This window comes from Bidens hawaiensis, unplaced genomic scaffold, assembly GCF_021521415.1.
Source record: "Bidens hawaiensis isolate Kalapana, Puna unplaced genomic scaffold, B.hawaiensis_p1.1 tig00007743_1, whole genome shotgun sequence".
Classification (NCBI taxonomy): Eukaryota; Viridiplantae; Streptophyta; class Magnoliopsida; order Asterales; family Asteraceae; genus Bidens; species Bidens hawaiensis.
In genome coordinates, this window is record NW_027491538.1 from 602182 (window position 1) to 674270 (window position 72089).

At 37.2% G+C, this 72089-nt stretch overlaps 2 protein-coding genes and 2 pseudogenes across 4 annotated transcripts in view; 2 read left to right on the forward strand and 2 right to left on the reverse strand.

The window, feature by feature from the left end:
* Nucleotides 1-12847: 12847 nt before the first annotated feature.
* On the reverse strand, nucleotides 12848-15901 carry LOC143635944 (haloacid dehalogenase-like hydrolase domain-containing protein At2g33255). Its single transcript, XM_077103652.1, has 5 exons — nucleotides 15523-15901; nucleotides 14792-14834; nucleotides 13841-13901; nucleotides 13597-13731; nucleotides 12848-13485 (listed from the first exon to the last, which is right to left on the reverse strand). Exons 1-5 carry the CDS (start codon nucleotides 15878-15880, stop codon nucleotides 13321-13323), a joined length of 762 nt encoding a protein of 253 aa, XP_076959767.1. The 5' UTR covers nucleotides 15881-15901; the 3' UTR covers nucleotides 12848-13320.
* A 21605-nt stretch (nucleotides 15902-37506) lies between these two features.
* On the forward strand, nucleotides 37507-40992 carry LOC143635970 (carboxyl-terminal-processing peptidase 2, chloroplastic-like). The gene is made up of 13 exons (XM_077103679.1): nucleotides 37507-37635; nucleotides 37721-38069; nucleotides 38159-38308; nucleotides 38398-38480; nucleotides 38572-38780; nucleotides 38876-38944; nucleotides 39049-39167; nucleotides 39810-39885; nucleotides 39983-40024; nucleotides 40095-40203; nucleotides 40317-40414; nucleotides 40495-40588; nucleotides 40680-40992. The coding sequence occupies exons 1-13, from the start codon at nucleotides 37561-37563 to the stop codon at nucleotides 40803-40805; spliced, it is 1599 nt and encodes a 532-aa protein (XP_076959794.1). The 5' UTR covers nucleotides 37507-37560; the 3' UTR covers nucleotides 40806-40992.
* A 24037-nt stretch (nucleotides 40993-65029) lies between these two features.
* On the reverse strand, nucleotides 65030-68896 carry LOC143635971 (disease resistance protein RPV1-like; annotated as a pseudogene). Its single transcript, XR_013154164.1, has 4 exons — nucleotides 68140-68896; nucleotides 66845-67954; nucleotides 65659-66743; nucleotides 65030-65584 (listed from the first exon to the last, which is right to left on the reverse strand). The product of XR_013154164.1 is annotated as a disease resistance protein RPV1-like (transcript).
* Nucleotides 68897-70198: 1302 nt separating this feature from the next.
* The window catches only part of LOC143635945 (beta-amylase 1, chloroplastic-like), a 2274-nt pseudogene continuing 383 nt past the window's right edge, over nucleotides 70199-72089 (forward strand). Inside the window, exons 1-4 of the transcript XR_013154156.1 lie at nucleotides 70199-70452; nucleotides 70583-70693; nucleotides 71376-71712; nucleotides 72016-72089. The exon at nucleotides 72016-72089 is cut by the window's right edge and continues 383 nt beyond it. The product of XR_013154156.1 is annotated as a beta-amylase 1, chloroplastic-like (transcript). The remainder of the gene's footprint in view (nucleotides 70453-70582; nucleotides 70694-71375; nucleotides 71713-72015) is intronic.

Here is a 72089-nt window from a genome sequence, read left to right on the forward strand (position 1 = left end):
CACGTGTTGCGCGCAGATTTACTGTGATTATCTATGATTATCTATTAAACTTGATTTCTCACCAACACGCAAGTGTTTGACGTTTATTTTAACACATGTTCAGGTTTGCAGTAGCTGTTTTGGAGCTTGTGGACACGTAGGACGCTTTTACTTTTGGACCTAGAATTAAAATGTATCAAGACAAGTTAATGTTGTTTGAATGTTATAATTTATAATATATTGATTTATGTTTGATTTATGTTCTTTATTTTCCCCGCTGCGCGTGCGCGATAAAATGTGTATAAATAAATATTGACACCAATAGTGTCGCGAGTAATGAAGCAATATGTGGCGCCCCGATGTATAATCCGCCTTTGGTCGGGGTGTTACAGATTGGTATCAGAGCTCGTTGACTTTAGGATAGGTGGTTAGACGTAACGGCCTAGAATACCTAAGAGTCCCTTCTCGCGCATGAGAGAAATCTCATGTTTGCGCGCTTATTGTTAATTACTCGTTATTTATGAATATGCTCGCGCCTGCGCAGTATATGATTTTATGTTTTATTTCGCGATATATCGATTTTTGTTGAATTCGATTTTATTGATTTTACTTACATATTCGTTTGTTGGGATTTGAAGATCCGAAAAGTCATGGTGATACATGAATAGTTGATTTTCAATTTCCATTTACAATTATGTTCTGAGGTTGGAGACTTGAAAAGTCATGGTGATACATGAATTGTCAACCTCCAATACTCATTTTCTTGTATATTTTATATTGAAGATTGGAAAGTCATGGTGATACATGAATCGTCAATCTCCAATACTCGTTTGCCCGTATATTTTAAATTGGGAATTCGGAAAGTCATGGTGATACATGAATCGTCGATTCTTGATTCGAATTTGTTACCCTTATTAAGTCTGCATTTAAAGTCATTTATTTTACTTTAACTTTTGATAGTATCTAACTCTGCGAAACCAAGCTTTATAAGATTAAAACTTTGCGCTAAAACCAAGATATTAACTAAAATTAAAATTTTTATAGAATGCCTCCGCTATCTCGCCGATTTCAGAGAAGAGAAGCCTCGCGCATGCGTAGACAGCAACGTTCCCAGGAAATGGCCACCGCAATAGCCCAAGCCTTAAACCAAAACAATACCAACACCTCGAGTTATAACATTAAGTCCTTTAATGCGGGTAACCCTCCGAAGTTCACAGGTCTTGAAGGAGCCACCGTGATGCTCCAATGGCTTGAGAAGATTGAAAACACTTTCCTCCATACCCAATGCCCCTCAGAAAGACGAACCCTATATGCTTCCAGTGTCCTGGAATCCAGAGCGCTTACATGGTGGAATGGAGTAGCTCATGCGCGTGGCGCAGAGGCTGCTTCTAGCATGACATGGGAGGAATTCAAGGAAATTCTTACGCGAGAATTCTGCCCTCCCAACGAAGTTAAGCGCCTGGAGGAAGAATTTTGGAACTTGAAGCAGTACAGCGGTGAAGCGCGCGAGTACGCGACGCGCTTCCACGAGCTAAGCTTACTGGTCCCTCACCTTGTTACCCCTTCACGCCGAGCAATCGAGAAATTCCTTGGGGGTCTCCCCATGGAAATTCAAGATTCTGTATGGGCCAGAAACCCAGTTACCCTCTCTGACGCCATTGAGTTGGCCGCTGTGCTCAGCGACAACCATGTCAGAGCAGGAACTCTGTTCCTGCGGGGAACAGAGAAGACCAAAACCACCAAAACTGTCCCTGAACCAACAGAAACCAAACCAGAACCCTCAAACCATAACCAGAAACGTAGGCGCAGACAAGCCTATGCGCTTACCAACCCGCCCATTGTCCAGCAACCAATTTACCAACCTCCAGTTTACGCGCCTAACCCACTGTCAGCCTACCCAACACCTCCTATAGTCCACAACTATGCCTTAACCAATCCCGCACTCCCTGCCCCGCCACCTAAGAAACCTTACACAGGAAATCAACCCTTTTGCCCAACCTGTAGACTTCACCACCCAACCCAAACCCCGTGTCGACAATGTAACCGATGTGGCCGCGTTGGTCACTCTGCCGAATACTGTAGAGTCCCTTCCGCCAACCCAATTGCGCCAACACCACCAGTCTACCCGCAGAATCCACAACCAACATACCAAAACCCACGACCCAGGTCGTGCTATAACTGCGGTGATCCCAGTCATTTCCGGAACGCGTGCCCGAGACTACAAGTGCAAATCACACAAGCGAATCCGGTGAACCAGATTTCGAACCAAGTGACGCGTGGACGAGCTTTTAACATAACCGCGCACCAAGCGCAAGCGAATAACGACGTAGTTAATGGTACATTTTTGCTTAACGGATTTTATGCTTCTGTACTTTTTGATACTGGCGCCGATAGAAGTTTTATCTCTCGCGCCTTTGAGCGGAAGCTTGCGCGACCGCGCGATAACTTAAAAGAAGATTTTTCAGTTGAATTGGCTAATGGCGAAACTGTTTTAATAAACTCGGTAATTAAAGATTGCACGCTTAACCTTAACGAAAACGATTTTCTGATCGACCTCATCCCCATGCCTCTTGGAAGCTTTGATGTTATCATTGGTATGGACTGGCTCTCGAATAATCGCGCCGAAGTTATTTGCGCCAAGAAGATGATTCGCATACCTCGAGAAAATGGTGATCTTCATATCTACGGCGAAAAACCCTCCAGTGGTCTTAAACTTATGTCTTGCGCCGAAGCCCAAAGACTCATGCGGAAGAAGTGTATTGCGTTTCTAGCCCATGTGGTTAAACCCGATGAAGGAAAGAAGCTTCGCGATATCCCTGTTGTGCGTGATTTTCCTGAAGTTTTTCCTGATGATCTTCCTGGTATCCCTCCCGCTCGTGAAGTCGAGTTTCGTGTTGATCTTGTCCCTGGTGCTTCCCCCGTTGCTAAATCTCCTTACCGTCTTGCACCCGCTGAGATGCAAGAATTGGCAAGCCAACTTCAAGAGTTGACTGCTAAAGGATTCATTCGCCCTAGCTCTTCGCCCTGGGGTGCTCCGGTGTTGTTCGTTAAAAAGAAAGATGGATCGTTTCGCATGTGCATTGATTACCGCGAGTTGAACAAACTCACCATTAAAAACCGGTATCCCTTACCGCGTATTGACGACCTCTTTGATCAACTCCAAGGTGCCTCTTGTTTCTCGAAGATCGATCTCCGTTCTGGTTATCATCAGTTGCGCATCCGCGATGAAGATGTTCCGAAGACTGCTTTTCGAACTCGTTATGGCCATTTTGAATTCTTGGTCATGTCCTTCGGTCTAACCAACGCACCCGCCGTTTTCATGGATCTTATGAATCGGGTGTGTAGGCCTTTCTTGGATAAATTCGTGATCGTGTTTATCGATGATGTTCTGGTGTATTCTAAGACCAAGGCCGAGCACGAGCAACATCTCCGATTGGTATTGCAAAAGCTTAGAGCTGAGCAACTCTATGCTAAGCTTTCCAAGTGTGAATTTTGGTCTGATGAAGTACAGTTTCTTGGTCATGTTGTAAACAAGATGGGTATTCATGTCGACCCATCCAAGATTGAAGCAATCAAGAACTGGATTACGCCATCCTCTCCTTCTGAGATCCGTTCCTTTCTGGGCTTAGCTGGTTATTACCGGCGCTTCATTTCGAACTTCTCGAAGATCGCTTTGCCTTTAACAGCTCTAACGCACAAAGGTAAACCATATATTTGGGGCTCGAAGCAAGAAGAAGCCTTTCTAACGCTCAAGCGTTTGTTGTGTGAAGCTCCTGTTCTTGCGCTACCTGAGGGTAATGATGATTTTGTCGTGTATTGCGATGCATCCAACCAAGGTCTCGGTTGTGTTCTTATGCAACGAGGCAAGGTTATCGCTTACGCATCAAGGCAACTCAAGGTTCACGAAAAGAATTATACAACTCACGATCTCGAACTTGGTGCAGTTGTTTTTGCCTTGAAGATCTGGAGACACTACCTTTATGGTACTAAGTGTATCCTCTACACTGACCATAAAAGCCTTCAGCATATCTTTGGTCAAAAGGAACTTAACATGAGGCAACGCCGATGGAACGAACTCATCAGCGATTACGATTGTGAGATCCGGTATCACCCTGGTAAGGCTAATGTGGTAGCCGATGCGCTCAGCCGAAAACCCTGCCAACTTAACTGTATCTTGCCGCGCACCCAGCTTCACTTCGCGCCGATTCAAAGCAACCTTGAATCGCGTATTCGTGACGCGCAGCGCGCATCCATCAGTAATGGTAACCTTCGCGCCGAGTTAGCGTGTGGCGCGGAAGCACTCTTTGTCCCTAATCTGAGTGGAATTCTCTGCTATCTCAATCGCATCTGGATCCCTTGTGATGAGAATCTTCGCGCTGATATCCTGAGTGAAGCGCACAAATCTCGGTATTCTATTCATCCTGGCGCTGATAAGATGTACAAGGATTTGCGCATTACTTATTGGTGGCCTGGCATGAAAAAGGATATTGCTGTGTTCGTAGCTAAGTGCCTGACTTGTTCTAAAGTGAAAGCTGAACACCAACGCCCATCTAGTTTGCTCGAACAACCAGAAATTCCTACGTGGAAATGGGAAGGTATAGCGATGGACTTTATTACCAAGTTACCTTTGACAGCAAGCAAACATGATAGCATTTGGGTAATAGTGGATCGATTGACTAAATCTGCTCACTTTCTGCCCATTCGTGAAAACTACCGTGTTGAGCATCTCGCGCAGCTTTATGTCAAGGAAATCGTCTGCCGCCATGGTACTCCTTTGAGCATCATATCCGATCGCGATGGCCGTTTTATATCTCGCTTTTGGAAATCTCTCCAATCTGCGCTAGGAACTCGCTTGGACATGAGTACGGCATATCATCCTCAGACTGACGGTCAGTCTGAGCGAACTATTCAAACTCTTGAGGATATGCTCCGATCTTGTGTTCTTGATTTTGGAGGTAATTGGGATTCACACCTACCTTTGATCGAGTTCTCTTATAATAACAGCTATCATTCCAGTATCGGTATGGCCCCATTTGAAGCACTTTACGGTCGTAAATGCCGCTCCCCGATTTGTTGGAGCGAAGTGGGTGAAACTCAAATCACAGGACCCGAACTTGTTCAAGAGACAACCGATAAAATCGCCAAGATCCGTGATCATTTGCTGACTGCCAGAAGCCGACAGAAGAGTTACGCAGATCGTAGACGGAAGCCTCTCAAATTTCAAGTTGGTGATCTTGTTCTCCTCAAAGTGTCGCCTTGGAAAGGTGTTGTCCGCTTTGGGAAGAAGGGTAAGCTTGCTCCTCGTTATGTTGGTCCATTCAAGATTCTCGCGCGTGTGGGAAAAGTTGCCTACAGACTTGACCTGCCGCTCGCGCTCAGTAATGTGCATCCAACGTTCCATGTTTCCAATCTCAAGAAGTGTTTAGCTGACGAGAACCTTCACATTCCACTTGATGAAGTTCAAGTTGATGAATCCATGCATTTCATTGAGAAGCCTGTTGAGATTATGGATCGCGAGGTTAAGCAAACCAAGCGCAGTCGTATCCCTATCGTGAAAGTTCGCTGGGAGTCCAAGCGCGGAGCCGAGTTTACATGGGAAAGGGAAGATCAAATGAAGATCAAGTACCCGCACCTGTTCTCTGCGCAACCTACTTCGAGATAAATTTCGGGACGAAATTTCTTAAAGTAGGGGAGACTGTGACATCTGCCCCGATCCGACCCGACCCAGGTACCCGTTTCTCTGACCCGATCTCTCTTTTATTATTTAATATTTATACTTATATTTTACTTTTAATAATAATATATATTTTTCCTCCCCGCCTCTTTCTCTCTCTTTCTTTCCGCCGTCCCGTCCCTCTTCCTTCTCTCTTTCCGCCTTCTTTTCCCTCTTGTCGCCGTCCCGCCCTTACGCATTGTTTCCCTCTTTGCTTGTCCTTTGGTTCTTCCCGCCTAAGGATGTCTGCAGCTCCACGCGCCAGACTCCTTACATGGAAGCCTGCGTGAAGACATCTTGTTCCTGCGATGCGTGAAGAGAACTCTTCTCGCAGCGCGCTAAGAATGCATGTTCTTCCCGCAATGCGCTAAGAATGCATGTTCTTCCCGCGATGCGCTTAGAATTCTTGTTCTTCACGCAGCACGCTAAGGATGTGATTCTTCCCGCAGTGCGCTAAGGATTGTTGTGCCAGCCTTCGCGCTCGCGCACTCAGCCTTCCCGTGCTTAACCCTTGTATCTTCTGTTTATTCCAGCCTGTATGCTTTTGTGTTGTCTTATCTTCTGTGCTGTTGACCTAACCTATCTAATGTCTGAATAGTTACTTTCGGCGCAGCATGCGTACCAACCCCCATTGGTTGGTAGAAAAAGTGACTGACATTATCTTTTGAGATCTGCTTTTGCCATGCTTGACCAGTACCTTTATCTGACCCGCCATGCCTGTTACTGTTCCCTGTCAGCTTTATCTTGCCCCCTGCAGCTGCCATATCTTTTGATATCTTTTGCTTTTGGATTCTTTTGCTTTTGGAATCTTTTGCTTTTTGAGATCTTTTCCCCTTTTCTAGGGATTATGTCTCCTAGGGTTTTTCTATAAATAATAATAATATTTCATAACACATCACACACAAAACACTTAATCTCTCCTGTTCTCTTGCTCCTTGCTCTCTCTGCCGTCTTCCTCTCTGCCTCCGTCTTCCTCCTTGTTCTTCCTGCTTTTCCGGTAATATATATTATAATTTACTTATTAATTATGCTAACTTATAATCAAGACTTAAAACAAATCATTAAAACAATAATCTTATTTATAGGTTAACTTGTGCTTGTTTAAAGTTGGTTCTTGCTTTATCTATCACCGCATCGTTTATCAAGTGAGTAATCTCGTACCTAATCCCTTTTTGCTTTTAAATGTTTTGGGATGTTCATGTGTTTGTACAAAACTTGAGTCTTAAAACTGTTTATGAACTTTAGTCGCGCAGTATCCCATGTGTTGAGGACGTTTACTTGGCTGTTTATTTGTATGTGTGTATCATTAACCGCTTTGTTCGGCCTATTCCGCAGTTCCGTTGGTACCATTAGTTGAACACGGGAGACCTATCGTTTACGGTTTTCTTTGTTTACACTTGCACAGATGTTTTCTCGTTTTTATGCTCAATTGGGAGCATGGATTGAACTATGATCTATGAACTATCTTAGGCTTGATCACAATCTGATTACACCCTTGTTAAACTCTAGACATACACGTGTTGCGCGCAGATTTACTGTGATTATCTATGATTATCTATTAAACTTGATTTCTCACCAACACGCAAGTGTTTGACGTTTATTTTAACACATGTCCAGGTTTGCAGTAGCTGTTTTGGAGCTTGTGGACACGTAGGACGCTTTTACTTTTGGACCTAGAATTAAAATGTATCAAGACAAGTTAATGTTGTTTGAATGTTATAATTTATAATATATTGATTTATGTTTGATTTATGTTCTTTATTTTCCCCGCTGCGCGTGCGCGATAAAATGTGTATAAATAAATATTGACACCAATAGTGTCGCGAGTAATGAAGCAATATGTGGCGCCCCGATGTATAATCCGCCTTTGGTCGGGGTGTTACAAAGAAAAGCGTAAAGACAAGAAAAGCTTACCTGAGACAACGCTTCTCGAAGAAGCCATTCCTTGGCAACCAGGGCTTCTTGGAGGGCAGCTTGAGCTTCGTTACGGGCGCGATCGGCTTCACTCTTGTTGAGGTTGGCAAGCAACAGTTCCTTAGCCGCAGCCTCTTCGACGCCCTTCAGCTTACGCTCAGCATGGTCAAGCACCCCCCTCTGGTCCAGGATTTCTTGGAGCTTTTTGGCGTCTTCCATCGCCAAGGCATCATGAGCCTGCTGGAGAGCCTCTAATTTGGCTTTAAGTTCTTCATTCTCCACGCGTAGAGGCTCAGCAACAGCTTCAGCCTTGGTGGCCCTCTCGGTTGCGTTCCTGGCAGTTTCCTTAGCCAGCCGAAGCTGTTCATTAACAGCTTGGGCAGCCTTGGAACGGGCCTCAAGTTGAGCCTGAACTTCAACCTCGAGGGCCTTGAAGGCCTTCTCCTTTTCCGCAGCCAATGCGGAAAGCCTTTGGTTCTCCTCCCGGACAGCCCGCGCCTGAGCCACTTCTTTAAGGCGAGCTGCTTTTAACTTGTCGTTTTCACGACAAAGCAGCTCGACACGCGGCTGCATCCGGGCCAGGAGAACCCGAAGCTCATTGGTTAGCCTACCCTCCTGGTAGCTAGCCATGGCTTCCCCCAACGCACCACTGGGAGCAGCGTGACGAGCCCATTCCACGCACTCCACAGGGGTACGAAGGGTTGTTCCTCGGAGAATGTTCCATCGTGGAACATACAATTCATTGGAATCCGACACTGCAAAAAACACAAAGCAGTTAGGAAAAGATGATAAAGAAAATATATATATAAAATGGGCCAAAAGAACCCTACGCACCTGTAGGGTCAATTACAGGCCGATAGCTGCCGAACCCATCACCTGAACCCAACGGAAATCCATCCAAGAGGTCAGGCAGATGGGAAGGTGGCAGAGATTGGCGAGAAGCCCCATGCGTACCTGATGGATCGGCCGTCGTTGCCGATGGCGGGGGCATGGTAGCAGCCGCCGCGGTCGCCGCCGCGGTATCCGCAGCAAAAGTTACCGCCGGCTCGGTGAAGGATGCTGTAAAAATCGCACTCACAGCCGGCGGTGACGTCATCTCAGCTGGAACAGTCGGCTCAAAGGAGTGAGCAACTGGACCAGCGGAAGCAGGCGAAGGCGCCTGGGTCGTCGCCTCAGGTAGGCTGACCAAGCCTACCGTCATTGGCGGAGAAGTACTACTCTGCACTCCACCCTGGAATGCGTCAACATCCACGCCTGCACAAAGAAGATAAGTGTTAACGATATTAAGCTATGAAGATAAAAGCTACAGGAAATTTGTACTTACGGGTTTTCTTGAGCCTGAAAGTACGGACGGGCGGGGATGAACCCGATGGAGCCGGCCTCTTCACGCCGGTCACCGTTGTCATCCTGGGCTCTTCAGTGACAGTTGTCACAGCCTCCGGAATGGTGATCTTGTCACCACCGGGATTCCCCGCCACCTCTTCGCTCTCGGTCTCCGAGTCAGACCGAGGCGCTGGATCGGCTGTGGAGGCCACCTTCTCCTTCCCCTTCCCGCCGGCAGCCTTCTTCTTCCGCACCAACGGAGGACCATCTGCGGATTCCTCATCAGAACATACGATTAGAGGAATTCCAGCAGAGGTTTCAACATTGAGGGGTCGAGGGTCGAAGAGAGCCTTACCTGGCCGACGGGCGCTAAGGATCTCATGGCCTAGCGGATAGACCTCCACGAACCGATCCGCCGTTTGTTCTAGGATGGGCAACTCGTTCTCGTCTAGAGCGCGAGTACCCATCCGAGCGGGACCGTCAGTCTCCCGCGGGTTCAGGAGCGACTGCAAGTCGTTCCCCTCTGAAATAAACAGGAAAGAAGTTAGAAGAAATTTCAAAATCAACAAAAAGAAACAAAGCATACCGTAAGGAACAGAGTTCGAACCGTATTCGAGGACGATTGGGATCTTTTGCGCATCGGCAGCCTTCCACACTCGGCTCATCCCCAGCATCACCATCCCGGACTCCGCAAACCGGTAAACCGGAGATTGGACCCGAGATATCTTCGAAAACCATTCCGCCTCCTGGTAGCTGGAGGCGTGAAGGCTTGGGATAGCTTGCCCGTTCTTGAATTTCATGGCAATGGGGATGGCGCGAGCGGATATGAAGAAGAACTCCCGCTTCCATGAGCGAAGACTGCGCTCGGTCGTGCAGATCTTTAAACCCTTAATCCGGGTTGTCAACGTGTACCACCCCTGGATGCACCTCCAAGTGTAGAAGGTCATCAGGCGGTCAACATAGGGCTCAACGCCCAAAATCCGGCACACCCACTCGAAGTGGCGAATCTTGGCGATCGCCATGGGGTGCAACTCGGTCAAATGAACACCGTGCCTCTCGAGGACACGGTAAACAAACTTTGTCAATGGGAACCTAAGATTCCCATACACAAAGAATGCAGCATATACCCCGATCTTGCCTCTGGGGGCATCGTACACCGTCTGGTGGGGTTCAGGAAACTCAGGCTCGAGAGACTCGAGCATGAACTTCCTGACGACGTACCGATACAGATCGCCAGGCAGAGCACACTGGCACTCGCCAGCAGTACTCTTGTCATCGACTGCAGATTCGAGATCACGAGACATCTTGTAAGAGAAGAAGAAAACGATTTCGGGAGAATGCTTGCCTGAAAAGGTGAGTATTCGCCGGAAATCGCAAAGAAGATGAAGAGAAGAGTGAAAGTGTGGATTACAAAGAGCCCTCTACCCCTTTATATACTAATCGCAATTAATGCGATGAAATTAATGCGGAAGAGAGAGAAAACGAAGGTGCAATGAAACTATGACACGTGGCAAAAAGCAAGCTGGCAACAGCTGTTGACAAGACGCATACCATTAATTTCGCGGCCACGCGCCCGAAAAATCGCGCCCACGCGCCTGAAAAAGCGTCTGGAATGACCATGTACTGTCACGTCACTATAACTTCCTGCACGATCTGACACAGTCAGAAGAAACCGTCGCACGACGTTTCAGAGTTTTGGATTGTTCTTTCCACCAACTCTTCGAATTTCAAAATTCAAAATTCAAAAAGATCAAAAAGTAGGCGGGAAAATACCCCTTACCTTGTCGAACAAGTAACCGTAAGACGGCTGCGGGTACAGTGTTAAGGCAAAACCCTTCACATACCTGGCACCCGCAGGGAATTGAAGCCAAGAAAACCTTGGCAAACAAGTAACCGTAAGACGGCTGCGGGTACAGTGTTAAGGCAAAACCCTTCACATACCTAGCACCCGCAGGGAATTGAAGCCAAGAAAACCTTGGCAAACAAGTAACCGTAAGACGGATGCGGGTACAGTGTAAAGGCAAAACCCTTCACATACCTAGCACACGCAGGGAATTGAAGCCAAGAAAACCTTGGCGAACAAGTAACCGTAAGACGGATGCGGGTACAGTGTTAAGGCAAAACCCTTCACATACCTAGCACCCGCAGGGAATTGAAGCCAAGTATACCTCGGCAACCAAGTAACTATAAGACGGGTGCGGGTACAGTGTAAAGGCAAAACCCTTCACATACCTAGCACCCGCAGAGAATTGACGCCAGGAATACCTTGGAAGTAAAGTAACCGTAAGACGAGCGCGGGTACAGTGTTAAGGCAAAACCCTTCACATACCTAGCGCTCCGCTGGGAATTGAAACCAAGAAGGATCTTCTGGGCAATGCTTGCGGAAACGGAAATAACATCCCCGCATAGCGGGAACGTCGAGAACTACGTTGTTTGAAGCTCCAGGATGGAATTGGTGGTTTTAACATAATTGATCACTATGTTCAAAACTACCAAAACCTCATGGAGAATCCACAAAAGTGGGACTCAACGCTCCTGACTTGCGAGGAGGTTACAGACCTACCCGCATCATACCCAAAGACCAAGCAGGAAACTCGGGAATTTCTGCAAGTAACAAGGACTTCCGCGGGAGGAATCCCCATGGAAAACCTTAAAAAACCCTTTTCAAAACCCTCTGCTTAAGTCCAAAAGTTCACCTCACTTTATTAAACACTCATGAGAAGAACATTGGACTGGGGGGACTTGAAGAGGTAGGTCCCAGCAGAGCCCAGTTGGACCCGCAAGACTCACCTTGAAGAGGGACGTCTGCGCAGAAACCAACTGGATCCGCAGGACCAACCATGCTCAGAGACGTGACGTCCTTACGCGCAGTACGCAAGCTGGTCCCGCAGGAAATGCCTCCCGATGGTGAAGGACTCCGCCTGTTCCCGCAGCTTCGGATACAAGCCATCAGGGAAGGCCACCCGCGCAGCAAGGCTACACGCACAAGGCACTTAGCTCTCAATCACTCAGTGTCACCTGAGGGAATGAGCAAAGCCGGGAACAATCCCGCACAAGGGCGGGAGGGGGAATACTCCCGCCCAAATAAGCCAGTCCGTACGATACAGGAAGATCTTCTATACTGTACCTGACGAGGTATGGGAAAAAGATCTGACTAAAGATACGACAACTTATTGATAACAGTATGGCGAGCAGCATGCTCCTGTACTGTGTCACTATTAGCCGCTGCCTACTCACCAACTACTGCCATACCACGTGCGTAGCCGGCAGTTGGTAGAAAAGGAATAGTACACAGCAGGCCTGGTCACTATCAGCCGCTGCCTACACACCAACTACCAGCAGGGCACGTGCGTAGGCCACTGTTGGTGGAACAGGAACACTGTTGCAGCCGGCTACACCTCCTTGGAAACCTACCTTCGGCTATAAATACCACAAATGGTATGATCATCTTATCTTAACATATTATCATCATAATATACCTGATATCTGCTCTAGCAATCTCTTAATATACACTTATATTTAAAGAGCAATCTAGTCTGATTCTCACGCCGGAAGGTGGTCACAAGGAGGAACCCCCCCCCCCCCCCTACTCAGTGACAAGCTCACGGTTTCTGTTTTGCAGGTTATCAGAAGAACCATCTTCTAAGGGTCTAACCCCTCGTGGGAAACATCTATCTAACCCCCAGGTTACCAGTAATCTGCCCGGGGTCCGGTTTGTGTTTCTTCAATAGCATACATGTATATTACATATACCTTTTTATTGCAAACACCTAATAATTTCAAGTCATTAAACTAGACCTTAAGATATCAATGGTTTGGCAGAAGTTAATAATAAACCAAAGACCATAATAAGTAACAGTTTGGTCTAAAAGCAGTCTAAAGTAGACAATAAACATCCCACTTAATAACTAACTTACCAAAATTAAAAGATATTTTTCAGTAAACCCATTACCTATATTCTGCATTAATAATAATAAAAAATGTAATCTTGGAATACTTGCTAAAACATTCTTAACATGGAAAGTAATTATGATGGTACCATAATGCCTAACATATCAGAACATAAATGGTCTTAAACCTAAACCGAACTAAAACCAAACCATTTGTCGGGTTGATGAAAATTGAAACTAGTCCATTTGTCGGGCAAACTTCATTTACGTCATCTAAACTCCCAATAGTACTTGAAAAATACAATGACAAGGAAAAGAAAACTACGCACGCACAGGTCAACATTTACTGTTGACCCTGGTTAACAGATCATTTTACAAAATATACTACTTCCGTAACACACAAAGATCTTGGAAGCATTGAAATCTGGCTTGTGTTCATTTCAGATCTTAAATTCAAATCTTGTACGGAAGTCCACTTGAAAAGTGTTGATCTCCATAAAGTCATGGCGTTAAGTCAAAGTTTGACTCGAGCAGTGAATGGAATTGAGCAAGGGAGGATACCGTATAATCTGGTTTATGTTCAACATTGGCATATTTAGGGGAATCAAACCTACCTGTTTCATCAAGCAAAAATGTAACAGCTCCAGCCCTTTTCCCACAAGCCACCTGAGATCACAAGTTTAGAATCATAAAAAGGTAATAACTTAACGGCACTAAAAATGTGCGATAGAAGCTAATAATATTTTACAGTTTTAGAATCATAAAAAGATTACTCACATCATCCTTGAGGCTATCACCAATCATTACCACTTCACTAGGTTCAACTCCCCAAGTTGAACATATATGACGCAGGGGAGCAGGGTCGGGTTTATAAGGACGAAATTCCCTGCTCAATGCTGGAGAAAATGACATCTGTAACAATGTATACCATGATATAAGTTTATGAATTATGAATGTAATAATGTAAAACTAAGAGACGGTAATATTATAGTGGTAAACACAAGAAAATAGAAAAATATACCCCGAATCGTTCATGAAACAAGTCAACAGCTGATTTGACATTACGAGTGATTATTCCCTTCCTGCAAAAGAATTATACATGTAAATGTATCAGATCAAGAATTCTATTATATGCTTGCATGACTCTAAATTTTACATATCATTTGATAAAACCAAAGAAATTATGTAATGGTCAAGTTCTGTACTTCTGTTGACTCATAACACCTTTTGTCTAAACAAAGTATTTTTATATCATATACATGGTTAATGTGTCAAATATGATTACAGAATCAATGTTATTTCAACAATAGTTTATTTTTTTTATACAATGGTTTAGGAGGTGTAATGCATTAGAAATACACTTTGGGTAGGTTTTTCAACACTTTTGACACGTTTGCCCAAATATTTTTATATTTTACCCATTTGATCCACCGTAGGTTAAGCATTACCTGAATCACATGATTCTTAAATCTTAATAGGGGTGTAAACAAGCCGAGCCTTGGCTCGACTAAGCTTGAGCTCGGCTCGTTTAACTTGCGAGGGCTGGAGCTCGAGTTCGACTCGTTTCAAGCTTTATTCTACAGCTTGAGCGCAGCTCGTGATCAATTATCAAGCTCAAGCTAAATCATTTATGCATTTATAATTAATTTTTATATAGTTAAAATTATAACTTTTATTTAGTATCTTTATCATAATTTATATACAATAGATACTAAGTAAATATATATTTATTATACTCAATAAAAATAATATAAACAACATGCCCATTTAAGCTTGCGAGCCTACTCGAGCTCGTCAAGTCAAGCTTGGGCTCAAGCTCATTTATCAAATGAACTCGTTTTTTTCCAGCTCAGTTCAATCTTTTAGCGAGTCGATATCAAGCAACTCACAAGCTGCTTGGCTCATTTACACCCCTAGCCAAAACTGCATCCTTTATTATTTTGTAACAAATTCATAAAAAGAATAATCTGACCTGATATTCCTAGAGCTAAGAAAACCATAAAGGTCTGCAGCACCTACATTATGGTTCAAGAATAACAAGATAAGTCCTTTACTACCAATTCAAGCTGTTTTAAGAAAGTTATACTTATAACACTTTTGCCTGTTTACTATAAAGGACAAAATATAGATGGCCTTTTTGTTAAATAGCAAAGCTTTGAGTCCACTTCAATATCAAAACCAATCAATATAACAAGTAACTCAATTCTTGCTAGGAGCAAAAAAATTAAATTTTGAAACTTTCCGATTTAACCAAGGCATGACTGCATGAGGCGGGATCGTTTGTACAACCAAATAAAGCTTTATGTACAACAAAAGTTGCATCCTTTTTACATGCATATGAGATTAATCCAACACTAGTCGCTCAGTAGTGTAATTTTTCCGAAAAATCAAAAAAAGTTTATATGTATTTAGTCCTGCCAATCCAAATTATTGTTCAAGATAGCACGGGTCTTGAAACGATTTGGTATTCGTGTTATTCTGGTTTTTGACGTTTAAAGCTCGGTTTTAACCGACACTAGACCTTAATAACATTCAATCTAACCAGTTTCCGGTATTCGGGTAACGGGTTTGTTCGGGTCAGTAACATCTAGATTAATAGTAGTCAAATCTTATAATTTCAAACTTAAGACCATACTTATTTCACAATTTCAATGTAAAATCATAAACTAATCAATAAACCCTAAAAACCACATTAACCATTACCGGGCATAATCTGTAGCCGATCCATTCCTTGTTGCTCAAAATCCGCAATAATCTCGTACGCCTTTTGTTGCTTATCCGGACTCCATTGCTCAATATGGTGCAAGATATCAATACCAGAAGGTGAAGACTTGATTATGTTAAAGTATTGATCTTTACCCAGTACGGCTTTGTACATGGCCGGAAAATCGATAACGGGGACCGTTAGGGTTCCGTCCATGTCAAATACGACGCCCCTGATGCGGGATTTGACGGTTGATTGGACGGACATGACGGTGGTTAACGATCTGAAGGAGGCTCTGGTGAAGAGAATAAGATTATGGGGTTGGAACTTGAGTGGAGACAAAGTGAACGGTGGCATTATGGATAGAGTGAATCATGACTACTAACGGTGGCATTATGGATAGAGTGAATCATGACTACTAGTGTGGTCTACGTGTTAATGTGAGGTGAGTATTTGGTACCGATACCGTACCGTGATAAGTAATATTTTGTAACGAGTACAGATATTGTATTGATATTGGTACGATACTGTGTATCAGTTCGGTTAAGTTTGGTTATTTCACTTATCCTAAAATTTGGTTTTTGTAAAATAATCATCCACCGAGAGCGGTTTGGTTAATTTGTTGGTTTTGGTTTGGTATGACAAAAAGTAGACTTGGGCTAAAATGTATGCTTAGAGCATTTTTATCTCATTCCTCATCCCTATCTTTATAATTACACTAAAAAACAATATAATTCTTTTTCTTGTTTAATTAAATAATATCTTTTATACCTTTATTATTATAGTTTTCTCTCTCCTCTACTCACAACCAATCCAATAAATATTAAAAAATAAATTGGGGCAAACAATGTTCCCCAAATTTACAAAAAATAACTACATTTCTCTCTCCACTCTATATAATTTACACTCATGATCATTTACAACCACACCCTATAATTTGCAGACTCCCCACACATAATTATAGGAGATGGGATGTGAATGCTCTTAGAAATATATGAGATGGAGGTATATGACATGAAGTACAAGAAATAGAGGGTTAATAGCTATAAATATATGAAAATATGAATTGCCCAGATGGGTTATTTTCGATTAAGCGATGGTACACAAAGAAACTAATAACCGTTTTTTTTTTGTTAATTCGTGTTTCACTTAATTTCATTTTGGTTTCGTGGTTTCGGTTAACGGTTATTATTGCCCACCCATAAATTGGAGCATGAGGCTAGGACCCAACAAGCAAACCGCCCCACGTCCCTCTGGACCGTCCAAAAAACTTTTTGTTTTATGTTTTTTTCCCATTTTATCTGTCTCCAACCATTATGTGAGTGTTTAATTATAGGTGTTGTTAGGGGTGAGCAAGATAAGGGTCGGACCCTTGAAACCCGGTTACCCGACTCATAAAACCCTTAATTAGAAATGAATAAATAATATGGGTCGGGTAAAGGGTATTTAAATTTCATCTTAAAGGGTAAAAGGGTTTCAAGGGTCCGACTCTTTTTCAAACTCTTGGCCCGTTTACTAGATAGATATACATCAGATTCACGATTAATCTGAAATTTATGAGAGGTTTGTATTTCATATATGATTCATCAAAAATTTCTCAACTACTAAGAAAAATAAAAATAAAGGGTCTGAATGGAAACATTATAAAGAAATCACTGAATTGTTCTCTACAAGTAATTTGTGAATGTGAATACTGTTTGCATCAGTTTAAATGATTTTTAAACTTTCGAAGTTAGACTTTAGTATATTATTAAATGAAAGTATAATTGTTCTAGGATTCATATATATTAAAGTCATTTATTAGATATGCAACTAGTAATGCAGAAAATGAGATATGATTATTGTCTTAAGGGTAAAGGGTTGGACCCTTGAAACCCTTATTTATACCCGACCCTTTCTTGGTTAGAGGGTAGGGTCTCGGGTCCACATTTCTTCCTAAAAGGGTAAAGGGTCCGAGCAGGATATTAGGTAAAAGGGTCAGGTCTTACCCTTTGAACAATCCTAGGTGTTAGATAAAGAATACGTTACTATAGAAATCAATTCAAGCATCTATATATACCAACTCAAACCTTCAATTCTTTTCGCGCCAACCTTTTCGTACAATGAATTAAAAATAGTAGAAATTTAGAATGCTTTAAAAGAATTAAAAAAATCATATGAATTGGAGGTTATTCCATCCTCCCAGTCCATCAGTCCATGTCCTCCCATTCTTCTAAGCCCCAATTAAACGTTGAAGATTTTGTTGGTTTGATTTAACTCACATAAGTTGGATGTTGTTTAACTTGAGTTGGTCCAGTTCTTGATTGAGTTTGATGATCTGTTTCATCTTATTTCAGATTTGCATTCTTGTTTCTCTTGTTAATTCTTAAAGTTTACAAACATATATAGATTCATACATGTCTTGTTTTTTATATAGGATTTGAAAAAATGAATATCTACAACCATATTATTATAATATCATACATGAACACAGAGATTTGTCCGGTTAGACACTCATAAACAAACAATAATAACCTAGTTTTTATAATAAATACAACTCTTTTATTATATTTTTTACAACTTGGTTTTAATAAGATTAAAAACAAAATGTACTTGTCAATCATCTTGTAAATTTTAAAGTATATGTATAAAAAAATTAAGCTCAGTATAGCCTTTAATTTCATCCAAACAGAATGAAAAGAATGGACCCAACCATCACAAGGCTTTTGTCAACACAGCTTAGATGCACCAGTCGGGAAACGAACCCGGGTCTGTAACATGGCATGGTACTATTCTACCACTAGACCACTGGTGCTTTATGTCCGAATATATAATGAGACATTAATAATTCTCAATGAACCTTTTACTGCTAAAATGTACAGATTTTATTGTGAAGTCACTAAACTTGTATTATTATATGAATATCTTGTATAAAATGCAATAACTATAGATTTTTTTTGAATAACGAATTGTTAGCTCCTAGATTTGCCAAAATACGTCCATATAAATTACTTTCAAACATGAAATCTTTTTTTTTTAATTAGTTAGAGCAGATTAAGAGCTAGTAGGTGTACTAAAAACTTTAGTATGCAAATTTAGTTTATGACATTTCATATGTTTTTTTTTAAACAGCCAACTAAGTACGTCGGGTATTCCATACGCGCCCCCAATGGCTAAAGGTAGCCCGAGCCGGCCAGTAGTCCGGACGGACGGAGCCAAGCGGTCCACCTGTTGAGGGATTCACCGGATAAAACCCGACCATCACGCCCGCCAAACGGCACGACAGCGAGGAGTCGGTAAAACCGGGTGAGATCAGGACTCGAACCCTGGCAAGCCAGGGTCATCCCTCATAGATCCCATATAAGTTGGTGATAGTGAGGTTTGAACCCCCTACGTCTCACTAGTATAGTGAGTGCTCTACAATTGAGCCACATCCAACTTATACATTTCATATGTATATTTAACAAATTTGTATGACTTATATAATAAATAATTTGAAAGAATTTTTTTTTACACTTTTATTGCTTTGATTTTTGTTGTTTGATATAAGAGTATAATTGTAAATTTTAAATTCGATATAACGAAATGATACGTGACCAGTGACCTCAACAACACCCAAGTTATTTACTTTAAAAGCTAAAGAAAAAATTACAAATTTTATTCTTTTGAATTATATAAAATATGGAATGGGCCCTTTTTTAAAAATAGTTTCAATCTTTATTCTTTATTTGCATGTTTGCCATGGTTTTTGTCCTTTAAGCTAACACCCGTTAATTATTCCCGTTAACTAGCCCCATGTGCATAAAATGTGATGGGCATAAAGGTCTTTTCCCCTACTTCTCTTTCCTCCTGCTATCTTTTAAACACCAACACATTTTATAATTATCAAACCCTAATCCCCAAATTCTTCCCCTTTTGTGCTTCAACCAGCATCCAATCCACCAAATAGCTCCTTCAATGGCGATTTATCTCCTCCGGTGTACTCCATCGGTGCCAAATTCAACATACAACTCACCTCGATCAAGTAAACTCCTTCCACTTCAAAAAATTTCCCCAATCCTCCACCTTCATTCCAATCAACTCAACTCTCCAATGGCAGATCATCTTCACTCTCAACCGTCTCCGGAAGCCGTCTGTCACACCCCGACCAAAGGCGGCGGAACATACCGGGGTGCAACGTGATTGGACAAATACACAAGACACTATTTAAAGTGACAATATTTATTCAACTCATTTTATTTCAACAAATCAATAACAACACATCTCGTTCATATAAACAAATAGCAATCATATTGTTCATTTTTACTAATACCCTATAGTCTTGGTAACGTTTTCCGTCAAGCACTCGAGTCAACAAAAGTCAAACCTGTAACATTTCAAAAAATAAAGTTTGTCAACATGCGAAAAATCGAAATGTTACAGTATCCCAAACTTTTTAGAAATTTCGTCCCGAAATTAAAATAAACTTAAAGAAAAAGTAATTATTAACGAATATTGTCTTTAGTAAGATAATTTCATGAACAAATTTTAAGCAAAAGAATAACGTCAAATCCTAGCATGACTCGAAAAAACGCTACAAATGAGAAACATGATAAAGGCGCTTATATATAGGAAGTACCAGCGGCGTATCCACCATGCCCTTATCATGATTTCGCATTTTTATCGTTTTTCTATCATCATCCTCGGGTTTGAGTTATCGTACACAACCGTACTTACCATGACTTCCATACGGGGATTTCGATAATTAAGTGTGCACCCAAAATTATTCAGATCGTCGTATGGTTCACATGGTTCGTCCATTGTGTGGTTTAAGAGACATATTTATTTTGAGATATTTAACATAGATGTGTAAATAAATTTGTTGAATTTTACCAATATTGACAAAAACAGTATTAGCGGTTGAAAATTTCGGGATTGACTTTTTTTTTAATAAGTAGAAAAAAAAATGGGGTACATAATTGAAGCAACAAAACCCGACGGTATAAATCAAGGTGATAATAACAGTTCGATTGAAATAAGTAAAGACGATCGATTAAATAAATAAAAAAAATATTTTAGGGTAAACAATATGAAATAAGATCTGAAGCCAAAAGTCATCAAGATAATTGTCAAGTCTATACATCGAGGCATTAAATAACACCGATAAATGAAATCTGATAAGTGAAACGAGAATCCAAAGTGTGAAAATGAGAAATCCGATTGGTGTAATGAGAAACCCAATAAGCGAGTACACGAGGTAGGCGTAAACTACGTTACAATTTCAATAATGTCGTGCAATGAGTTTCATACGTGTACAAACTTGAGGTTATAAGTAATTGAGAATACGATTGCGTGAAATCACGAGGATGAGGTGAGTTTCTTTGGGGTGACGCATACGTGCATCAATATAAATAAAACAGTATTGATTTACAACCAAAACAATCGATAAAATGTGATAAAACGTGAATACGGGCGCTATTGTGAAACCATTTATATAATCGTCATTATAATAACGGTTTCTAATAGTGCCAAAACTTGTAGATAGCGACACGTAGGCCGTTAATAGATTAGATGAAATGATATAGAATAATGTATAGAATCGTGCTTACATAAATGCTCAAATATAAATAACATAGTTATGAAAATAACGTTTAAAAGATAAACGAGATTGTTATTGAATAGTTTGCATTCGGTCACGAAAATCAAAACACAAAAATGAAATATCATGTGCATAATATTGTCATCGAAACATCTCATCAAATGAAAATAAAATCGCAATAATTGTGAGACTCGAATTTAATGTCGAAATATGTAAATCGCTAGCGTATAATAGACTAAAACTGAGAATGAGGTCTTAAGTAAGGCCGTTTTATTGTTTCTAAGAAATGTACATAATAACAAAGCATCGCAGTAACGCATTGCCAGGGAAAATATTTAAATCGTTATTGAATGTAAATCTTGTAACCCAAATCGTTAAAGGAGTTTGTATACATAAAGTTATCGTGATGAAATAAATTTTATAAAGTGATGATGCTTACGATAATAAGAAGTAATAGTCGCGTAAATCGTTATCGAACAAAATTCAGGTCACAATATGAACCATAAGGTACTTATAAACGCGTGTCAAAAGATTTGCAAAGCCATGGTCATTGAGTTTATGCAATATGGTGAAAGTTGTAATTTATTACTAAATAAATCTCGCATTCAATATTCAAAATGGAACCTCGATTTATAAAGTCTTTATGAGATTTATCACCTTAGGTGACAATATTTATAAATCTTGAAATTATACATATAATCGTTTAATAATCTTTGAAAGCAAATCCTTATAATTAAATTTTGTTGTCATGACAATACCCTATATATATGTATATATATATACATATTTAGAGTTTATAATTTAAAAGCGATTATTTGAATACATGAGATTGTTATAAATACACTAGTTGTATGTAGGTATACATATATATATATATATATATATATATATTAAGGGTAAAACGAAACTTGCGTGTGTATGGAGAGGTTTAAGGCTTCGAATGGTGAATGGTTTGCAAATTCGGCGAAGAGTGAGTATGTTTCGGTTGGCTTGCGTAGTTGGATTTTTCTTGAGTTGGATTTATGAGGTTTGTTGAGTTTAGGTCGTTTGAGTGGTTTAGGCTTGGATGCTTGTGTGAGTAGTGGTTGGGCTAATAGGTGAAGTTTGGATTATTTGAGCTCGGGTAAATTGATGGATTGGATAATTTTGATCTAGGCTAGTTTGGGTTGATTTGGTTTATACATGTATTTTGTAAGAAGTGTTTGGGTTACTACTTGATATCTGGGTTACTACTTGATATCAACTCTATGGTTGTATGGGAACGGTGTGGTTGCGTTTAGGGAAATTTTGACTAATAGCAGGTATTAAATTGAAAATATCATAAATTTATAAATAATGTTTGAAATGTCCATGAAAATTTTGATAACTAAAATTACATGTTAACGTATATATTATATAAATAGAATTTTTGAGATCCAAGCGTGTGAATCACACATTTCTTTTTTTTTATAAAGATTACAATAATTATTTTTTTGCTTATGAGGAAATTTAAAATACGTAAATTGAATGTCGAAATTTGTTATGAGGTCTCAGTATTAAATGATAAATGTCGTTTTTGGGAATCCAAAGTTGCGAAATGAATTTTTTTTTACTAAGTTCATTATTTAATATCGTGTAACGAAAATACCATGTAAGTTAAATGACCGGCATTGTAAATCGAGGATTCACAAGTAAACGATTTTTGGTCTTTGAAGTAAAATTCCTATGAAGTTTTGCATGAGAGTTTCAAGAAGATTGCAAGTTATAAGTTTGTGACTTTCTTGAAAGATCATGGCAAAACTATCATAAAAATTTTTAAAACACGGAAAATCGTATGATATAAATTCTTTTATTTGCGAAAATTTATAACGAACTAAATATTGCATGATGAAAGTTGTTATGAAAATAAATTTGAGTAGTGAAGATTTTACCACGTGTATTATATAATATAGTATAATTAAAAATGTCGTGAGAAGTTTAAATAATCAAATTTTGAAGTGATTGTCCAAAATAAACGGAATAGTTATAAAAATAAATTTTTTATAAAATTTTCGTGCAAGGACTTTAAAAAACAATTTAAAGTTTATACAATAGGAAATTTACTTGAAAAGTTAAGGTGAAATTTATCATAAAACTTTCTTAATATGATGAAATTTATATAATAAGATTTTCGTTTGTAAATCGTCTTAATGAAAATAAATGGCTTATTAAAATTTATTATGAATAGATCAAACTCTATATATACATATATATAACCTATATCGAAGAGATCAAATGAACGAAATTTGTAATAAAAATCATCGTGAAATCAAAATGAGAAAATTGGTGTAAAACTTTACCATATAAAATCGAGATACATGTAAAAAAAAATATATATATATAACATTTATAAATGAAAACTTGTGATAAGAATTTATAACAAAAGAAAGGAAAAATGGTTTAAATTCTTGAAACGTAATAATAATATTTTAAGATTTTAAGGCGGAAAAATCGTGCATGAACCACAATGACTTGATATTCCGACACTTAAAACCTTTATTACAAAAATATCATGTTGGGGTCTAAACATGTGCACGTAACACCGCGTCTTTTTCATGTCTTCGACTCAAATAACGATTGTAGAAAAAACAATAAATCAGAATACAACGTCATGTCAAAACACTAGTCCACGAAATCACTGTAGTTCTATTGTCTTAACACCGAAAATTAGGATGGCGGGCGGAACGCTCGCATTCGATTACTTAAAGTGGTCATCTCATATGAGACGATCTTTAAGGAGATTTGAAACAACGGGATCCAGTTAAGCTCGTGATCCATAAAACACAATGAAAACTAATGTTTTTGCGTTTTAAGGTAAGGATACCTTACATTATTATGTAAATATAAAATTTAAACAAAAATAAAGTAAGAATACCTTAGATTATTATGAAAATACAAGTATGTGTATATATAAAAATTTATCAAAGGAAGGTAAGGATACCTTAATATGTTTTCGAGTATTTGTGTATATATACAATTTGATGAAATAAATAAGTATATAAATAAACAAGTGTATTGAATAATCAATTAGGGTAAACACGTATAGGCAAACACGTATAAGGACCATAAATTAAAGACTATACTAGGCCGTTACGTCTAACCACCTATCTTATAGTCTTGTGGCTCTGATACCAATCTGTCACACCCCGACCAAAGGCGGCGGAACATGCCGGGGTGCAACGTGATTGGACAAATACACAAGACACTATTTAAAGTGACAATATTTATTCAACTCATTTTATTTCAACAAATCAATAACAACACATCTCGTTCATATAAACAAATAGCAATCATATTGTTCATTTTTACTAATACCCTAATAGTCTTGGTAACGTTTTCCGTCAAGCACTCGAGTCAACAAAAGTCAAACCTGTAACATTTCATAAAATAAAGTTTGTTAACACAAAGGTTGGTGAGCAATTCATAAGTTTGAGCATATAAGTATATAGTAATAAAAAGCCACAAAACTTGTATACGAAACAATAAATAAAAACTATAAACTTGGATAAAATAGTTATCGCTAAACAAGTTAGCGACACCTAGCTGTAAGGGGATGCCAAATAGTATAGGATTTTATTGACAATTGCTAAACACATTAGCACCACCTAGCTACAAGGGGTTGCCAAGTAGTCTAGGATTTTATAGTTATCGTTAATTGCATTACGTTAACGACACCTTGCCATAAGGGGTTGCCAAATGGTCTAGGATTTATAGTTCCACCATCCAAAAGCGATAAACACATAAGCATGTAAGCATGTAAGCATAGAACACCAAATCGAGCAATTATTTAAGTAAAGTATACAATCACGTTTGTGGGTTTAAAGATTCAAGTAAATAAAGCATTTAGTTTGATAAGTATGAAATGTGTCACACCCTCAAAATCCACTAACGGAGTTTTACCGTCAAAGGGTGTGAACTAACAGGATCGGATTCATTAGTTATAATCAAACCATAAAACAGAGTTTTCAAACCACGAAAACGTTTACGAGTAATTAAATGCGGAAGCGTAAACACCATGAAATAAATGTTGCGTCACGCATGACGACTTAAACCAAATGATAACAGTTTTAAAAAAATAGTTTGCATAACAAAAGCGTTTCAAGCAATGCATGATCCTATACCGCGCGCCCGCCTCGGCTACCTGAGAATAACATACTAAAAGTGCCAACACGGGGTTGGTGAGTTCACAAGTTTATATAAAATAAAGCGTTTAGCGTTTGCGTTCAGCGTTTTGCGTTTCAGCGTTTTGCGTTACCAGATAGTGTTATGTCAATTATATATCTATAGGTAGCTAGCCTATAAAACAAGTATTACTAAGTGTTCGACACCGAAGCTGACTGTTTATCATTTGCCTTGCCACAAGGTCTATCCCGACCATGGTATGTGTTTAGCCAAGATTACACCCACTCGACCTCCAGTCGAGTTTAGCGTTGGGTGGGTTTGTCAAACCCAGTAGTACTACTCAACAATGACTCGCTATTATCCAATATTAAATGGTTCGATGTGAATGAAGGACTTTAGTTATTGCGTTTGCCACTTAGTCTTTACAAGTGATATATAATCTATATTAACAAAATCTTAAATGCGTTTTCGGAGTATGTTATCTCCCCAAGTGAAAAGCGTTTGAAAACAGTTTAAAAGGGGTAAGTGAACTCACTGCTTGCGAAGTATTTCCCAAAATAAATCACCAAGGGATGCGTGTCACAGAAAAACTCTCTCTAGCGTTCTAAAACAACAAAGAGATTTTTCTAAGTGTCGGAAATATTATCGAGTCTTTAGACTCGGCACATAATACCTATGCACACAATATATTTCATGTTTCATTTGTGAATCGTGTGTGACTTTAACAAGTACATCTGTGATACGTTGCATGTGTGAGCAATTATTTACGTGTCATGTATTAATAATGTACATCACTAGCAATTACTCCCCGTAAGGGCAATTTGGTCAAAACACGACAACTATTTAGCAAGTATTCCCCGCAGGGGCAATTTGGTCAAAACATAACAATTAACTAGCAATTATCATGTTTCATGCATTTTCACAAAATTCAGCAGCTAGTTTCACCGAGACAGAAATTATACTTGATAGATTATACTATTCCACTGATCATAGCATCTCAATTAATTTACCAAAAATCATCACAAAAGCATGCATGTGTTAGGTTTCCAGAACATATTTTATTTTATTTTTATTCCACATAGATTTCTCATAATGATCAAAATATTACAGCAAACTCATAACAGTCAAATTCATGCGCAACAGAATGTTATTTGAAATTCCCGTTAAACTAAAAATCCAACAAATGCAAGACCACTTGGGTTAGGTTCCTAACTCAACAAGTCAACTTCCAGAAGTGGAACCAACCCAATTGGTCTCGTAGTTCATGAGATATAATATTTACAAAACAACCTAACAGCAGGTCTAACAACTCAGCTTTGCACAACGTTTTTGTAAAATCATTAAGGTTAACTTTTACACGTCCAAAAATTGCAAATTTATATTCTTTAGAAACTAGATTCAACCTAGTTTACTGTAGTATCAATAATCTCAACCCATTTTCATATTTACACCCCGATACAGTCAATTGAACATCAACAACACAATCTGTCCAGAAACTGTTTGCAACAAAACTCAACATATTAACCATCTATAGACCACAATTCATTCATATAACATTCTAGACCCCATAACCACTATCCATGCATATCAATTACACCATTCATACATGGTTAGGGTTTTATTTGATCTCAAAATCAAAGACACAACAATTAACATGTAACAATATCAATTCTAGTCATCAAATCATCATCAATACATCATCAAATCAAAATAAAACCTATGAACACATATACATATGAAAAATCGGACCTAGGGTTTATAATTAACCCATTCAAAATCAAGATTAAGCATAGAGGATGCATAGGATAGATGTTTATACCTTCCTAGCACCTTAATCTCCAATAAACTTGAACGATTCTTGTATGTATGTGTGTGTGTGATTGACGGCAGCCAAGAACAAGGGAGAAGGGGGGCTGGCCGATCGGTTTTGAGAGAGAAAGAGAGGCTAGGGTTTTAGCTTAATATTATTTAATAACAATCATGTTACATCTAGGTCCCTTCACTTTCAAATGTTACTTTTCTAGCTTAATTAACTAGTTCTAGCACATTGAGTTAACGTTATAACAATGTTATCACATAACACATAAGTCTAACACATAATTATCACATAATTATTGTTTTGGCATTTTTCGTTTATTCACCAATCGTTTGCGTCAACTCGTTTGCGTTTCGGTGCAAATCCCGAAAGACTGCACATGTAGTAAGTGTCAAGCGTCATTTAAACCCTAGTTTAAATGTAATGAGGTGTGCGTTATAGATTCAGTGATCTTTAAGTTTGAATTGACGGAGTTGAGTTAACGGAGTTAACCTGAAATTGACGATTGTCATAAAATGTCACCCCAAAACGGAAGATGGAAAAGTGGTATGAAAGTACTCACCTTGAAATAATAAAGTTAACGAGAAATTTAAGGATGCAGTTAAGCGAGCTGACTGGTCACAAAAATAAATAAACATGAAACTTTGAGGGAATAATATACAATTAAAAACGAGAACGTAGCCGCTGGAATAAAGTCTAACGGATGTCTAGAACTTGAGTTATGAAATAAACAATATTTAAGCGAGCTGGTGCTGTTCAGAATCCAAACTGCGAGTATGGAGTCGGGCTCTGACCACTACACTCAAAATATTATGACGAACAGAAAAGTCTTCTGGTCCGAAAGCTAGTTCTAACCAGAAGATAGAGTATTCGAATTATTCCAAAATTGACTAAAATGCCCCTTAACGGGCCGGGATCGATTTGACCACCGAAAGCTCCAAATTTACAGATTTTGATTTAAGGCTGACGTTTATCATGTGAAGATGTACATCTTTTATGAAAACAACTTTACCCAAATGTAACGATTCCGACGAAACCTGGTATACCCTAACCGGTAGACAATAGTTACGTCATATTTAATGTCGGATACATGAATTACCATAGTAATTATACGAGAATACAGGGTTCACTGTATTGATTGTACGTGAATATATAATTCATCGTATTGAATATGCGATTAATCGATCGATAGTTATTGAAACCCGAACGAATCGAGGGTTCAATTATAGACGATATCTATAATATTTAGTGATGTATACGAAGTATTAAAGCTTCGGGATAAGTGAATTAAAGCACAGAAAAAGAATTTCGATTTAATGGTACGTCGGTACATTAAACGAAACCTTTAATACCAAACCGAGCAAGAGACGATCGATCAAGCCGAAAAAGATGCGCAATAATTAATAATATGATGTTTTAAGTTAATAAATGTCATGGTTTAAGTTTTTAAAGTTTTTAAATCGGTTTTATATAAATTTCATTTTTTAAGCCGAAAAAACGACCGTTTTAGCCTCGTTTTAAGCCGAATTAAACATTTAACCGAAAAACGAACTGAACCAGATTATCCAAAACATTATCCGGATTACGAGAACCCAAACATGTGGCCTAGAATGGAGAGGTGGGTCCCACCCCACCCCCCTCATTAATCCGATTGGCCTTCATGGGTTTACCCCATTCCATTTTTCTTTTTTTTACACAACAATTCAACAAGTCCTTCAATCCTCTCAAGATCATGATCCAAAACCGAGAGTTTGTAGCAAGAAAACAAGGTAAAGAATCGAGTTATTCACGTGTTCATCTTCGTTTCTTGAGTTTGTTTGCAAGAAAATGAGGTTTCAAAGATGAAAACCGATTCTTGCATGATCAAGTGATGTATACGGGTTATACAAGGGATCTTGGTCCAAGAAAGGAGTTAAACGAATCAAAAACGAATTTTTACGGTTAAATCTTTGTTTTTGGAATCATAACCGAAACCATGAAAGAAATGGCTTGATCGTGAGTGTAACTTGCTTGCTATTGTGGTATGTTGTTTGTAGGCTCTGTGTTTAGTGGTAGATAAGACGGAAAGACGAGTTTGTAGCTCGTAGTGGCGGAAAACGAAAGGTATATTCGGTTTATGTTCGGTGTATGTGTTTTGGGACAGATTGTTGATGGTTTAGAGTTAGGTCATGAAAGTTTACAGGGATGTTCTACACATGAAAATAAGAGTTCTGTAAATTTTTGGTAATTTTTGGACAAAGGATGAATAATTGGTGAATTTAATGCTCGGTTTTGGCCAAAAATGGTGAAAAATAGTTAAATATCATGAAAAATTCTGGAAAATTGCAGATAAGCTTTTTATATGATGTATAAGTCACAGACAAAATTTGAGGTCAGTTGGAGAAGTCTAAGTAGGCTTTTCGGTTAAACGAGTTCTAGGGTTTTCTAGCTCGGTTTTAGTGAAAATGGCATGTGAAAGAAGATTTTGGTTCTGGAAAAATTACAAGGGACTATGTGGATGGTAGGGGACATCCAGGAGAAATTTGGGATTTTTCTAAGACTGTTTGTTATTTACGACATATTTAGTGTTTAAATGGTGTTTAAAAATAAATAAATAAATTTTAAATATAAAAATTAATTCTGGAAATATTTTTATTAAATTCCCCACTGTCAAAAGGTGATTTGTGCAAAATTTCAAGATCCGAGACTAAACGGATAATCATTTGTGCTAAAAAGAAGATAAAAACAAACTTTTAAAGTCTAAAACGCATAAACCGGTAAAGTTCGTCTAAACGAACTGACTGGTGTATAAAAACCCTAAAAATGAACTATTTTCATATAATTGAGTTAAACAAGTAAAAATGAATCATCCGAAAATAATTCGGATGATTTGGGTATTTTTAACCGATTTAACAGTTTCCGGTACGCCAAAGACGGAAACGGGTCCCGCGGCCAATCGGGGCGTCTAAACCTAGCTCAAATTTCACAACTTTAATTAAATTATCAGTCAACCACTACTTTCGGGTCGTGTGTGACCAAACTCATTTTTGAAACGTAAAAACGGATAACCGTGCTAGGCACGCAAAACGAGAAAAACAACTAATAGTAATTATGACCATGGAACTCTTAACGATATCACAATCTGAGTCCGGAGAAGTGTTTCCGGGTTAACCTTGCCCCCAGAACGGGTACAGTGCCGGGTTAACAGTGTCCCCAGATGTACCGGTTGATACGGTTAAAAGGTTATATAAACAATAATTGTATAATAACGATCGTAGGGATCATATTACAGATTGGACGTGTTAATTGATAATGATTGTTGTTACCTGCTTGCATGTGCTAAGGTGAGTTTCACGAGCCCTTTTTTCTGAACTGTTTTCGAATATTTTCTCGGGGCGGAAGCATGTTTTTACTGAAATGTTTAAGTACATACTGAACGCATGGATTTGCGTGGATTTATATATATTTTATTGTACGGGAATCGTACGGAAATGTACTAAGATGGTAATTGTCTGAGTTGCTAACATTCTAAGGCCCCGGAACACGAGTGATTAACTAAAAGCCGGTAGAGTGTGGATAGTACTATTGTTCTGACAAACTCAACTGGTCCGGCATGGATTGCTGATGTTTCCCAGCCAGTTGCACATGTCTATTTTGGGTGTTATATATATTTTGCTATGTAATGTTAGACATAGCGGTTTGGGGCAGTTCCGTGGGCGGGGGATATGCCACGGGTCCGTGGGCGGGGGATATGCCACGGGGGTTGTGTGAGATAGTCAGAGGTTTCACTTGTGGGCTCAGCATAATTACATCAATAGTAGTATTATTTTATGATAATGATTTATCATGGTTTACTCGAATTGTGAAACTCACCAACTATTCGTAGTTGACCCGTTTTCTCACATGCTTTTCAGGTACAACTAAGATGAAGTGATTGTTTACGTGCTAAGTGCTTGATGTGTGTAAGATTTGCGTGAGGAATTTTAGGATACATTATAAAAAATAGAATTATGTATCGTTTTGTATGATGTGTGTATCACCTAGACGGTAATGAAATACGAGACAATGTAATTTTGAAGTATATTAATGTATTCAGTTTTCTTTATAAGCAATGTGGTTGATATCAGACGAGTCTGTCGCACCCCGTTTACGTTTCCGCTGCGGTTACGGGGTGTTACACAAAAGATGGTGTCCGGTTTAAATAAGTTAGAGTTCGTTATTTATATATTTACGATATATACATACATACATACATACATACATACATATATATAGATATATATACATATATATACATATATAAACACGAAAACCTTGAAACGAGATCGACATAAAAGTGTCGTTTTTTATAAGTTTATTAGAAACTATTTTTAATATTTATTATGATTTTATTTAATTAAAACATATTTATTAAACATTGTATAGATATATATATATATTTATACATACACACACACACATATATATATATATAGATCAAATTAGTTTAACGAGTCGAGCCGTGAAAACAGGTTATAATGATGTTCGGTTTTAAATACAAAAAGTTTATTTATATTTAATATTAATTTTTATAAGTTTTATAACCTTTAAAATACTTAAAATAGATTAATAAAAAAAATAACAAAAATTTGAGTTGAGCCAGACTCGAACACGCGACTTAAGCCGTGCAACCCAAGTGCACTGGCCAACTGAGCCAGTGGCTAATTCAGTTAAAGAATGGAAACTAAACTTTAAATACATTAACCCAAAACCCCTAAATTGATTACGAACCCTAGAAAATCAAATCGATCAATTCGTTTATAGTTAATCAAAATAAGTTTAGGGGTTTTGATCCTCATGTAAACGCGATCAAAACCATGTATTTAATTACCTAAAACGATGATGGATTGTGGTGAACAAGGTGAAGAACGCCGCGACTAGAAGTGGGTTCAAATCAATATCAAACGATCTTGTTAATTAGATTGGTTATAGGGTTTTTGATCGTTGGCTTGATAGGATGTTGTGGTATCAATTAATTGAGTTATGATTGAGAATAATTAGTCAAACGGCTCGTTTGTATGTTTCCGGCGAGTCCGTGATGTTGATCCGCGAATCTCGGCTGTGTTGTGTGTGTGTGTGTTGGAGATGGGGTTGGCCGGAGGTTCGCCGGAAAGCGGTGGCCGGCAGGGGTGGCGGCTGGTAGGTGAGGGAAAGAGTTTGTTTGTTTAAAATGTGTTAGGTGTACGGTTTTTGATATATATGTATAAATGAATTTACATAAAGGACCCTAGATTTTTATTAATATTTTAAAACTTGATAGAAATATATGAACTCTTAAAAGAAAAGACCATTCCAACCCCTACGGTTTATTAACGATCCATTAGAAGACAACTAACGAACTTCACGATTATCGATTAAAGCGATATTATTATTTATTAATCAAATGAAATGTTAAAATCACTGAGTTGGGTTTACAAATACGGATATGGATTCGAATGCAAATGTAATTTATTAAAATAAAATGCGAAATGGGGCTAGTTAACGGGAATAGTTAACGGGTGTTAGCTTAAAGGACAAAAACCATGGCAAACATGCAAATAAAGGACAAAGATTTAAACTATTTTTGAAAAGGACCAATTCCATTATTTATGTAATTTAAAAGGACAACATTTATAATTTTTTCAAAGCTAAAAAAGTAAATTATAAATAGTATTTTTAGCAAAATAATTTTTTCAGATATTTATACCCATCTTACTCTTTGATGTGCAACTATTACATAGTTAATCTCACATACGATATAAAGTTTTAGTTGTCTTTCACCACTAAGTAAAGGAAGGGTGATATATACACCTTTTAATTAGTATTTTTTTTAAATTATAAATTGACATATTTTGGTGTATTAATCGGTGTACAATTGTAAAATTCACATCCCTTCACCAAATTTACATTCAAATGTTACCAGGTGTTAATTGTAGGGTTCGACCCCTACACATGTTCTCATTATGGTTATAGTTTCAACTTTCAAGTTTGCGAAAAGTACACTTGTAATTCTTGTTGTTCAACATATGGATACATACCATTGTGTTTTGGACACCAAATCTTTTTGATAAACAACTACACTATCTTTCATTATTTTAATCTTCATTCCACACTTATCATCTTTGTTGAACATAGTTATACGTATTAATATTTGCATTGAGAAATGCAACGAGTTTTACCGCTTAGTTATGATTATTAATGCCTGGTTTTTAGTGCGAGAAATTAATCCACAATGCCAAAACTCACAAATATTAACATTTCTGAGAAGTTTTGAAAATGAGTTAATAATTGCCTTATAGAACTTTAAATTAAACGACATAATTAAGCCAAATTCTCGAGGAGACGCGTATTTGTAATATTCACGCATGAGCTATAAGAATCAGTGGCGTGACTAGTGCTATCGAGAGACATAGAAATGGTGAATGGCTGTAGGTTGCGTTGAACTTGCACACTTTCAAACGCAAATCCATCCTAAAGGATATTTTAGGAAGTTTTCTAAACAAGAACATTTTGGGTTTCTTTATTCTGAAAAGAGACATTCTGTGAAACATTTTTTTTCCATGAATAAAAGAAAAGGTTGATAAAGAGTATGGTACTATGGATTATTGAAGAATGGTCCCATCACTAAATAAAAGTGTATGTAATGAGAAAAGGCAAGATAGACTTTCCTTTTTTTTTTTCGTAAACCGTAGCTTTCGTCCTTATGGTTTTTTCAAATGTGCGGTTTTAGTCCAGTAGTTTTAAATTTGTGATATTTGTCCTTGTGGTTTCATCTCAATTGCACTTAAACCCGAATTCATTAACCCCGTTAAGTCTGATCTTTAAACCCATCGGCATGCCCCTCATATGGTGGGTAATTTTGTTCTTTTTCACCCCAAATAAACCCCAGTTCTAATTCATAAGTCTTCTAACGTGAGAGGCTGAGGTGTATTTGGGAAAAACGGACAAAACCGCCCCTCACGTGCAGACCCGGCTTCGAGAAAGCAAAAAAAAAATAAAAATTGGGTCGAAGGCGAAATTGGGCATTAATTAAAAAGGATTATTTTGTTGGTTTAAACAATTAAAGTTTTATATAGGTTTACTTGGTTATAATTTGGGTTGTGAAAAAAAATTTTGTATACAAATTTGATTGAACATGTCCCAAATAAGACTTGTACTCATAACCTTTTGGTTGAGAGTAATACCCATTTTGTAAGGCCCCGTTCCCGGTAGCCCTACTTTAGCGTCGGATTTACTTATAAACACAGTTCTTACAAATCAGAGTTAATTAAAACTTTCGCGGAATATAAAACTTAACCGTTTATTACAAAACATTTAATCTTTTATTTAAAACCAACTTAAAACATTACTTTTAAAACATCATTTCTTTCATCTTCAGATGCCAGTCGTTCAGTCCATGCCCCGTGCCATCCTCATGCTAACTCTTTAGTCTGATCACCTGCGTGCATACTAAAAGTCAGCTACACTGAGTGAGTTCTAGTTAATCAGGTAATCATACATTACATACACATATCATACATACTTACGTATCCGAAGATACATACTCATACTTAACTAGTTACCCTTCTGTTCTACATACATACTTACTACCATATATATCTACAATCACAATCCTCAGTCTACCGAGAGTACGTTCATAGTCCGCCGTCTATACCTGTACTCAAGGTCGTGAACATGTAAAAGGTCCGCAGTCCTTACCTATGTTCACCGATTATGGTACGTGCAAGGTCCGCAGTCCTTCCCTATACCATCCTATATTAACAACACGTACAAGGTCCTCAGTCCTTCCCTATGTTGCAACCTAACCATAACACGTACGAAGTCTGCAGTCCTCCCCTATGCTACCATAACACAAATACAGCATGTGTAAGGTCCACAGTCCTTTCCTATGCTGCCACAACACAAATATAGCACGTATAAGGTCCACAGTCCTTTCCTGTGCTGACGCCTATCTACAGTACGTATAAGGTCGGCATCCTTATCTACGTTGACGTCTATACCTATAACACGTATAAGGCCCACTGTCCCTATCTACGTTTACATCTATCATCTATATCACGTATAAGGCCCACAGTCCTTAACTACGCCATCACCTGCCAAGTCCATGTCTAACGGGCGTTAGAGGGATTTGTCATCCTAACTCGCTACGTCGGACGTAGAACTACTATACTGTTCCTGTACCTGCATACACATTCTTCACATATACAGTTTATAGCATAAGAACACTCTAAGCGTTCTTCACATCATTCTATTAACAATCATACTCCTTGTCGGCACGTGCAATATCCGAAGATCGTTCACGCCCCGACAAGCATTCATTCATAACAATCATACATCATCCATATATAATATTTATATCTTTATTTATAACCTGACAGTACGCGCAATATCAGAAGATCGTTCGCGTACCGACAAGCAATCATTCATATCTATCACATATATCACATATGGCATGCACTTATCACTTAGGATAAATGTATTAACAAACACATCGAGTATGCACACAGCCCCGAAAACATAACAAGGAATGGGGCTAGAAACTCACCTGATCTCAGCTACTTCTTCTGTTAACGGTTACTCCTTCTCGAGCTGTGCACGTCTAACTGTTTAATAATTGAATATCAAATACTACTCTAGCCACTCTCATTGCTACTTAATCAGTCTTACGCGTCTAAGCCGGTTTTACTTCATTGAATCATTACTGGTTAGTTAATCGTTACTCGTTAACCTTTAAAGGTATCTTTAATAAATTGCCAAACTCCAAGGGCTGTTATGTAATTATATAATTCTTTTCTAAGTCTAGGGACCATTCTGTCTTTATATTAAACTCCTAGTTCGTTACTTTGCCCTTAACGAATTGGGTAAAGAATCATCCTCTGATTCGCTAAGCTCCCATAACGAACTAGCTAACGAATGACCCTCTGATTCGCTAAGCTCCCATAACGAACTAGCTAACGAATCACCCTCTGATTCGCTAAGCTCCCATAACGAACTAGCTAACGAATCACCCTCTGATTCGCTAAGCTCCCATAACGAACTAGCTAAAGAATCACCCATAACGAATCACCCATAGTTCTTATCCGGACTTTGACTCAAGGGTCAAAGTCAAAATCGTCAAGAACAGCAAATAGTCAACAGATCTTAGATTTGCAATTAGACCTTCGTTTCTTAACCAAATATCACGATTTTGGTATCAACGGAATCGTCTGACCAGCGCCTACAAACCCCAACCGTCAAATCGACCTAACATCGATGTTTAAGGGGTGCGATTTAGGCATATAGGTTACGGGTTCTTTTAGGTTAACAATCAACCTATCAAATGCTAATCAATTCCAGTAATATTTGTTGTTTTGGGTTCGTTTATAACAAACTAACACAGATCTATGATTTCCCAAATCAAACCGAACCTATACGAACGATTTCTAACTATAAACGTACCTTGAACGAGTCGAACTACGAACACGGTTAAGCCTTGATGTTGTTTTGGTCCGTCACGACGTTCCAGCACCAACAAGCTCGGTTTTTTGCCTTCGGATCTTGGTTCGGGTTATAAGATGGTGTTGTGTGTGTTTTCTAAGGTATAGGCTAGTGTGTAGATTATGATAAAAATGGAAAGGATTAGGGTTTAAGGGGTATTTATACTCCCTTAAGCCCATGGACCTAAGGCCCATATTTCCCTTTTGGTCCATAATTAAGTCCATCTAAAAGCCTACTTATCCTATCATATTTCATTATTATTATTACTATCCGAACGAAAAATTGGGATGTTACACATTTGCCACTAGACAAAGCTAGTGAGCATGTAATTAGGTTTAAACATTAAATATACATATTGTTTTTAATAAAAATAAATATATTTAAAAAAAGAAGTTTCGGGCCCAACAGGATGTCAACCCGCCACCCCTATGGGCCGGCCCTGCTCACGGGAAGAGCACGATGATGGGTTTAGTGACCAAATTTAACGGGATTAGTGTGAAATGAAACCACATAGACAAAAATCGCAAATTTAAAACTATTGGACTTAAACCGCAGATTTGGACAAACCACAGTAACGAAAAACACAATTCCCCAGTTTTTTTTTTGAATATTATAAAATGCCAATATATGTGGGATTCCTTATTTTCATCAACTTATAACTTATAAACTTTTTGAAAAGTTAATAAAGTGTATAAGGTGTTTGGCAAACCATAAGGCCTTATGGATTTTAACTTATGAGGAAGATAAAATAAAAGGGTTTTGAAAAGTTAGGAATCCCTAACTTATTAACTTAATGAGTTCGATTTACCTATTACACCCGTCTAACTCTCAAAACACATTACACTCTTTTAAAAAAGAGTGTCACTTTTAGTTATTTTGGTTTCTCCCAACACATAAGCTAATCAAACAATTTTTTACAAATTTCTTTTAAAAAATCCATAAGTTTATAAGTACTTGTAACAAAAAGTCCTTTTTACACTTAAATAAGAAATCCCAAACACACCAAAAAGTGCAAAATTCTAAACCCATATCCATTTTGGTGGGACTGCAATGGAAGTGATTGGCAGCTCATCATCCATCTTCATCTCACCCTGCAACAATCTCTGCTTCACTCATCATCACAAGGTTCATATTATGATATTCACCCTTTAAACTTTCAATTCCATCTATATATTTGACCCATGAACTTGACCCATATCACATTATGCAGGTTATGCGATGCAATTCATTACTTGTTACCTCTGTAAACCCTAGGTTATGCAATTCATTAACATCTGTAACCATTAACCCTAAGAAAACTCATGAAAGCAAGAGTCTTTGTTGGTTGGTTAAAAGATTCAACAAAAGATTTGCATTTCTTGATTTTCATCAAGTTTTGCTTTTTACGCGAAACGGGCGGGTACTAACCAAGTTAAGGAAACAAGTTGTTAGCTTTAAGAAACTGGTTAAGAGTTCTGGGAAGTTTAAAGACTCGGTTTTTCCGGATTTCTTTGTTCGGGTTGCGTTGGGAATGATGTTGTTTATGGCTGTTGCGGTTCCGGTTACCAAATCGCCTTCGTGTGAGTTATGTTGTTAAGTTTTATCCCTTTTATAGTTTGTAACTTTGTATAATGTTTTGATGAAGCTTCGTTTTTCGGTTTGTGTATAGGGGCACTCACTGAAGAGAATCTTTTGTTTCTTGAGGCGTGGAGGACGATTGACCGTGCGTATGTTGACAAAAGCTTTAACGGTCAAAGTTGGTTTAGGTATAGAGAAAATGCGCTGCGCAATGAACCGATGAATAACCGTGAACAGACATGTATGATTTGTGTGATACTATATTATTATGTTATTAGCTTTGTATGCCTTAATTTATGTAACACGCTTGATGCATTTGTTTGTATCCAGATGCTGCAATAAAGAAGATGCTTGCCACATTGGACGATCCGTTCACTCGTTTTTTGGAGCCTGATAAGTTCAAAAGTTTGAGGGTATGAAGATTGAAGCTGACTTTATATAATTATATAATGAGTGTTGTCGGTTTTTCATTTTTAATATGCAAATATGTTCCTTTGAAGGCAGTCAGGAACACAAGGTGCTCTTACTGGAGTAGGGTTATCAATTGGCTACCCGACTGGGAATAATGGAGCTCTTTCCGGGCTCATGGTTATTTCAGCTTCTCCAGGTGGGCCCGCTAGCCGGGCTGCCATTTCTCCTGGTGATCTTATTCTGGCCATTGATGATACTAGTACAGAAACAATGGATATTTATGATGCAGCAGAACGCTTGCAGTAAGTTAATGTTGACTGTATTTCTAATTATTAGCTAGTTAATACTCTAGTTAAATCTTAAAGTTAACGATATAACATTTAGCTTACATATATAGAGGGCCTGAAGGAAGTGAAGTACACCTAAAAATACTAAGTGAACCAGAGATCAAGCAACTGTCATTAACGTATGTTCGTTTGTTTCCTTCAGTTTAAAATTTGTCTTGAGCTTCATATGTGTGTATATTTTGTCTTAAATAAAAAAACAAGGTTTCACAACGTGTTTATGCAGGAGGGAAAACATATCAATAAATCCGGTGAAGTCAAGGGTCTGTGAGACACCTGGTATGGGGAAGGCTGCATCGAAGATTGGATACATTAAATTAACTTCATTCAACCAAAATGCTTCTGGTATGTAACCACATACTTAACATGTTTTATGCTGTTTTTACTAAATTTAGTGCCGAGTGCCGACCCATTTATGGACCCGTCATGGTACAAAATTACCAACCCTAGTACAAATAATGATATGTTTGAGCACAGAACAAGATATCCATCTGTATGATTCTCGTTTTCAAACAGAATCTAAAACTGCAATTTTTAGGTTCTGGTTGGTCTTAATAAAATTGTATGGTACCCTTCTGCATCATCATGAATTTAAAACTGCTTCTATATATTATTTCATCATGAAAAGTTAGGATGCTTCTATTATATTATTTTATCATTAAAACTCAAAACCGGTTTGGGTTGAAACTGGTTCGGTTTGGTCAACAAAAGTCAAAACCGTTTTATGATCGGTTTCGGTTCGGGTTAAAGCCGATTTCTTGACCAGGCTACATCGGTTTCTGTTTGGGTTTGGACCGGTTTTTGCCCGTTTGCGGTTTCAGTTAACAGTTTGGAACCGGTTTTGATGGAGCAAATTACAAACCAGTTCTGAACCTATGGTTTCAATCGGTTCCAAACCGGTTTCTACATAATTAGTTTCAAACCGGTTCGGTTTCGATTTTTGTGTCGGTTCGGTTAACCGGTTTATTTGCCCACTTCTATTTCCAGCTGCTGTCAAGGAAGCAATCGAGACTTTAAGGAGAGAGAATGTGGAGGGCTTTGTCTTGGACCTCCGCAATAACAGGTGAAGTGTTTATTTTTATAACAGTGATTTAATTTGAGCTTTCATATTCAGCATCCTTTTTGTAATGGTTTTTAAACATGAATACATATGATTGCAGTGGTGGTCTTTTTCCCGAAGGAATTGAGATTGCCAGGATCTGGTAAGTTTGCAATTTTTGTAATATTTGTTTTTGTTCCAAAAATTAATCATATGAAGCTGATGCAAACCAGGTTGAACAAAGGTGTGATTGTGTACATATGTGATAGTCGGGGCGTTAGAGACATATACGACACTGATGGAACCAATGCAACAGCACCTTCAGAACCTTTAGCCGTGCTGGTATTGCCAACAATATTATCTTTAATTCTACTTTATAATATCTTCAAAACTGAAGTGTACATGTAGATTTATACATATAAATAGGTTGATTTGGGCTATATATTTATATGTAGGTGAACAAAGGAACTGCAAGTGCAAGTGAGATCTTAGCTGGTGCTTTAAAGGATAACAAACGTGCAGTGCTTCTTGGAGAACCGACTTTTGGGAAAGGGTAATGATTTTAGCAAAACACTCGCTTTTAATAGAATCAAATATTATGTAAAATGTCTTAACAACTTTCTTTATTCACAGAAAAATTCAATCGGTTTTTGAATTGTCTGATGGGTCTGGCTTGGCGGTTACTGTTGCTCGTTATGAAACCCCTGATCATATTGACATCAACAAGGTTCTCTCTCTACACATGGGTCGGCCCAGCCCGTAACTAAAATCTTTGACTTTGACACCTTAAAATTCTGACAACTTTATACTTTATGTAGGTTGGCATAATTCCTGATCATCCTTTGCCTGCATCGTTTCATAAGGATGATGATAGTTTTTGTGGGTGCATTGGAGACCCTGCTTCGGGTTGTTTTCTAAACCCGGTTGGATTATTTTCAAGATGATATAACTATTTTGAAAACTCAATTTACATTCATTTGACGGTTAGCAATTTGTTCAAAAGACTATGGCCAGCATATGTGTATAGTTTGAAGGAAATTGGAAAACAAAATGTGAAGTAAATCTGTTGTAAATTACCTATTTTTTTACATTTTAGTTACCAATGTTTGAAGAGGTGAATTCTATTTTCTACATCATACTTGTTTTGATTTGCACACTTTTTGGCACTTTACATTCACCTTACCTTTCACACCATGAGAAAAGATAAAAGTGACTTTTGGGTGTAAGGGCAAAATTAACAGAAAAATGATTGTAGTGTGCAAATCAATCATTTTACTTAGATTTGTCATTGCGGCGTGTTTAATTTTAACCAAGCCATAAAATTTTATCCAATGGTAGCCTTGTAGTACAATTTTTTTTTCTTAAACCGCAAAGGTCCATTGAACCCTTGAACTGTTCACAAATTCACTCTTGTAGCATTACAATACCAAATATATATCTAAAGCAGGGAACACCTGCTGCTACAACAAAATTATTTATGAACTACAATAACAGAATATAAAAAATTTAAAGTACATCATGTACATACAAAATGTTACTTGGGTTATGCACATGCACACCCGAGTTTAGGCGTGTACTGGTATTTCAGTGATTTATTGCAAGACACTGGTTCTTGACTTGAAGACATGACCCTGCGATCACAAAGCTACATTATAATTTGTTTTCTTATAGTTTTAGATGTGGCCATTTCAGCTCATTAACGGGTTTTGTAAAGCTCTAGCAGGTTAAAAAAAATATATCTAAAAGAGAAACAACTCAAATGGGTCAAACTTTTTGAAATATTTCTAATGCTTACAGACTTTTAAACAACTCTATTTAAAAAGATTATTACTGTTAACAGCATCTCAATCTCAATAATAATATATTCACAAGGTTGTAACTGATTTTATTTGGTTACTTCCTGTAGCCAACAACTTTAATGAACACAAATTCTGTGCTTTTAATCATGTGATGAGATCGAGAAGGGTTTTGGTGTTAAAATGTACCTGGCCGGCTATTTCATATCGACTTGTTTTGTGAAAATGCTTTAAACTTCATTTGGGGTTCATCTGATAAAAAGAAAAAAAAAAAAGAAAAGTTAATACATTAATTATCTACATTCACATCTACTTGGGATGAAGTAGTTGAAGCATATTACAACTGCATGCCTGTAGGTAGATGTGTAAAAAAACCCGGTTTGAGACTGGTTCTTGGCAAACCGACCCGAACCAGTTTGAAGTCAAAATCGGTTCATGAATCGACCCAACCATCGGTTTTGGTACCGGTTCTCCTTTTGAATAACTAAACTGGTTTTAAAACCGAACTAGTTTGAGGAAAACCAGTTCTAAACCGAACCAAATCGATCTAGACCAGGTCGGACTCTCTTGCTTCTCAACCGCTTTGGGTCAAACCGATTTTGACAAGGCTTTGACCAAACCGGTTAACCGGTTCGGTTTGGGAAAGAAATCGGTTTTGTACACCTATATCTGTAGGTGTAAATATTATTAATAGAAACAACAAAGATATTCATAAAATTTTCAAAATCAAACTCTTAAAAAGTGAAAAACAATTCATACAAAAACCGTACAAATTGGTGGAACATGCTTGTAGCATACAAACAGAAAATCGGAAATTAAGCTATAGTAGTAAGGGAAGCTGTAGTGGGCGGGAAAACAACCCCTTTTGGGGCTACAAACAATTTTAACACCGCCCCTAGCGATAAATGGGCCGATAAAGGGGGGGGGGACAAGTATTTCTCGCCCGTTTTTGTGTGTGTGTGTATTAATATTATATGTGTGTGTATGATATATATATATATATATATATATGATTGATTTCTTTTGAGAACCGCTTTGAGTTTTAAGAACTCGAAAGAACTCAACTTAACAAAAAAAAATTTTGAATATTTTTTTACACATGTGTAATACGCAAGTGTAAGTAATGTACAAAAAATTACAGTATTTTTTTACACGCCGAATCGACTTATTACACAGGTGTAACTAACTTTTAAACTTGTGTAATCATAAAAAATACTTATTCTCTCTCCTGGTTAATTTTTTAATCAAATTTATTCTCAACCATATATTCCATACTCATTTAATTAAATGTGTGGTCCATATTGAGTTCTCAAAGTTCTAACAACTCAAAAGGTTTTCAAATTATCCCTCCCATATAATATATATATATATATATATATATATATATATATATATGTATGTATGTATGTATATGGCTACAACACCATTACACCCTAAAAACAAAAATTCACTATTTGCTGACTGGGCGCCACATGACGCAAATCGCCTAATTTTGTAGTCCCTCCAGTACACATAGCCTAATGGTGACACATGTCAGACACAAATGATTACCCTTTCCCATTTCAATGTTTTGGTAAAATATCTAAATATTCAATTTTGAAACGGTGGATTTATTAATTTGGAAACCAGTTTGAACAATTAATTCACAGCCTGGGACATCTAATTCCATAATTGTGACTTGCAAGGAAACATTCAAACGTGCATAACTTGTCTCAGTTTTTTTTTAATTCAAACAAGAAAAAGCGGTTTGGAACCGATTTAAGCAAAAACCGGTTTGGAACCAACCCCAACCGGTTCAACCAGTTTCCAATGCTTCAAACCGGTTCGGGTTCTAACCGTTTTTGACTGAAAAACGGTTCGGTTTAACCCGAAACCGATTTAGATTTTAAAACCGGTTTATACACCTCTACCGGAAAGTCATAACTTTAAATAAGTTTCATATACATATAAAATAATTCAATAACATAGCTTGCATATACTGTTAAACATTAACACAATACAAGGTTTATATACTACTTTAGTATATATATTATTTCAAACCTAGCTAACTTGACGAACAAGCTTAATCAAACTTTTAAGAATATATAATTACAGTTTTACAAATGTAAATGAGCAAACGAAACATGTTTGGGTTAGTTTGTTTAGTAAAACAAAATTTTGGTGTTGTAGAGTTTTAAAGGACACAAGTTTTATGAACAAATATTTTGTGCTTTTAATTAATCATTGATTAGAGAAGGGGTGGTGCTAAAATGTACCTGGCCAACTATTTTGGACTTGTGTTTGTGAGAATGCTCTAAAGTTCAATTCGACATCTGGAGAAAAGGAAAAAAAGATGAAAAGTTACACATTATTTACAATATACATCCATTTGTGGATGAAGTACGTAGTTGTAGAATATTACAACTTATTGTCGGTGTAAAGATTATAAACAGAAACGACATACCGTTATAAAGGTATCTGCAGGCATCTTCCTCACTTTCATGCCTAAAAAATCCACAGTTATGTAAGCAGTACTCTTTTGTTGATATTTGAAAAGGGGAGACATCTCCACCGATGATGTGATTCCATGACTTGTAATAACCCAACGCATCTTCTTTTTCTTCTTCCTCATTCTTTCCATCTTCATCATACACAAAACTAAACCCACACTCCCATGTAGGTTGCTTATTAGTATAAACGCCAAATTTACGACGATATCGATGTCTTGCAGTAACAGTAACCTGGTCTTCGTCTTCCATCTCATTCGGCCCAAACACCCAATGGGTTAACAAACTTAAAACACTTTCCACCTAACTTCACTCGGTCAATATAATGACGATAAATCCAAGTGTGGTTTTTTGTAATATTAGTAATTTCGATCATTGGCAACCGAACATATTCGTGTAAACAAAATTGAAATGTCTCCACACAACAGAAATTCAATCCTCGTAGCTTCTTAGGAGATGACGGGATGGTAAATGATATTGATGGGCTCTTACTTCTACGCCTAACCCAATTCGGCATCCCATCCCCACAATAAAACGTGCTGAATATTCCAAACTCATAATACATCTGTCAAATGAATACAAAATTAGTCACCTTTAAATCGTTAAATATATATATATATATATGTGTGTGTGTGTGTGACACAACCACATACAAGTAATTAGAGGAAACCTGAGTTTGACATTTAACACGTCGTCGTAAATTTTGAATTGACAGGCACCTTTCTTTAATAAAGTCTAAATTTGTCCAGCCCAAACTATGTAACACTTTGTCCTCAACACATGCCAGAGCCTTTACCTTCACCAAGCCATCAATTTCAATTGAACAAGGTTGTAATAAGTTGTAAACTCCTATTAACAGGAGGGGGGACATTTTTGGATCAAATTTAATTCTCCTTAGTGGTGAAGCTATTAGTGTAAACATCATTTGTATATCTTATCATACTTAGCATATGTGAATAAACATTAGTACTTAGGTTATTGTTATTATTATCATTGTAACATAAGTAGTTGTCGGTTAATATTGTTATAAACAGATGACGGTTATATTGATAGTTATTACAGTTGATTATAACTGTCATAACCGTTTTGTTTGTTGACAGTTAACCGCCAAAATCCTTGTGTATATAAGGGTGAGGGCCGACACCCTTTGTTCGGCACCAAGATATTTACATTAATCAATAAATATCCATTTCGTTTCCTTTCATTATCAAATACTTTTGTGCTTCTGATTTCCAACATCTGGTATCAGAGCCACTACGATCATCACTACAAATCCGTAAATCTTATCAAACAACATGGAAGGATCTTTCAGAAGCAGGAATCGCAGAATTAGAGACATTGAGAAACGTCTATGTTATTATTGCAGGGAGACTGGTCACAAAGTCCGACATTGCAAACTCATAGAACAAGATGAAGCCACATCTCTAATCCGAGACACCATCAATATGGGGATACAAGATCAGTATGCGATGAACAATCATACTGATGAATACATTGTATCAGGAACTGACCAAGGATCCTGGTCAGGAATATGGTATGTTAATATAAACATACGAAATCACTTTGCAAATGATTTATCCCAATTTGATAAAATAATGACATCATTTGGGGTAGAAAGTCGTATAAAAAAATCTGAAATTTTGTTCATACGTGGAGTTGGGCAAGTTTCACTTGATCTGAATGGAAAATTGTTATTTTTTGAAAGTGTGTTCTATGTTCCAGACTCTGGTAAAAATGTTTTTAGTTTGGAACAATTAAGATTACAAGGTTTTAAGATTAAGTTTGAGGGACACAAATGCAAAATTGATCCCATGTTTGAAAAAGAAAAGGATTTTTCAAATGATCCTTATCAAGAAACAAGAATGAATCATTTTGAAAAGAATAAAGTGATCTTAGGAAAAGATAATGAATATGAATCCTTTAAGAAATCTTATTTGAATTCATATTTTCAAGAACTCTCTTTGAATAACTCGTCCCAAAATGAATCACTTTGGTTACGTTTGATTATTGAAGCGGTAGAGTTTAACTCTTTTAATGACTGTATAACACTTCTTGATTTAATCGATAGTATAGATGATCTTTAAAATATAAAGATCAACTATCCACAAAGTTTTTGCAAATGTTAGATTGGTTTTTTAATTTTTATTTAAAACTCTCAAAACCGATTCCTCCATTGATGGACTGCAACAAAAAAATTGATTTACTTGATCTATTCATCGCGGTCAAGAAAGAAGGAGGGGCAAAACACGTAAGTGAATATAATCTTTGGACACTTATAGCCAAAGAATTGGGATTAGAATACTCTGATGATATGTGGGTAAAGGATGTCTACTTAAATTATCTTGATGCGATGGAATGGAATTACAACATTACATGTGCTGCAAGAGAAAGAAGAAATAATATATCTCATGACGGAAAACAAGTTGGAAAACAAGGCGGAACTTCTAATGAATCTCAACCTTTGTCAACAACACCCGATGAACAATCAGATTATGCATTATATCTCAATGGTGACTGGAATGCAGCAAACGTATACTCAAGAGACGAAGATTCAATTTTTCTGGAGCTACAAAAGATGTTGAAGAAGCAATCCAAAGTCTGCCCACTTACAAGACCTCTCCTTAATTTATGATGTTTAGGGGAGTATGTTATTAGTGTAAACATCATTTGTATATCTTATCATACTTAGCATATGTAAATAAACATTAGTACTTAGGTTATTGCTATTATTATCATTGTAACATAAGTAGTTGTCTGTTAATATTGTTATAAACAGATGACGGTTATATTGACAGTTATTACAGTTGATTATAACTGTCATAACCGTTTTGTTTGTTGACAGTTAACCGCTAAAATCCTTGTGTATATAAGGGTGAGGGCCGACACCCTTTGTTCGGCACCAAGATATTTACATTAATCAATAAATATCCATTTCGTTTCCTTTCATTATCAAATACTTTTGTGCTTCTGATTTCCAACAGAAGCCTTAGTAAATCTAATGTCGATTGATAGTTCTCTTAGCGTATGTGGAGGACCCTCGATTGATATAACCTTTTCACAGTTATTCATACTAAGTGTCTCGAGCCTAGGAAGGCTTCTCACACAATCTGGCATTGAAACAATTGGATTACCATCTAAATACAACTTCTTCAACATCATTAGGCTACTAAAGTCCCTGGGAAAGGATTCGTTAGACAAATTATTATTCGCAAGTGACAAAATTCTCAATGAGCTCGGTAAAGAAAACGCAATGAGCTTCAAATCTTTTGGTGTAGTTCCAATTTCATATTCACGGAAACTACAACCATCTAACAATAGTGTTTCAACCTTTTTTAAGTTGCCTATGGATTTTGGAACCTTTTTAAGCTTGTAGCAGTAACCCAGATCAATGTGGACAAGTTCAACACATTGCTCAACTGATTCACACACCTCAGTCAAGCTTGTGAAGTTTCTAACTATTAACCTCTCAAGTGCAGGGAGTTCCAAAAAACCACCAACACTATGAAGAGGTTCACAGAAGCTCAAATCAAGAATCTTCAATGATCCAAGCTCTTTTGACATGTCAAAAGATTCAAGGTTGCTATAGGACATGTCAAGAGCAACGAGATTCTCCATTGGCAAGTCTAAAGGTATAGACTTTAAAGGAGACCCATGCATACACAACCATCTTAATTCTTCTGGAAAATCCTCATGCGGTCCATTCATTTGCACATAATTGAGTTGTAGTAGCATTAGATTATCCATCTTACTTAATGACTCTGTTTTTACCTCAAATGATCCGTGTGACTTATTTTTGTCAAGCATTCTCATGTCAAGGGAAGGCCTAGAATATCTTCTGTTCCCTACCAACAAAGGGAATGCAAACAAAAGTATATACATGCATATAGACAATACAAATACTTAAGAGGAAACATAAATACTACCCCCCGTCCCATTATAAGTGTCATAGTTTGAAAAACAAAAAGTTTAAGGTGAATTGAATGATTACCTTTTCTTCTTATTAAATGACAATAATGCCCTTAGAAAGTGGGTCTGTCAATATTGTTTGTTAATATTAGTTGTGTGTGTTTAAGGGTAAATTTAGAAATTGGCTAATAAATTTTAAAAGTTGGCATTTGTAATAGGACAAACAAAAAAGAGAATATGGTCACTTTTAATGGGACGGAGTGACTATAATATATACATGGGCTCTTACCTTTTCTTGTTTCAACACTTTGAACGACTCCTCCTGACACCACAATCGACTGCGCTTCCATGGCTTCGTAAGAGATTCCTGACGCACTAAATCTCTCCCCATATCTTGAATCAATGGTAGGGTAAGCCTATACGTGCCATCGTTATTATGTGTGTATGATTGTTGATGTGACTTGCTTATTATGTAAATGATATGAAGCGTGTTGTAGACAAGTAGAGGTAGAGCGTGTTAGAAGTGGCAAGAGTCTAGTAAGAGTGTTAGTGGCATAACGATAGTACGTGGTAGGGTAAGCCTATACGTGCCTTCGTTATTAAAGTGGCAAAGTGGCATAACGTTATACGTTATTAAAGTGGCAAAGTGGCATAACGTTATACGTTATTAAAGTGGCAAGGTGGCAAAGTGGTAGGTGTAAATAAGAGGCTAAGTGGTAATGTAAGCAGGTTAGATAGTGGACTACGTGTCTGCGGATACGTATATGATGCATGTAGTGGTTGTATGATGAGTTGCTTGATTAACTAGAACTCACTCAGCGTAGCTGACTTTTAGTATGCACGCAGGTGATCAGACCAAAGAACTAGCATGAGGATGACACATGGCATGGATTGAACGGCTGGCATCTTAAGATGGAAGAAAAGATGTTTTAAATATAATGATTTGTTTTATAGTATCAAAGAAGAGATTGAATGTTTTGTATCGAATGCTTCAAGTAAACGTTTCCGCGGAAGTTTTAATTAACTCTGATTGCAAGAACTGTGTTTATGAGTAAATCCGACGCTAAAGTAAGGCTACCGGGTTCGGGGCCTTACAAGTTGGTATCAGAGCATAAGTTCGAGAGATTTAAGCATCCTACATGCTTAGACTCGAACAGGGAATGAGATTTAAAATGAGAAAGAAAGAAGATGCCAGTTCAAGATAGCCATGTGTCACTCAAGCAAGCTCAGTAAAGGTAAAGTGTATGGTAAATGGTGTATGTTAATGTTGGCTTATTTGCTAAATGAAGAATGAGTGCAGGTTAGGGATAGGATTAATTGATCTTAACTGATTAACTGTTTAAGAGTATAAACAAGCACAAGTGAAATCATGAAGGGAAGTATTTAGAACCTGAGGAGTAACGCAAATAGTTAATTACACTTGATCAACGTCATTAACTACTTACCTTACGAATCATGTACTAAATAATTCCTAGAGTGATAACATTTGTGTTTCCTTAGAGATAAGATAGATGACTGTTACAAAAGAGGCGGACACGAGAAGAATCTGAGGCAGAGCGATATACGAAAACAACATGACTCCAACTGCAAAAAGTAATGAAGAAGTCACGCTTGGAGCTTGTAGTCAGATATGCTAAGAGAGTTGCCAAATTGTCACAAAAGCATCAAAGGAAGCCCTTGGAAAGACGAGACGAGACTTGAGACATCGAGAGCCTCATGGACAAGCTACCTTAAATAGCTAAAACACATGACCACCATTCGATGGCTGCAAAGTCGGGAGTAAGAAGGATAACTCAGAAAGCAAAGGTGATTCAATAAAGTGTGCGATTATAAAGAAAAAGGTATTCTTTTTGCAAGAAATAAGCTAGGTTTCGGGGACGAAACCTCTTTAAGGAGGGAAGACTTGTAACATCCCGAAATTTCTAAAGTAATATTTAATATATTATTTTGTCGGGTGAAATAAACGAGTTAGTGGAACGATAATAATAATAGCAAAATATGAAGACTTAGTAGGATAATTAGATGGGATTAGATATGGACCAAAAGGAAATATGGGCCTTCGGTCCATGGGCTTAAGGGAGTATAAATACCCCCTTAAACCCCAATCCTTTCCATTCCATCCATTTATCCATCCTAATCTCTACACACTCCAAAACACACACAACCCGAACCAAGATCCGAAGGCAAGGACCCGAGCTCGTTGGTGCTAGATCGTCGTGACGAACCAAAGCAACAAGACCAGCTCGTGTTCGTAGTTCGACTCATTTACGGTACGTTTATATCGAGAACATGTTCGTTTAGGTTTGGATTAGTATAGAAATGATAGATCGGTGTTTGTATGGTAAAAACGAATCCTACAAAGCTAAACTTACTGAAAATGGTTAAGATTTGATGGGTTAATCGATTGATAAAAGAACCCGTAACCTATATGCCTAAATCGCACCCCTTAAACATCGATGTTAGGCCGATTTGATGGTTGGGGTTTGTAGGCGCTGGTCAGACGATTCCGTGGATGCCTAAATCGAGTTATTTGGTTAAGAAACGAAGATGATTAAGGACGAACAGTAGCTGCAGCCGACAACTTCGCCTGCAAGCTAAGTTCGCCTGATGAACTTCGCCTGCAAAGCTAAGTTCGCCTGATGACAACTTCGCCTAAAAGCTAAGTTCGCATGATGACAACTTCGCCTAAAAGCTAAGTTCGCCTGATGACAACTTCGCCTAAAGCTAAGTTCGCCTGATGACAACTTCGCCTAAAGCTAAGTTCGCCTAAGGTTTAACTTCGCCTAGAGTCAAGTTCGATTAGAAAATAAATTAAAACGATAAGTAAAAGTAATCTAATACTAGGCCACCAGATTAAATCAGGCGAGTATTGATACGTGTAACTTATACAGTCAGCCGAGCTCAGTTAAAGAAGGGATTTACAACTATCGGAGGAAGAAGCAGAGTTCAGGTGAGTTTCTAGCCCCATTTCCTTGTTATGTTTTCGGGGCTGTGTGCATACTCGATGTGAAGTGTGAATACACTTACCTTAAGTGGTAAGTGTATGCTATAGATGTTATACGAGGTATATATTTTATAATGCTTGTCGGTACGTGAACGATCTTCGGATATTGCACGTATCGCCAAGGATAGTAAATTCCAAGTGGTTGATAGTGTGTATGAATGTTATGATGTGACTTGTTTATTACGTAAATACTGAACTGATATGAAGTGTGATATAGACAGGTAGAGGTAGAGTGTGTTAGAAGTGGCAAGAGTCTAGTAAGGGTGTTAGTGGCATAACGTGAGCGCGTGATAGGGAAAGCCTGTACGTGCCATCGTTATTATGTGTGTATGATTGTTGATGTGACTTGCTTATTATGTAAATGATATGAAGCGTGTTGTAGACAAGTAGAGGTAGAGCGTGTTAGAAGTGGCAAGAGTCTAGTAAGAGTGTTAGTGGCATAACGATAGTACGTGGTAGGGTAAGCCTATACGTGCCTTCGTTATTAAAGTGGCAAAGTGGCATAACGTTATACGTTATTAAAGTGGCAAAGTGGCATAACGTTATACGTTATTAAAGTGGCAAGGTGGCAAAGTGGTAGGCGTAAATAAGAGGCTAAGTGGTAATGTAAGCAGGTTAGATAGTGGACTACGTGTCTGCGGATACGTATATGATGCATGTAGTGGTTGTATGATGAGTTGCTTGATTAACTAGAACTCACTCAGCGTAGCTGACTTTTAGTATGCACGCAGGTGATCAGACCAAAGAACTAGCATGAGGATGGCACATGGCATGGATTGAACGGCTGGCATCTTAAGATGGAAGAAAAGATGTTTTAAATATAATGATTTGTTTTATAGTATCAAAGAAGAGATTGAATGTTTTGTATCGAATGCTTCAAGTAAACGTTTTCGCGGAAGTTTTAATTAACTCTGATTGCAAGAACTGTGTTTATGAGTAAATCTGACGCTAAAGTAAGGCTACCGGGTTCGGGGCCTTACATTGCCTCGGTAAAAAGATATTCCGATAGATGGAAGACTAGCCAACCAATAAAGCCGATACCGAGGATTTTTTAGTCATCTATTCTAGTGTAGCGATTGAGAATCTCAAGAACACAAACAAAAATGTAAAAGTGAGCGTACCCCAAGGGTCTCCTCCCTCCCTCCTTTTTAGCCAACATCATCTACCTCATTTTTCACCTTAAATGTGTCAAAGCCAGAAATACGAAGAATAAAAGGAATGGAGATCAGAAAAATAAACGGATGACTTATAGTATAGGTCGGATGTTTCCGTTAGCATTAAACAGAAGACCTAACCCACCCACTCCCACCTCAAATTTTAGGAAAGCTATGGCCACATGCGATTTCTTTCAAGGAGAGGGGCAACCTGATTCGAAATTGTTGTTTACTTTGATTAGTCGAGGTGGTTTTCACTAGCTCGTAGGTGGTCTAAGTTCCTACGACCGAGTCTTCCTTGCCCCTATGAACATATTTTCTTAAAGTTAGGGGTGGCAAAACAAACCCAAATGGGTTGTTTTGGGTAAATATGAATAATTCTTAAAATTGAATTAGAGTTATGATGGATCAAAAGAATTTTTCAAAGAGGTTAAGATGGGTTGGGGAACTACTATTGACTTTTGGTTATGTGTTATAATGGATTTGTTTATGGGTTAGAAAGGACTAAAAGAAGCTCCATCCAATTTTATTTTAAACAAAACCCACGAAACCGAATAGAAACTGAGAAATCGAAAACTAAAATCATTGAAACCGAACAGATACGGAAACCCATCGAAATGAAAAAAAGCTAAACCGATGTGTTTTTTTTAATGAACGGTGATGACGGGGAAACATTTTAGTTTTTTTACATTTTGTGTTTTTGATTTATTTTGAGTTATTTTTTTTATTATTTTTTTTTGAATTTTTTAGGGTTTTTGAAACCCTTTGTATTTTAACCTTCACATACCCGTTTTAACTCTTTATTTAAAAAATCCATCATAACCCATACCCATTCTAACAAATTACCCAAATTCAACCCAACCTATTCAGATAACCACCTCTACTTAAAGTATTAAAGAGGGCATCTCAAATCAGTGAAGGTGGGTTCGGCTCTGATAACGCAATTCTAGGAGGAGTCAGTATGATTCACTCACCTAGAAGACTGTCTACCCGAGCACTAAGAGTTAATTCAATTGCCAATAGAAGACCTTCCGTGACAACAAGACCCAAATGAAACTTCAATCAATTAAAAAATTATCCAACCCTTAATTACTTATCTTTGAAACAATGCACTTTAAAAGAAAAAATAAGTACTTGTTTAAGATAAAAATAATATAGCTTGTTTCAGTTAGGAAGAAAAAAATTTGACAAAAATTAAAGAAACACAAAGCTTGATTTGGCACTTCATCAGTTGAACCTCCATCCCACCAATAGGAGCCTTTTGAATTCTTCCATTTGTTTCACAAAGCTCAGTGTTCTTTGTTTTGTGAGTGAGGAGCTTTAAATCATCAAACACTAACAGAGTAACAGTTTACCAGTTTACCACTTCACCAAAATCCCAACCTTCATCATACTGAAAAAAAAGGCAAAAGAAAATATTAAAGACAAATTTATATAGTAAGGTAATATAAGGTTGCCTTCATTCTTACATGAAGGCATTCAACCATCAATTTTGTCCTTTCTCTCTTTTTATGTGTTATCATTTTTAGGGCATATAAGAATTTATCTTAAAATGTATAATGTATCAATTACTGAAATGTTTACGGGCTGGATAACTACTACTAGAAAACAAGTCATTTTCTCACAAAAATTTCCTACAAATTTCCTACGACAGGTAGTTCCAATAGATTTCCAACAAAAAAAATAAGCTCCAACTTTGCTACAATATTATTTAATAAACATTATGTTAAAGTCAAAATAGTTTTTGTAGGAAGTTTACAACCACATATTTTTGTAGCAATTTTGTAAGAAAAGTTGTTGGAAAATGGTTGAAAATAATTTCAAGCATGTGTTTTTTCAACAACTTTTTTATTGGAAAACTGTTAGAAACTGGATTTTCCAACAAATTTCCTACAACTTGATTGTAGAAAAACAAGTGGTGAACATATACGAGAAATAAAGTATGGCCTCTTACAGTGGTACTTTTGAATGGCATGGCAAATGGGTTGGGTCGATTCGATGTTATGGACCAGAACGGGTTGGTTTAATTTCGTTTTTTAATCTATGTACATTTCAGCCTTTTGATTCTAAGTTCTAACTCTCAGGTCTGCATATCAAGCCCTGGTGCTAAACTATCACATATAAAATTTAAAAAAGAATTATAGTGTAAAGAGAAATATATATACATAAATAATAAATTCCATATTAACTTAAGTGGAGGTACCATCAAAATCGTGTCCAATCTGCATATGCACCAAGGCATCATAAGCCTCTAGATCAAACCTATTTCAGTTATTAATATCAGAGACTTAAGTTTATCTGCAGAGATCATGATAACATATATAGTAAAAGAATGTTAACTAACAATAGCAAAGCCAAAAAGAGATTACACTTGAAGGCGATGATACATGTTTTCAACTTCAAAATTGTGCATTGGTAGATAAAATTTTTTGGGATTATAGCTGCTTTTGGGGATATCCATCTTGCAGCCTTGTTTATTAGTCAAGTTAAGGTTACTAATAGCTGACTATGAAAGAATCAAAAGGACCTCAAAGTTCATGCCAATAATACTTTGGTAAACTGAAAAAAAAAAAAAAAAAAACAGAATCATAACATAACATGTACAACCAATTGTGAGGGGATCCAGTCTTTTAGGAAAACCACTTTCTGTCTGTTCTCTCATTTTAATCATAAATAAATAAGAGGGAGGTGAGGTGGTTACAGGGAGAAGAAGTGGGAGAATAGAGCGGAACTGAGTCCAACTGCTGCTTCTAGAAGCAAAATTTCTAACTTTAAACGGCTGACATTTACTCTCACCCTTAACTAACGGCTGAGATTGATTCTTCCAATAGTTACACTAACAGGGAACAATAGAATATATAATTTAATAACTACCAAGTACTGTCAACCACCAGCTCCAACACGTCTCCGGTGCACCTTCATGCCACCTCCCATCTCCGCCGTCGTTGCCAATATCTGGCCACGTCCACCTTCAACTTCGGCCTTTTTAAATAGCAACCTCTTCTCACTGAAACAAACAATCCTCATTGTATCATAAATCCCATAATAATAATAGTCATACCCCATGCATCACTCCACACCTTCCATTTCTCAACAAATCTCATTCAAAAATCTTTACAACAACAACAAATCATCACAACAACATATATTAATTTCACGTAAAGATTTATGTATTTCGTTTCCGTTCACAATTACTATAATAACCTAAACTTTTGTATTAGATAACAAACGAATAACCATAATTTTAATATAAATATTATTTTAAACTGTAAATGGTATAATTAATAATAATAATAATAACATCAACGGATGAGTGTTTTGAATAAAATATGAAATTTAAGAATTTGAGTTTGAGAAAGTTTACAACTTGTAACATTCCAGCGAAAACTTGAGCAACAAACAACTAACTTATTTAGGAATTTGATCACGCTTATAACTCGTTTAATATATATAAACAATAACATTCCAAATATATTCATTCATCAAAAACCCAATAAATCGTATCCTTTTCTCTGCCGTAAACCCACCACCGCTACCACCTGCCATTCGAACACCACCAGCGTCGTCACGCTGCTTCGCTGCGGCCACCACTTCCTGTTGTCACCGGTGTAAAACATCGCAAACGCATCAATTGTTTGAAGGAAAAGCCACCGCCACAGGAAACCGATTGAGTACCACCGCCACCGCCCTGCAACTCGCCGGAGAAACCGCTGGCACCACAGACATCGCTACACGGGTCCTCGTTGACGCTGCCAGTGGTCATGTACCACCGCTCGCCTCTGTTTTTCTGTGTTTCCGCATAAGGCCGCTTCACCCAGTAATACTCTACCACTACCGCGACACGTTAACGAAACCTTTGAGGTTATTGTGACGTTTAATCAAGTTTAAGTCTTCTTACAGTTTTTGCCATTTCGCTTATAAGGTACGGTTTCTGTTTTGTTACTCTTAGTATTAATTATATTCCGTTACTTCGTAGTGCGGCTTTTGTTCTCGTTTACTAATAGTATTGAATCTATTCCGTTACTTTGTAGTACGGATTTTCGTTACGTGTCGGTTATATTTTGAGTTCAGTTATTTTATATAATATATTTTAGTTATATGTTTTTAGTTTTAGTACTCTGTTACCCGAGCATTTCTGACCTGTCGTTGGGGCGTCAACGACATGGCACTTATCGTGACAGTGCGTAATCAAAGTTCACGGCGTCTCTAACTAGTACTTGTGAAGTATTAGGGCCACTTGGAGGCGTATAGATCGATCTTAGCTCTGACTCCTGACTCCTGACTCCTGACATGGCACTTATCGTGACAGTGCGTAATCAAAGTTCACGGCGTATCTGAAAGTACTCATGTAGTACCTTGGCCACTTAGAGGCGTATAGATCGATCTTAGCTCCGACTCCTGACTCCTGACTTCTGTTTGAGATGGAACAATGTGTGCACGCCACCCACACCGTCTCCTTGGTGCATGGACTAGCTAGCTGTGTATCCCTCTGTTTAGGCTCTGGGTACTTCCGTATTACACGACCTATTTATTTTAACATCATCGTCGTGTATTTTAGTAATTATATTTTGTTTCGCTATATTTCTGGTCCGTTTTGATATGTGTATATGCATTTGATTAAATTTGAGTATATTCAGATTTCGTCCCGATCGTGTATCGGATTATGTTTCGCATTTATTTATGGTTCAGTTAAATGTTACACGTTATATGTTACACGTCACACATTATATGTTACAAGTTATATGTTTCTGGCTCTGGGTGTTTTTGTTATAGTTCTGATATATTTCCGCATGCGTTTGACCATGTTCTGGCCAAGTGTCGGATCATACATCCGAATTTTGTTAAGTATATGTTTCGGTAAAAAGGGTTGGTTTCGAGTTTGAATTGAAGTTCGTATATTTATTCTCTTACGTCTGTCCTTACCTATACTATTGTTCTTTCCGTTACTAGGCAATTTTTGGCTCAGCCGTGTTTTCTTGTTTTGTTTTTCTTATTTTGTTTTCAGGTAATCCGGGATTCGGGGAATTTAGTGATGAGAGATAAAAATGAAGTTCAAGCTTCTAAAAGTTAATTCATTTTATTTAATAATATGACGTAGGTTGCATTAATTTTTGTTGTATTTTGGATTGTGGCGTTGATTTGATATCTGTAATAGTAACACGTTAGCCTGTTCCGGGTTGGGGTGTTACAGTTATGGTATCAGAGCAAAGGCTCTTTCCTGTAGAAAACTTAAATCTAAAAGTAAAACCTGTGAGGAAATGGGTAGACGTTGGGTTAGGGTTTCATGTTTCCTGTCATTATTCATCATTTTGTGATTTTCCCAATGTCAGTAAGAAACCCGTCGTTGTTAGCAATAGGCGTCTTTTTAACCTTATAAATTAGTCAAGTACAATGAGTTAAGTTATTCTGTCTTCTCCACCGCTTGCGCTCTATGACTTAAGAAGTGACTTCCGAAGACATTGTTTGAAGCCACCAAAGAGATCATGACTTTGACTAACCCTCTTTACACTCGATTTAGACCTTGCTACCTCGTACGCCTCGAGACATATTCCGCAGGACCTATAATCTAAATAAATATGAGACTTGGTGTTAGTAAACACCTTTAAGTAACCGACATCTTTCATAATTTGTTTGTCATCGCAACGTTATTTCTTTGTAATCATAGCTAGGACTTTGAGATGCATTATGGGTGGACAATTAGGACACTACTGTAAAGTAAATTGACGATTACACTTGATCAACGTAATGGTGAATTTACAGTTACATATGTGTGCTATTGAATCCCTATGATGTAGATTAATGTTTTTCTGAATCCGCAAAGACACTGTAAAGTAAATTAACGATTGCACGTCGCAAATGTAACCGTGAATTTATACGTACGCATGAGTGCTACTACAATCTTATTTTGCATATTAATATTTCTTTGAATACGCCAATCTGACCTTGTCATAAGTTTGCCATTATATAGTTATAGGTTTATACGACTTTATTAATATAAAACCACTTTGAATGCAAAACTCATGTTTGCGACCCCGTTCCAATATTGTAATATACTAAAATTCGAAACAATAAAATAATAAATGTCGATTGTTAGAAAATTGATAAACCGATGAACCGTTAATAAACGAAAAATCATGATTTACATATAAATTATATTTAATATAAAATAATAAATAATAAATTGATATGATAATCTAATTGAATAGATATTAAGTAGATTGTTGGTGTATATATATATTTTTTTGAAGGGGTTTTCAAAATATAAATATATGTATTTAAATAAATTAAAACAGGAAAGGATAATAAAACAAATGGATTTATTAGAGTGACAAATATTTTAAATTCTTGATCGATATTCGAATTCTCAATTGTTATCATCAAATAAATTTAAATTTTAAGTTAACTTTTAGTGTACGATTGGGAAAACCCTAAATCACTCTGCTCATTCATGCCACCCACTTTCCCCATTCAAAGACCCATACCATAACCTCCACCACCACTGCATATTCCCGCCACCATCTTCTTCCGCTGCAGCCGCTTGCCACGCCACTACGGTCGCTGCATACTGTCACTATTGCTCACCGTTTGACGTCGCGTTCCGCTTTTTAGCCGCCATCACGCATCCGTATTCTCTCACCGCTCTCGCTCGATCTTTGATACGTTCGGTTTGGCTATATATTTATATATATTGAGCCAGCGCTGTTGGTCGTTGGAAGGAAGGCCGCGCGATTCGCTGGTGCCGAAACTAGTCACCGCAGCCCTTGCAACCCGCCAGAGAAGTCGCCGACACCGCTGGTAGTCACGCACCACCGCTCGCCTCCGCTCTCTGTGTTTCCGCATTAAGCCGCTATGTACCGCCACCGTGAATCCCCCACTTTGAAGTATTGTAGGTTCTCGTGACGTTCGGTTTTAGTACTTTAAGATTTTGTCACTGTTTTTTTTTAATTTGTTTGTTAACACAAGGGTCTTTTCTTCTAAGCTTAGTTAAGTCTTTAACATGCATACGAAAGGACAGTTAGGACACGGTCGTAAGATAAATTGACGATTATGGTCGCGAACGTAATCGTGAATATACAGGTACGTATGTTTGCTACTAAAATCCCTGTGTGCATAGTAATATCTCTCAAATACTCCGACACGACCTCGTCATAAGTTTCCATTTATTTCTTTTTACAAATGTTATGTGCCTCTTATATTTTCATATATTTATTTGTATATGATTTAAGAAATGTATGTTAACATACACTTTAGTCATTAGTTTCCTGCTATATATATTAGTATCCGCTTCAATAATTTTTGTGTAATCAGTTAATAGTTTACCTATTAGTTATCAGCTTTGGATACATGTGGTCAAATAAATTTTCTTACTAATTTCTACTTAAATCTCAAGTTTTCACTTAATAATACAAGACTTCTACAAGTTATCTGTCTCTAGATATTCGTTATTCCATATCAGTTGTTAGTTATTTGTTCTTCTATTGAAGCCTAAAGTAATGTTTCATACATTGAAATAAAAATAAAATAAAATAAAAATTGTTACTTGTATTTATCAAATTTCGAGGACGAAATTTATTTTAAGAGGGGAGAATTGTAACATACGAAAAATTCGAATCAAAATAATAATAATAATAATAATAATAATAAGCATGATTGTTATGGTCACTTTGAACTGAGAACGTTAATGATGAATAATCAACACTTTAGATATGAATGTTATAACTTATCATATAATAATTATATAATATATAACCTGAATAATAATAATAATAATAATAATAATAATAATAATATAATAGTTATCACTTTTTATTTCCACTTATAAGTCACATGTTTCAGTTATCTGTCTTTCGTTTTGGTTATTAGTTACACAATTTAGTCATAGGCTTTAGCTCATCAAAATTTATTTATTTTAGTTATTAGTTATCCACTATGTTATATGTAATTCTGTGTTCAAATGAAATTTTTGATTTCCGTTTATAAGAACTAGTATTATCCGATACAAGTTTTAGGTTAACCATAGTTTCGTTCAATATCATCATGGCAACGAGTCAGCTATTTCAGTTTGGATGGTTTTGATTTCATATGAATTCTGTTTTATTTGTCCTAATATTTGTTTCCAAGACTTTGCAATTGTCATGTCTGAATTTATGAAAGTTTTAAGTTTGTTTCGTTTCCGTGATATCCGAAAGTATGTGTCACCGTCTTACAATTTCGAGGACGAAATTTTTTTTTAGGGGAGTATAATTATAATAACCTAAACTTTTGTATTAGATAACAAACGAATAACCATAATTTTAATATAAATATTATTTTAAACTGTAAATAGTATAATTAATAATAATAATAATAACATCAACGGATGAGTGTTTTGAATAAAATATGAAATTTAAGAATTTGAGTTTGAGAAAGTTTACAACTTGTAACATTCCAGCGAAAACTTGAGCAACAAACAACTAACTTATTTAGGAATTTGATCACGCTTATAACTCGTTTAATATATATAAACAATAACATTCCAAATATATTCATTCATCAAAAACCCAATAAATCGTATCCTTTTCTCTGCCGTAAACCCACCACCGCTACCACCTGCCATTCGAACACCACCAGCGTCGTCACGCTGCTTCGCTGCGGCCACCACTTCCTGTTGTCACCGGTGTAAAACATCGCAAACGCATCAATTGTTTGAAGGAAAAGCCACCGCCACAGGAAACCGATTGAGTACCACCGCCACCGCCCTGCAACTCGCCGGAGAAACCGCTGGCACCACAGACATCGCTACACGGGTCCTCGTTGACGCTGCCAGTGGTCATGTACCACCGCTCGCCTCTGTTTTTCTGTGTTTCCGCATAAGGCCGCTTCACCCAGTAATACTCTACCACTACCGCGACACGTTAACGAAACCTTTGAGGTTATTGTGACGTTTAATCAAGTTTAAGTCTTCTTACAGTTTTTGCCATTTCGCTTATAAGGTACGGTTTCTGTTTTGTTACTCTTAGTATTAATTATATTCCGTTACTTCGTAGTGCGGTTTTTGTTCTCGTTTACTAATAGTATTGAATCTATTCCGTTACTTTGTAGTACGGATTTTCGTTACGTGTCGGTTATATTTTGAGTTCAGTTATTTTATATAATATATTTTAGTTATATGTTTTTAGTTTTAGTACTCTGTTACCCGAGCATTTCTGACTTGTCGTTGGGGCGTCAACGACATGGCACTTATCGTGACAGTGCGTAATCAAAGTTCACGGCGTCTCTAACTAGTACTTGTGAAGTATTAGGGCCACTTGGAGGCGTATAGATCGATCTTAGCTCTGACTCCTGACTCCTGACTCCTGACATGGCACTTATCGTGACAGTGCGTAATCAAAGTTCACGGCGTCTCTGAAAGTACTCATGTAGTACCTTGGCCACTTAGAGGCGTATAGATCGATCTTAGCTCCGACTCCTGACTCCTGACTTCTGTTTGAGATGGAACAATGTGTGCACGCCACCCACACCGTCTCCTTGGTGCATGGACTAGCTAGCTGTGTATCCCTCTGTTTAGGCTCTGGGTACTTCCGTATTACACGACCTATTTATTTTAACATCATCGTCGTGTATTTTAGTAATTATATTTTGTTTCGCTATATTTCTGGTCCGTTTTGATATGTGTATATGCATTTGATTAAATTTGAGTATATTCAGATTTCGTCCCGATCGTGTATCGGATTATGTTTCGCATTTATTTATGGTTCAGTTAAATGTTACACGTTATATGTTACACGTCACACATTATATGTTACAAGTTATATGTTTCTGGCTCTGGGTGTTTTTGTTATAGTTCTGATATATTTCCGCATGCGTTTGACCATGTTCTGGCCAAGTGTCGGATCATACATCCGAATTTTGTTAAGTATATGTTTCGGTAAAAAGGGTTGGTTTCGAGTTTGAATTGAAGTTCGTATATTTATTCTCTTACGTCTGTCCTTACCTATACTATTGTTCTTTCCGTTACTGGGCAATTTTTGGCTCAGCCGTGTTTTCTTGTTTTGTTTTTCTTATTTTGTTTTCAGGTAATCCGGGATTCGGGGAATTTAGTGATGAGAGATAAAAATGAAGTTCAAGCTTCTAAAAGTTAATTCATTTTGTTTAATAATATGACGTAGGTTGCATTAATTTTTGTTGTATTTTGGATTGTGGCGTTGATTTGATATCTGTAATAGTAACACGTTAGCCTGTTCCGGGTTGGGGTGTTACAATTACAGCCTTGTTTCGCATTAATCCGGTCTCTAATTACAAAAACTTAATTTAGAAACAATGGCATTCAGGTTTTGACTACATGATGACATATAGATGTAAAGAACCGAATAAACACACATGATCATTCATGATTGTCTGTTTAGGTTTATCTGGGCATATATAAAAACTTAAACAGAAGAAACATGTTCATTTGTATAAAAATTATAGATTTTCGTATGTTCATTTGCTAAGCTATTAGATTAACATAAACAAACGACCACAAAGAGTAACATACAAATTTAGACAAACATAATATTCATAATCTTAAACTCATTATTAGAAATCTTAATTTTAAATAAATTTCATATATGAATAATAAATTCAATAACATAGAATGGTTTATATATTTATTTCAGTACATATCATAATTCAGTTTTAGCAAACTTAACCTAGTGCAGATGAACAAACTTAATTGAACTTTTACGAATAGCTAATAAAAAATTTATGAACGCAAATACACAAATGAGAATTGAGACATATCTTTGTGTTCATTCGTTTAGTTAATCAAATAAAATTTTAATCATGTGACAAGAGAAGGGTTTTGGTGCTAAGTATACCTGTCTAGTTATTTCGGACTTGTTTAGTGAGAATGCTTTAAATTCTTGGTCCTCTGATGAAAAGAAAATAAGACAGAAAGTTATATACATTAATTATATTATTCACATAATCTTGCTTGGGGATGAAGTAGTTGTAGCATTTTACAACCGACTGCATGCAGGTGTACGTTTTATTAATGGAAACGACATCTACCTTGAAAACATCCATAGTACTAATCTAAGAAGTACATTCCTGTCATTACTTGAAAATGGGAGAGATCTCCACCAATGATGTGATTCCATGACTTGTAATAACCCAACGCGTCTTCTTCTTCTTCTTCTTCTTCTTCTTCTTCTTCTTCCTCCTCCTCGGCCTTTCCATCTTCATCATACACAACACTGAACCCGCACTCCCTTGCAGGTTGCGCATTATCACTGTAAAACAGACTCTTTACAGTAATAGTAACCTTGTCACCACCTTCCATCTCATTCGGCCCAAACATCCAATGGCTTAACAAAGTGTATGTTCATTTGCTAAGCTATTAGATTAACATAAACAAACGACCACAAAGAGTAACATACAAATTTAGACAAACATAATATTCATAATCTTAAACTCATTATTAGAAATCTTAATTTTAAATAAATTTCATATATGAATAATAAATTCAATAACATAGAATGGTTTATATATTTATTTCAGTACATATCATAATTCAGTTTTAGCAAACTTAACCTAGTGCAGATGAACAAACTTAATTGAACTTTTACGAATAGCTAATAAAAAATTTATGAACGCAAATACACAAATGAGAATTGAGACATATCTTTGTGTTCATTCGTTTAGTTAATCAAATAAAATTTTAATCATGTGACAAGAGAAGGGTTTTGGTGCTAAGTATACCTGTCTAGTTATTTCGGACTTGTTTAGTGAGAATGCTTTAAATTCTTGGTCCTCTGATGAAAAGAAAATAAGACAGAAAGTTATATACATTAATTATATTATTCACATAATCTTGCTTGGGGATGAAGTAGTTGTAGCATTTTACAACCGACTGCATGCAGGTGTACGTTTTATTAATGGAAACGACATCTACCTTGAAAACATCCATAGTACTAATCTAAGAAGTACATTCCTGTCATTACTTGAAAATGGGAGAGATCTCCACCAATGATGTGATTCCATGACTTGTAATAACCCAACGCGTCTTCTTCTTCTTCTTCTTCTTCTTCTTCTTCTTCTTCTTCTTCCTCCTCCTCGGCCTTTCCATCTTCATCATACACAACACTGAACCCGCACTCCCTTGCAGGTTGCGCATTATCACTGTAAAACAGACTCTTTACAGTAATAGTAACCTTGTCACCACCTTCCATCTCATTCGGCCCAAACATCCAATGGCTTAACAAAGTGTATGTTCATTTGCTAAGCTATTAGATTAACATAAACAAACGACCACAAAGAGTAACATACAAATTTAGACAAACATAATATTCATAATCTTAAACTCATTATTAGAAATCTTAATTTTAAATAAATTTCATATATGAATAATAAATTCAATAACATAGAATGGTTTATATATTTATTTCAGTACATATCATAATTCAGTTTTAGCAAACTTAACCTAGTGCAGATGAACAAACTTAATTGAACTTTTACGAATAGCTAATAAAAAATTTATGAACGCAAATACACAAATGAGAATTGAGACATATCTTTGTGTTCATTCGTTTAGTTAATCAAATAAAATTTTAATCATGTGACAAGAGAAGGGTTTTGGTGCTAAGTATACCTGTCTAGTTATTTCGGACTTGTTTAGTGAGAATGCTTTAAATTCTTGGTCCTCTGATGAAAAGAAAATAAGACAGAAAGTTATATACATTAATTATATTATTCACATAATCTTGCTTGGGGATGAAGTAGTTGTAGCATTTTACAACCGACTGCATGCAGGTGTACGTTTTATTAATGGAAACGACATCTACCTTGAAAACATCCATAGTACTAATCTAAGAAGTACATTCCTGTCATTACTTGAAAATGGGAGAGATCTCCACCAATGATGTGATTCCATGACTTGTAATAACCCAACGCGTCTTCTTCTTCTTCTTCTTCTTCTTCTTCCTCCTCCTCGGCCTTTCCATCTTCATCATACACAACACTGAACCCGCACTCCCTTGCAGGTTGCGCATTATCACTGTAAAACAGACTCTTTACAGTAATAGTAACCTTGTCACCACCTTCCATCTCATTCGGCCCAAACATCCAATGGCTTAACAAAGTGTAACACTTTCCATCTAACTTCAACTTACCGGCATAATGACAATAAGTCCATTCGTGGCCTTTTGTAAAATTTCTAATATTTATCCATGGCATCTTAACATACGAACGAAATCGAGGTGTCTCCACAGTACAGCAGAAATTTAATCCTCGTAGCTTGTTAGGAGATGATGGGACGGTAAATGATATTGATGGGCGCCCCTTGCTTCTACGCCTCATCCAGTCTGGCATTCCTTCCCCCTCAAAAATTGTGCTGAATATTCCAAATTCATAATACATCTGCCATATGAATGCAAAATTAATCACCTTAAATTCCTAACACACACACAAACAGAGAAGTTATTAGAGGAAACCTGAGCTTGATATTCATATGACCGTCCTCTGGTGCGAATTCTCAGGCGCCTTTCTTTAATAAAGTCGATATTTTTCCAGCCCAAACTATGTAATACCTTTTCCTCAACATCTGGCATAGCTTGGATTTTCACCATGCCATCAATTTCATATGAGCAAGGTGCTAATGGTCCACAAGCTCCGTTAAATCTGAGTGGGATCATTTCTGGATCAAATTTAATTTTCCTTAATGTTTTACCAGCATTCATGATTGATAGTTTTCTTAGCGTACGTGGAGGATGTTCGATTGATATAACTCTTTCACAGCTGTTCATAGAAAGTATCTCAAGCCTAGGAAGGCTTCTCACGCAATTGGGCATTGAAACAATTGGGTTATTATCTAAAAGTAATTCCTGTAACATGGATAGGCTAATGAATTCCTTGGGAAAGGATTCATTAGACAAATTATTATTTGCAAGTGATAAAATTCTCAATGAGCTTGGTAAAGAAAACGCAATGAGCTTCAAATCTCTTGGTATAGTACCGAGTTCAGATTCACGGGAACTACAGCCATCTAACAGTAGTATTTTAACCTTCTTTAACTTGCCTATGGATATTGGAACCTTTTTAAGCTTGTAGCAGTAACTCAGTCAATGTGGACAAGTTCAACACATTGCTCAATTGATTCACACACCTCAATCAAGCTTATGCACTTTCTAACTATTAACCTCTCAAGTGCAGGGAGTTCTGAAAAACCACCAACACTATGAAGATGTAAACAGAAGCTCAAATCAAGAATCTTCAATGATCCAAGCTCTTTTGACATCTCAAAAGATTCAAGGTTGCTATGGGACATGTCAAGAACAGCCAGATTCTCCATGGGTAAGTCTAAAGGTATAGACTTTAAAGGAGACAAGTGCATACACAACCATCTTAATTCTTCTGGAAAATCCTCATAAGATCCATTCATTTGCACATAATTGAGTTGCAGTAGCATTAGATTATCCATTTTATTTAATGACTCTGTTTTTACCTCAAATGATCCGTGTAACTTCTTTTTGTCAAGCATTCTCATGTCTAGGGAAAGGCCTAGAATATCTTCTGTTCCCTACCAACAAAGGGAATGCAAACAAAAGTATATACATGCATACAGACAATACAAATACTTAGAGGAAACGTAAATACTATAATATATACATGGGCTCTTACCTTTTCTTGTTTCAACACTTTGAATGACTCCTCGTGACACCACAATCGACTACGCTTCCATAGTTTCTTAGGAGATTCTTGAGGCACTAAATCTCTTCCCATCTCTTGAATCAATGAATGCATCATCAAGTGCTCATTATCTTCGCCGATACTAAGAAGGCATTTGTCAATGAGATTCGTGATTCCATATCTTGACTTTAATATTATTTCTGTAAAATCTCTATTTTTCCCAACAAAGAAACAAGCAATATGCTTAAACAATTCCATTTCATTGGATGGCAAAGAGTCAAAGCTCATCTGAAAAACCCTTTTACATACTAGAATGAGGTTCTTTCTTTAACCCTTTTAAGCACTCTTCCCAATATGTTGCATCTCGTTTGTGCAATAACTTGCCCAAAACCCCAAGAGCCAATGGATGCCCTTGACAATACTTCACAAGCTTTTCTGAAACCTCTTTATAACCTTCTTTGGGATTATGGCTCTCGAAAGCATGTATGCATAAAAGCTTTAGTGATTCAACAAAATTTAGGCCATAAAGTAAAACTTTGAAGTAATTGGGATGAAGTTATGACTTGAACAACGCACACCGTTCTGTTAAAGATGCATCCTTAGCTGTAATAATGATTTTGCTTCCCGGATGTAAACCTTTGTTTCCAAGTAAAGCATCCAACTGATCAAGACTACCAACATCATCAAGCACTATAAACACCTTCTCACGTAAGTGCCTTCTCAATCTTAGAGGTATAAACAAAGACGTTAACTTCTACCTGAGTTTTCTTTGAAATGTCTCCGTGAAGTTGCTTTTGTAAATCAAGCAATCCTTCAAATCGTTCATTGCACCTTGTATTGATACCTTAAATAAAGCTGCTTTTGTGGAACTTTCTAGAGTGTAGCTGGAAGACATATTTAGCCAATGATGTCTTCCCAATCCCACTCATGCCTACGACCGTGAGAATGTCAACAGTATGACAAGATCCATCCGTCAACCATGAACTAATCATGTTAATGTCATAATTCATCCCAATCAGAAGTGGCAGGGTATTAGTTAAAGGTACACCGAACCTACGGTGGATATTGGTAACAACTTCTTTAATAATCTCTGTCTCTTTCCTGGGAATATGAATTAAATGAGAAAATATGAAACATCATTGTGAGACGTTGTGACAATACTTAACAATCTGATCTAAACCAAATATACAACACATATCATTTTGACAATGCTAACTGATGCTACATCTATCAAATTTGATTGTGTAATACAATTTTAAAAAGATTGGGGGATTTACATGATTTACCTGTCCTTTGAATCTATTCCTTTTAAATCAGCGATCTCCGTGAGTGCCGTCTTCCACAACTCCATCTTTTGAGCCAATTCACTTCTCTAGTCTACATTTGTTTCATCCTCCATCTTCTGTTTATGCTTGGCTAATGCTTCCCCGAAGCTTTTTTGTTGCTTCCTGACATCAGTGGGCTCGACATCATAGAAGATCGGGATAACGATTTGGTTAAAGTTCTTCTTCTGGTCAAGGATTAACACCAACTCATCTAAGCACCATCGGAAGAAGCATAATTCTTGGACAAGACGATTATAGAAGCTCTAGATGATTTAATCGCTCTCTCTAATTCTGGTTTCAATGACTCTCCAGTTTCAATTTCTTCATCATCCAAAAACGTGGTGATATCGGCATCCATAAGGGCGTTGTAGAGGTGATCGGTGAAACCATTACGAGTGTCGGCGCCTCTAAAACTTAAGAAAACTTCATATCTGTGATTAGGACCGTGATTTGGTGAAGAAGATGAGGATCCAAGTTCAGTGAGAATAACCATTGGAAGCTATGAGTGATATGAGTAAATAGATGAAGAAGAAGAAGATGAGGATCCTGTACTCATTCTGATATAATATAGAATTGGTTGTGGAATTTGGTTAGAAATTTCAGGTTCAACAAAATGAAATTTAATGTATGCCGAATATTATATTTTTTCTTTTCAAAGTACACCAAATTTGACTCATGAACGGCAAATGTGTTTTTAACGTTCTCTTTTATTAATTGTCTGTTTACTCATTTGTTTAAAAAACTACTTACCTGACCCCGCATCATTGTCTTCACTTTATGGTCATTATCTCCCAAAACCACGTGCATTCCTATCTATTCTCTAGTCACCAATTTATGGTTCGCATCTAAAGCTAGAGCTCGACTCGTTATAACTGGGTGGTAGATTTTGTAAACTCATAGATGTGTTAAAAATAATAATGTAATAAGAATGTCAAGAGAGAATGATTAAGAATGGTGTGATAAGCCCGAATATGTTAAATGATGTATATGTAAGATGATTTTTATTAGGTAAAAGTATCTAAAGCAAAACTATCGATCTAATAATGGGTTTTCCTCGGAACTGAAGATAACTTGGAGGCGCTTAAGAGCTCCGTGCGACTGGGATGGACAAGCTGAAGGTGGCCTTTTGCCATTGGGTCACCCCATACGGAGTACCTAGGTAATTTTGTTTGTTGATGGTTCAAAAAAATAAAATAAAAAATAATGTAATAAAAACATTCTAAAAGAACAACCTCTTTTCACTAAAACAAACAATCCCTATTGAATCATAAATCCAATAATAATAATATTCATACCCCATGCATCACTCCACACCTTCCATTTCTCAGCAAATCTCATTCAAAATTCTTTACAACAACAAATCATCAACAGATATTAATTTCACGTAAAGATTTACGTATTGTCGCTTCCGTTCACAATTACAGCCTTGTTTCGCCTTAATCCGGCCTCTAATTACAAAAAAAAAAAAACTCAATTTAGAAACAATGGCAATGCGAGTACACCAGATCGGATCCATACCCACATCATCATTGTTCAATAGAGATGTAAACGAGCCGAGCACGAGCTCGGCTTGTTTTGACTTACGAGCTCAGGCTCGGCTTATGAGTTGTCGTTTATTGTTTACTAATTAATTTCTACATGTTTTTTTATTTTTAGTATAAATATTATGAAAAAACTTAAACGAGCCTAAGCTCGGTTCGAGTTGTTGTAGTACCTTAAACGAGCCAAGCTAGGCTCGATCTCGGCTATACAGTGTGAATTTAATATATAGAAATCCAAAAGAGGTTAAACTTCAAAATACACAACGCTAGAGCTCGGGCTAGATAACTAAAGCTTTGCTTAAGGCTCGAGCTTAAAAAGGCTTGGCTCGCTGAGCTTATTAGCGATCCGAGCTTGAGTAGCTTGCAAGCAGTTCAACTCGTTTGCATCCCTAGTTCAAACGGCCGTTAGGACCAAAAAGTTTGACTTTTTCGATCAATAGATGGAGTGTTGATGGTGTAAAATTATCATAACCTTTCTATTATTGTTCTAACAAAAGGTTCACCATTTTTGACATTTTACAGGATACCACTTCCAAAATGGGTGGTGGAAGAAATAAACAAAGATCCGGATTTAGCATACACAGATCAATGGGGAAGAAGGAATTATGAATACCTCTCCCTTGGATGTGATTGCATTCCATGCCTCAAAGGCAGGACTCCGATCCAGTGTTACGCGGACTACATGCGTGCTTTCAGGAACAGATACTCTCATTTACTTGGGGACACCAGTTTTGTAATCACCATGAACCCTTATTACTTGTGATTTTTTGGTTAAACTGGTTAAGCTTGATTGAAGCTAGAAATGGAAATCAGTTAGAACATGATTCATGATTGTTTTGGGTATTGAAATGCATAGCTTGCAGGAAATACAAGTTGGAATGGGTCCTGCAGGAGAACTTAGGTATCCGTCTTACCCGGAGAAAGATGGAATATGGAAATTCCCGGGGATCGGAGCCTTCCAGTGTTACGATCAGGTTCGTTTCGTTCAAAAGTTTAACTAGGGATGTTCATCGAGGGTGTGATGAAATCGGAAAAACCATCCTTAACTGAAAAACTGAACCCAAAAAGATATGTATATGTAAAAACTGAATTTTCGGTCAGGTTTTGTATGTAATGAGAACCGAAGAATTTAATCGAAACTGAAACTAATGCAAACCATAAACTAAGAAAACCGAAACCCAAAGAACTGAAAGAGAACGATTTTCAAAAGTTAAAAAACTGAATTTTATGAAAATTTGGTTCGGTTTTAAGTCAAATTTAGGGCCGAACTGCTAACTACGGTTTTGAAAAACACAAACTGAATTGGCCAAGTTGGTTTGGTCAGTCGAACCAGTACCGGTTGGTTTTCATAGTTTTACGGTTTGATGAGTTTAAAGCTTTTAAAAAAAATATAACAAGGATTATACATTAATATATACTCAACTTTATAATCCAAAAATTAAGAAAATAAATACATAATGCATGTTAAATGCCATTTCAGTTTAGCTGGCTAGTTTCAAGTTGACAAGTTCTGAACTATAAACTGTCAAAATCGAACCATGAACTGAACTGACATTCTTTGGTTTGGAAGATTCAGCCGGTTTGGAGTTTGGATTGTATATCAACACCCTTGTTTTGGTTTGATGATTCAAATCTAACAGTCAAATTGTGTTGCAGTACATGCTTAGCAGCTGGAAAGCAGCCGCCGAGAACTACGTTAAGCCAGAATGGGGAACCACAGGGCCAACAGACGCCGGCGAATACAACAATTCACCAGAAGAAACCAATTTCTTCAAGAAAGAACGCTGCGGTTGGAACGGGAATACGGCAAGTTCTTCCTCTCCTGGTACTCTCAAATGCTAATAGATCACAACAAAAGAATACTAACATCTGCCAACTCCATTTTCGACAACAGAGGCGTCAAGATCTCCGTCAAGGTCGCAGGAATCCACTGGCACTACGGAACCCGTTCCCATGCGTCAGCCGGCTACTACAACACCTGTTTCCGAGACGGGTACTGTTAAACTTTGAGCAAGTGAATCAAGAACATGAGCATTTTCTACGACTCTTTTATTAAGAAAACGACAAACGAGGAAAACTTAATAATGGCTAACCCATTTAGCCAATGGTATGTATAAACCCATGGTTTCCTAATCCTGTACTAACTCAAATACAGAATTTGAATCCAAACAAAACAAATATGATTAAATAAATTAATACTAACTTATCTTATAATAATAAAGTAATAATTATATCAAAATATTCTCCGAGATAATAGAAGCATTCAATCTAATTTGGTGTTGGACACGCTTAACAGGTACCTCCTAATAGCCAAAACCTTAAGCCGATTCGGCGTGGTTCTTAATTTCACATGCATTGAGATGCATAACC

What these genes read in the sequence shown, in the direction of transcription:
- LOC143635944 (XM_077103652.1), bottom strand. Translation starts at nt 15,880, where the DNA reads ATGCCACCGTTCACTTTGTCTCCACTCAAGTTCCAACCCCATAATCTT. An exon ending in TCGGCTACAGATTATGCCCG is followed by an intron (nt 14,835 to 15,522) that starts GTAATGGTTAAT and finishes ACCATAATGTAG; the next exon opens with GTGCTGCAGACCTTTATGGT. An exon ending in GTGATAGCCTCAAGGATGAT is followed by an intron (nt 13,486 to 13,596) that starts GTGAGTAATCTT and finishes TTGTGATCTCAG; the next exon opens with GTGGCTTGTGGGAAAAGGGC.
- LOC143635970 (XM_077103679.1), top strand. Translation starts at nt 37,561, where the DNA reads ATGGAAGTGATTGGCAGCTCATCATCCATCTTCATCTCACCCTGCAAC. An exon ending in ATCAAGCAACTGTCATTAAC is followed by an intron (nt 38,945 to 39,048) that starts GTATGTTCGTTT and finishes GTGTTTATGCAG; the next exon opens with GAGGGAAAACATATCAATAA. An exon ending in CAGAACCTTTAGCCGTGCTG is followed by an intron (nt 40,204 to 40,316) that starts GTATTGCCAACA and finishes ATTTATATGTAG; the next exon opens with GTGAACAAAGGAACTGCAAG.